The sequence below is a fragment of the Salmo salar genome, chromosome 20 (genome assembly GCF_965601325.2).
Source record: "Salmo salar chromosome 20, fSalSal1, whole genome shotgun sequence".
Lineage (NCBI taxonomy): Eukaryota > Metazoa > Chordata > Actinopteri > Salmoniformes > Salmonidae > Salmo > Salmo salar.
Window position 1 is genome coordinate 96,123,370 of NC_138310.1, and position 72,089 is coordinate 96,195,458.

The 72,089-nt window shown below is 42.7% G+C and overlaps 1 protein-coding gene across 2 annotated transcripts; it reads right to left on the minus strand.

The window, feature by feature from the left end:
- Window positions 1-1,480: 1,480 nt before the first annotated feature.
- Window positions 1,481-56,404, minus strand: LOC106581604 (EH domain-containing protein 2). Of its 2 annotated transcripts, none has more exons than XM_014163736.3 (8): window positions 56,247-56,404; window positions 46,139-46,703; window positions 43,284-43,460; window positions 25,292-25,389; window positions 24,334-24,557; window positions 7,923-8,111; window positions 7,557-7,718; window positions 1,481-4,119 (listed from the first exon to the last, which is right to left on the minus strand). In XM_014163736.3, the coding sequence occupies exons 2-8, from the start codon at window positions 46,357-46,359 to the stop codon at window positions 3,559-3,561; spliced, it is 1,632 nt and encodes a 543-aa protein (XP_014019211.1). In that variant the 5' UTR covers window positions 46,360-46,703; window positions 56,247-56,404; the 3' UTR covers window positions 1,481-3,558. The 2 variants fall into 2 exon arrangements, with proteins under 2 accessions (XP_014019211.1, XP_014019209.1); XM_014163734.3 differs by having other exon boundaries at window positions 25,256-25,389.
- Window positions 56,405-72,089: the final 15,685 nt, after the last annotated feature.

Sequence of the window (72,089 nt, forward strand, 5' to 3'; positions counted from 1 at the left end):
GGGCTCCAGAGAGGAGGAGGGGTCTAATACGGCATCTCAGTGCTATGTGGGGGGGCTCCAGAGAGGAGGAGGGGTCTAATACGGCATCTCAGTGCTATGTGGGGGGGCTCCAGAGAGGAGGAGGGGTCTAATACTGCATCTCAGTGCTATGTGGGGGGGGCTCCAGAGAGGAGGGGTCTAATACTGCATCTCAGTGCTATGTGGGGGGGCTCCAGAGAGGAGGAGGGGTCTAATACTGCATCTCAGTGCTATGTGGGGGGGCTCCAGAGAGGAGGAGGGGTCTAATACTGCATCTCAGTGCTAGAGGTGTCACTACAGACCCTGGTTCGGTCACGGGCTGTATCACAACCGGCTGTGATCGGGAGTCCCAAAGGGCGGCGCACAATTGGCCCAGCGTCTTCCGGGTTAGGGGAGGGTTTGGCCGGGGTAGGCCGTCCTTGTAAATAACAGTTTGTTCTTAACTGACTTGAACCTTAAACAAACGTTAAATTAAAAATACATTAAAAAAAAGGCCCAACCAGGCTGAATTCTTGTCCTGTCGGTTCTGATAAATGAGGCCAGATTTGTGCCTACACATGATTGATATTCTAGGCCCCTGGAGCATCACTTTAATCCACAGATTCAAATGATGTTTCTGTCTATGTTGTTGATTAGAATCACATCAAGTCATCACCACTTGTCAAACATCACCCAATCACCCAATCACCCACCATCATCCACCATTACCCAATCACCCAATCACCCACCATCACCCACCATCACCCACCAATCACCCACCATCACCCACCAGTCATCCACCATCACCCACCAGTCATCCACCATCACCCACCAGTCATCCACCATCACCCACCAGTCATCCACCATCACCCACCAGTCACCCACCATCACCCACCATCACCCACCATCACCCACCATCACCCACCATCACCCACCAGTCACCCACCATCACCCACCAATCACCACCCAATCACCCAATCATCACCCCATCACCCAATCATCACCCCATCACCCAATCATCACCCCATCATCCACCATCACCCAATCATCCACCATCACCCAATCATCCACCATCACCCAATCATCCACCATCACCCAATCATCCACCATCACCCAATCATCCACCATCACCCAATCATCCACCATCACCCAATCATCCACCATCACCCAATCATCCACCAATCACCCAATATCACCCAATCACCCAATATCACCCAATCATCCACCATCACCCACCATCACCCAATCATCCACCATCACCCAATCATCCACCAATCACCCAATCATCCACCAATCACCCAATCATCCACCAATCACCCAATTATCCACCAATCACTCAATCACCCACCAATCACCCACCATCACCCAATCACCCACCAATCACCCAATCATCCTTCATTACCTTTCCTTTCTCTAAAACACTACTGAATTCAACTTCTTCTCCTCTTCAATCTGAACAAAAGGTCAGTGGAGGTCATCAGAACACAGTCCATACAGTTTATTAGGTAATGCTAATAATAACATGCAGCTGTTGGCTTCGCTGTGCACAACAGTCACTAACTGTTTTACATAACAACATTGTTCTCACAGCATATGACATTCATTTGAAACAAATGCAGTTATTTGTCTAGTTAGTACATAGCAAATCAACAGCAATACTCACTAAACAATCCCCCAAAAGCTGAATAGAAGAAGACAGTGACATAGTGTGTGAGGAAAACTATATAAATGCTGCAATGTTATTGGTTGGACCAGTCCCCTGCAGACAGATGACTAAACAAGCTTTATACTGTATCTAATGGCAACAGCTGTCCATCAAATACATCAACATCGATTAGTGGACTTCAACATATGTCTGTCTTGATTAGTGGACTTCAACATATGTCTGTCTTGATTTGTGGACTTCAACATATGTCTGTCTTGATTTGTGGACTTCAACATATGTCTGTCTTGATTTGTGTAAAAGCAGGGTAGAGCAGAGCAGAGCAGGGCAGGGCAGAGCAGAGCAGAGCAGGGTAGAGTAGAGCAGAGCAGAGCAGAGCAGGGCAGAGCAGAGCAGAGTAGAGTAGAGTAGAGTAGAGCAGGGCAGGGCAGGGTAGAGTAGAGCAGGGCAGAGTAGGGTAGAGCAGAGTAGAGTAGAGCAGAGTAGAGTAGAGCAGGGTAGGGCAGAGCAGGGCAGAGCAGGGTAGAGCAGGGCAGGGTAGAGTAGGGCAGGGTAGAGCAGGGCAGGGCAGGGTAGAGCAGGGCAGAGTAGAGCAGGGCAGAGTAGAGCAGGGTAGAGTAGAGCAGGGCAGAGTAGAGCAGGGTAGAGTAGAGCAGAGTAGCGCAGAGTAGGGTAGAGCAGAGCAGGGTAGAGCAGGGCAGAGCAGAGCAGGGCAGGGTAGAGCAGGGCAGGGTAGAGCAGAGCATGGTAAAGCAGGGTAGAGCAGAACAGAGTAAAGCAGAACAGAGTAAAGCAGTGTAGAGCAGAACAGAGTAAAGCAAGGTAGAGCAGCCAGGGGCTTACAGACATGAAGTAAGGAAAGATAATGAGACAATGTAGGGCACAGGGGGAAAATATAGGGGACAATATAGGGGACAATGTAGAGGACTAGGGGACAATGTAGGGGACTAGGAGGCAATGTAGGGGACATCAGAGGACTAGGAGACAATGTAGAGGACATCATGGAGGACTAGGAGACAATGTAAGGGATAACATAGGGGACTAGGGTTCAGTGTAGGGGACATCATGGAGGACTTGGAGACAATGTAGGGGACAATGTAGGGGACTAGGAAACAATGTAGGGGACAATGTAGGGGACTAGGAAACAATGTAGGGGACAATGTGGGGGACTACGTAGGGGAATAGGAGACAATGTAGGGGACATCAGAGGACAATGTAGGGGACTAGGAAACAATGTAGGGCCCTAGGGGACATCATAGAGGACTAGGAGACAATGTAAGGGATAACATAGGGGACTAGGGTTCAGTGTAGGGGACATCATGGAGGACTTGGAGACAATGTAGGGGACAATGTAGGGGACTAGGAAACAATGTAGGGGACAATGTAGGGGACTAGGAAACAATGTAGGGGACAATGTGGGGGACTACGTAGGGGAATAGGAGACAATGTAGGGGACATCAGAGGACAATGTAGGGGACTAGGAAACAATGTAGGGCCCTAGGGGACATCATAGAGGACTAGGAGACAATGTAGGGGATAAAATAGGGGGCTAGGGTACAATGTAGGGGACTGGGCGACAATGTCGGGGACAATTTAGAGGAGAATGTAGAGGACTAGGAGACAATGTAGGGGACAATGTTGGGGACAATGTAGAGGACTAGGAGACAATGTAGGGGACTGGGACAACGTAGGGGACAACATAGGGGACTGGGGGACAACGTAAGGGACTAGGGGACAACGTAAGGGACTAGGGGACAACGTAAGGGACTAGGGGACAACGTAAGGGACTAGGGGACAACGTAAGGGACTAGGTGACAACATGGGTGGGGCAGTAGTGTGTGTGTCAGCTGTCAAAGGGTTATGCTCTCAGCTCCAAAGGGTGGGTTAATGTAGTCTCTCTATATATCAGATCCTTTCTGCCTGCGCTTGGAGGGGGGCACCAGACGTGCTGGCAGCTCGGGGGGCAGACCATGCCCCTCTAACTTCACCTCGATCAGGTGGCTGGCCAGGGCAAACTCCTCATCATCCAGCATGCCATCTCGGTCCACATCCGACAGCTTCCAGATCCTCCCCAGGACGGAGTTTGGCAGCCGGGTGCTCACCATCCAGTCCTTGGCCTTGGTGCCACTCAGCTTGCCCTCGTTGGGCGCCAGGTTGTAGAAGATCTCGTCGTATTTGGGCTTGTCCTTGGTCACCACCCAGGCCATATCGCCCCCATCCTCGCCCTCCTTCCCCCCATTCTCCACATCGCCAAATGGGTCGTTCTCCACGAAGGGCCCGGCGCGGGTTCCCAGGAAGGCCCCCCCCTGCACCATTGGCTGCACCCCCAGGTTGATCTCCTCCTGGCGCAGCAGAGGCATCAGCTTGGCGATGTCGGATGCCAGCAGCTCGTCCAGAGCAGCCATCAGGGACGGTTTCAGGGGCTTGAACTTACTGAAGTCATGGGTCAACAGCTGCTCCTGGATGGGAACAGAGAACAGAGCAAACTAGTCAGCCAATCAATCCGTCTGGGAAATACAGTGGCTTGCGAAAGTATTCACCCCCTTGGCATTTTTCCAATTCTTTTGTCTTACAACCTGGAATTAAAATGGATTTTTGGGGGGTTTGTATCATTTGATTTACACAACATGCCTACCACTTTGAAGAGGCAAAATATTTTTTCTTGTGAAGCAAACAAGAAATTAGACCAAAAAAAGGAAAACTTGAGCTTGCATAACTATTCATCCCCCCAAGACCAAAACTTTGTAGAGCCACCTTTTGCAGCAAATACAGCTGCAAGTCTCTTGGGGTATATCTCTATAAGCTTGGCACATCTAGCCACTGGGATTTTTGCCCATTCAAGGCAAAACTGCTACAGCTCCTTCAAGTTGGATGGTTTCCGCTGGTGTACAACAATCTTTAAGTCATACCACAGATTTTTTATTGAATTGGGGTCTGGGCTTTGACTAAGCCATTCCAAGACATTTAACCTGTTAGGGCTAGGGGGCAGCATTTGCACGTCTGGATAAAAAAAATGTACCCGATTTAATCTGGTTACTAATCCTACCCAGTAACTAGAATATGCATATACTTATTATATATGGATAGAAAACACTCAAAATTTTCTAAAACTGTTTGAATGGTGTCTGTGAGTATAACAGAACTCATTTGGCAGGCAAAACCCTGAGACATTTTCTGACATGAAGTGGATACCTGATGTGTTGTATTGACTTTAAACCTATCCCATTGAAAAACACAGGGGCTGAGGAATATTTTGGCACTTCCTATTGCTTCCACTAGATGTCACCAGCCTTTACAAAGTGTTTTGAGTCTTCTGGAGGGAGATCTGACCGAACAAGAGCCATGGAACGATGATGTCCCATTAGACACCTGGCGCGCGAGTTCATGTTGGGTACCCTCGTTCCAATACGTTATAAAAGAGTATGCATTCGTCCACCTTGAATATTATTCATGTTCTGGTTAAAAAAGGCCCTAATGATTTATGCTATACAACGTTTGACATGTTTGAACGAACGGAAATATATTTTTTCCCCTCGTTCATGACGAGAAGTCCGGCTGGCTTAGATCATGTGCTAACAAGACGGAGATTTTTGGACATAAATGATGAGCTTTTTTGAACAAAACTACATTCGTTATGGACCTGTGATACCTGGAAGTGACATCTGATGAAGAGAATCAAAGGTAATGGATTATTTACATAGTATTTTCGATTTTAGATCTCCCCAGCATGACGGCTAGTCTGTATCGCAACGCGTATTTTTCTGGGCGCAGTGCTCAGATTATTGCAAAGTGTGATTTCCCAGTAAGGTTATTTTTAAATCTGGCAAGTTGATTGCGTTCAAGAGATATAAATCTTTAAATGACAATATAATATTTTACCAATGTTTTCTAATTTTAATTATTTAATTTGTGACGCTGACTTGACTGCCGGTTATTGGAGGGAAACGATTTCCTCAACATCAATGCCATAGTAAAACGCTGTTTTTGGATATAAATATGAACTTGATAGAACTAAAAATGCATGCATTGTCTAACATAATGTCCTAGGAGTGTCATCTGATGGAGATTGTAAAAGGTTAGTGCATCATTTTAGCTGGTTTTATGGTTTTGGTGACCCTGTCTTTGAATTGACAAAACATTACACACAACTCTTGTAAATGTACTGTCCTAACATACTCTAAATTTATGCTTTCGCCGTGAAATCGTAAAACGTGGTTAGATTAAGGAGATGTTTATCTTTCAAAGGGTGTAAAATAGTTGTATGTTTGAAAAATGTGAATTTTGACATTTATTTGGATTTAAATTTGCCGCTCTTGAAATGCACCTGCTGTTGATGGAGTGCACCACGGGTGGCACGCTAGCGTCCCACCTAGCCCATAGAGGTTAAATGTTTCCCCTTAAACCACTCGCGTGTTGCTTTAGCAGTATGCTTAGTGTCATTGTCCTGCTGGAAGATGAACATCTGTTCCGGTCTCAAATCTCTGGAAGACTGAAACAGGATTCCCTCAAGAGTTTCCCTGTATTTAGCGCCATCCATCATTCCTTCAATTTTGACCAGTTTTCCAGTCCTTGCCGATGAAAAACATCCCCACAGCATGATGCTGCCACCAACATGCTTCACTGTGGGGATGGTGTTCTCGGGGTGATGAGAGGTGTTGGGTTTGCGCCAGACATAGCATTTTCCTTGATGGCCAAAAAGCTCAATTTTAGTCTCACCTGACCAGAGTACCTTCTTCCATATGTTCGGGGAGTCTCCCACATGCCTTTTGGCGAACACCAAACATGTATGCTTATTTTTCTGGCCACTCTTCCGTAAAGCCCAGCTCTGTGGAGTGTACAGCTTAAAGTGGTCCTATCGACAGATTCTCCACTGTGGAACTTTGCAGCTCCTTCAGGGTTATCTTTGGTCTCTTTGTTTCCTCTCTGATTAATGCCCTCCTTGCCTGGTCCGTGAATTCTGGTGGGCGGCCCTCTCTTGTCAGGTTTATTGTGGTGCCATATTCTTTCAATTTTTTAATAATGGATTTAATGGTGCTCCGTGGGATGTTCAAAGTTTCAGAATTTTGTTTAGAACCCAACCCTGATCTGTACTTCTCCACAACTTTGTCCCTGACCTGTTTGGAGAGCTCCTTGGTCTTCATGGTGCCGCTTGCTTGGTGGTGCCCCTTGCTTAGTGGTGTTGCAGACTCTGGGGCCTTTCAGAAGATATATATATATATGTGTATATATATATATATATATATATATATATATATATACACACACTGAGCTCATGTGACAGATCATGTGACACTTAGATTGCCACAGGTGGACTTTAACTAATTATGTGACTTCTGAAGGTAATTGGTTGCACCAGATCTTATTTAGGGGCTTCATAGCAAAGGGGTGAACACATATGCATGCGCCACTTTTCCGTTTAGAATTTTTTGGAATTTCTTTAAAATAAGTAATTTTTTTAAATTTCACTTCACCAATTTGGACTATTTTGTGTATGATGTCCATTACATGAAGTCCAAAATAAAAATCGGTTTAAATTACAGGTTGAAATGCAACAAAATAGGAAAACCGCCAAGGGTGATGAATACTTTTGCAAGGCACTGTATAACTTAGAGATGGATTACTGAGGGATGCTAGACTTTTGCTATGGACATTGAAAAGTTTCACATTTCCACAGAGGGGTCATATTAGTGCTGGACACTGAAACCCAAATAGACTAAATATAAATATTTAGAATGTTTATATAAAAATAAAAAAATTCAGTTTTAAATTATCAACAAATGTTTTATACTACTAATTTAATAAACGTTTATTTTTTTATCATCATGTTGAGTGTTTTCGAATTCATGAAAAAAAGACAGACAAAAAGACAGGCAGGCAAACAGATAACCAGATAGACCTGCATCTTGGCGCAGTCAGGGAAGTCCCCAGCAGAGATGTGGTGCTGCAGCTGGATCTTGGAGAAGATGACAGGAAGTTGGTAGATCAGGTTCTTCTTCCTGTTGTCCTTCCTGAAGGTTGGCATCTCCTTCTTCAGGTAACTTATGATGTGGGCATGCACCTGGAGGGGTGAGAGAAGCGGGAGGGAGAGAGAGAATGAGGGGGTGATATTAACTTCAGCAAAGCCACTTTCTCCTCAATGTCTTATATCAAACTGAGTCAGACACCTTATTCTTTAGTACCTAGGTCAGACAGGTGTGGTTGCAGATTATATCATAGCATCTAGTTGATGAATGAGACAGAGACAGACAGAGAGAGAACCTACCCTGACCAGTCGGGCCCTCTTCACCAGGTCGTTGAGTTTCCTGAGGGCTGCATTATGGGGAAGGTTCTGGATGTCACTGAACAGATCCTCCTCCTCCAGCTCAAACAGACGACGGTTATCAGGGACCAGCAGCGGTTCCGACCAGAACGACCCGATATACACCCTCACGACCTCTGGGGTGTTGAACACCTGTCAATCAATAGGATGCATCTATGAAGCCCTTTTTACAGTTATCACAAAATGTTATACCCACTCAACACAACCCTTTAGGTGTTATACCCACTCATGGCTTCTGGAAGGAAATGATGTAGGAATAATCAACCGGTGCCGCTCATTCAGCCGACAGAAACTTTAAAGCGGTTCTCCCCATTAAGCAACGGGTCGGAGTCAAAAGCCGAGCCTTCTCTGGTCTCTCCTCCTCCCGTTACGGGGTCTGAGACGCCGAAGCCTCCCACCATTAGCTCTGACAAATTGAAAACCCTCGTCATTGGCGACTCCATTACCTGCAGTATTAGACTTAAAACGAATCATCCAATGATCATACACTGTTTACCAGGGGGCAGGGCTACCGACGTTAAGGCTAATCTAAAGACGGTGCTGGCTAAAGCTAAAACTGGCGAGTGTAGAGAGTATAGTGATATTGTTATCCATGTCAGCACCAACGATGTTAGGATGAAACAGTCAGAGGTCACCGAGCACAACATAGCTTCAGCGTGTAAATCAGCTAGAAAGATGTGTCGGCATCAAGTAATTGTCTCTGGCCCCCTCCCAGTTAGGGAGGAGTGATGAGCTCTGCAGCAGAGAGTCTCTGGCCCCCTCCCAGTTAGGGGGAGTGATGAGCTCTACAGCAGAGAGTCTCTGGCCCCCTCCCAGTTAGGGGGAGTGATGAGCTCTACAGCAGAGAGTCTCTGGCCCCCTCCCAGTTAGGGGGAGTGATGAGCTCTACAGCAGAGAGTCTCTGGCCCCCTCCCAGTTAGGGGGAGTGATGAGCTCTACAGCAGAGAGTCTCTGGCCCCCTCCCAGTTAGGGGGAGTGATGAGCTCTACAGCAGAGAGTCTCTGGCCCCCTCCCAGTTAGGGGGAGTGATGAGCTCTACAGCAGAGAGTCTCTGGCCCCCTCCCAGTTAGGGGGAGTGATGAGCTCTACAGCAGAGAGTCTCTGGCCCCCTCCCAGTTAGGGGGAGTGATGAGCTCTACAGCAGAGAGTCTCTGGCCCCCTCCCAGTTAGGGGGAGTGATGAGCTCTACAGCAGAGAGTCTCTGGCCCCCTTCCAGTTAGGGGGAGTGATGAGCTCTACAGTAGAGTCTCACAACTCAATCGCTGGTTGAAAACTGTTCTGCCCCTCCCAAAAGATAGAATTTGTAGATAATTGGCCCTCTTTCTGGGACTCACCTACAAACAGGACCATGCCTGGCCTGCTGAGGAGTGACGGACTCCATCCTAGCTGGAGGGGTGCTCTCATCTTATCTATGAACATAGACAGGGCTCTAACTCCCCTAGCTCCACAATGAAATAGGGTGCAGGCCAGTGTGATGGATGAATCAGAATTAGTTGGGTAACATAGATAATTAAGATGTCTTATCTGCATAATATGCTTATGTGAGATACTTGTCATTAGAATGTATCCCTTTGGATAATGAATGTTGGCAGTTGCACTTTTCCCTCAGCTGGGGCTCAGTCACTTGGGGCCCAGAGAGGGGAGAGGTCAGGCTTGTCTTTCACATGTCCCTGGTGCTATGCAGAATATCAGAAAGGGAAGAGGACATAATGGAACATTGTCTACATATGTATGTGTGTTTTACTGGGCCTCTATGAGATAGCACTGACAGAGGAGACGTATGATGTCTTTGGGTAATAACGCCTAAAGAGCATTCCAGAGGACATGAGTTAATGTTTCTGTTCTATACCGTACCAGGGAGAGACGGTTCCAGTTTGGAGTAGGAGGACCAGACACTGGTCTATACATTGAAAACTGTTGACACAGCAGTTGCTGTCTGCTATGTTTTATAAATATCTTTCATACAAAACTTAACCTTGTGACCCATTCTATGTATCTGTGGTTCGTCATGTACGTTGAGAGTTTGAGAGGGCTGTATCTTGGCTATAAAAGATCTTTGTACTTTTGCGTAATCACTTTCAATGGTTCATTAGAGATAGCGCATCATCGAAAGTCAAGTGCTTTTGCAAAGCTCTTAATTATTAAAGATGTAGTTTAAGTATTACTCTGACTGGTGTGTGAAGTATGTAACTCTCCTCATTTGGTAATGTAGAAATTAGCAGAAATTAGCCACCACACCAGGCAGCAAGCTGTTAGCCAGCCTGCCAGCTTAGTGGAGTCTGCCACTAGCACAGTCAGTGTAGTCAGCTCAGCTATCCCCATTGAGACTGTCTGTGCCTCGATCTAGGTTGGGCAAAACAAAACGTGGCGGTGTTCGCCTTAGCAATCTCACTGGAATAAAGACCTCCTCCATTCCTGTCACTATTGAAAGAGATTGTGATACCTCACATCTATAGGTCTACTTAATGTTAGATCCCTCACTTCCAAGGCAGTTATAGTCAATGAACAAATCACTGATCATAATCTTGATGTGATTGGCCTGACTGAAACATGGCTTAAGCCTGATGAATTTACTGTGTTAAATGAGGCCTCACCTCCTGGTTACACTAGTGACCATACCCCCCGCGCATCCCGCAAAGGCAGAGGTGTTGCTAACATTTACAATAAATTTCAATTTACAAAAAGAACAACAACTGGGTTTTTGTCTTTTGAGCTTCTAGTCATGAAATCCCACGGGGGACCAGTACGGAGAAAGAAATGTATGAAATGTACACATTCACTACTGTAAGTCGCTCTGGATAAGAGCATCTGCTAAATGACAAAAATAAATAAATTAAAACAAATTAAATCTATGCAGCCTACTCAATCACTTTTCATAGCTACTGTTTACAGGCCTCCTGGGCCGTATACAGCATTCCACACTGAGTTCCCTGAATTCCTAATCAGACTATGTAGTCATGACAGATAATATTCTAATTTTTGGTGACACATGGAAAAGTCCACAGACCCACTCCAAAAGGCTTTTGGAGCCATCATCGACTCAGTGGGTTTTGTCTAACATGTCTCCGGACCTACTCACTGCCACAGTCATACTCTGGACCTAGTTTTGTCCCGTGGAATAAATGTTGTGGATCTTAATGTTTTTCCTCATAATCCTGGACTATCGGACCAGCATTTTATTACGTTTGCAATCGCAACAAATAATCTGCTCAGACCCCAACCAAGGATCATTACAAGCCGGAGTATAAATTCTCAGACAACCCAAAGATTCATTGATGGCCTTAGAGACTCCCTCCACCTACCCAAGGACATCAGAGTACAAAAATTGGTTAACCATCTAACTGAGGAACTAAATGTAACCTTGCGTAATAGCCTAGATGCAGTTGTACCCCTAAAAACATTTGTCATAAGAAACTTGCTCCCTGGTATACAGAAAATACCCGAGCTCTGAAGCAAGCTTCCAGAAAATTGGAACGGAAATGGCGCTACACCAAACTGGAAGTCTTCCGATTAGCTTGCAAAGAAAGTACTGTGCGGTATCGAAGAGCCCTCACTGCTGCTCGATCATCCTATTATTCCAACTTAATTGAGGCAAATAAGAACAATCCCCAAAAATGTTTTGATACTGTCACAAAGCTAACTGAAAAGCAGCATTCCCCGAGAGGATGGCTTTCACTTCAGCAGTGATAAATTCATCAACTTCGACGATCATTAGAAAGCAAATTACGGACTCCTCTTAAATCTACGTATTCCTCCAAAGCTCAGTTGTCCTGAGTCTGCACAACTCTGCCAGGACCTAGGATCAAGGGAGACACACAAGTTTTTTAATACTATATTTGACACATTGATGAAAATAATCATGGCCTCTATACCTTCAAGCTGCATACTGGACCCTATTCCATCTAAGCTACTGAAAGAGCTGCTTCCTGTGCTTTGCCCTCCTATGTTGAGCATAGTAAATGTCTTTCTAACCACCGGATGTGTACCAAACTCACTAAAAGTGGCAGTAATAAAGCCTCTCTTGAAAAAGCCGAACCTTGCCCCAGAAAATATATATATTTTTTAACTAAATCGGCCTATATCGAATCTCCAATTCCTCTCAAAAAAAATTGAAAAAGCTGGTGCGCAGCAACTCACTGCCTTCCTGAAGGCATACAATCTATACGAAACACTTCAGTCTGGTTTTAGACCCCATCATAGCACTGAGACTGCACTTGTGAAGGTGGTAAATTACCTTTTAATGGTATTAGACCGAGGTTCTGCGTCTGTCCTCGTGCTCCTAGACCTTAGTGCTGCTTTTGATACCATCGATCACCACATTCTTTTTGGAGAGATTGGAAACCCAAATTGGTCTACACGGACAGGTTCTGGCCTGGTTTAGATCTTATCTGTCGGAAAGATATCAGTTTGTCTCTGTGGATGGTTTGTCCTCTGACAAACCTGTACATTTCGGTGTTCCTCAAGTCTCCGATGTAGGACCACTACTGTTTTCACTATATATTTTGCCTCTTGGTGATGTCATTCGGAAACACATTGTCAACCGTCACTGCTATGCGGATGACACACAGCTGTACATTTTGATGAAACATGGTGAAGCCCCAAAATTGCCCTCCCTGGAAGCCTGTTTTTCAGACATAAGGAAGTGGATGGCGGCAAATGTTCTACTTTTAAACTCGGACAAAACAGAGATGCTAGTTCTAGGTCCCAAGAAACAAAGAGTTCTTTTGTTGAATCTGACAATAATCTTGATGGTTATACAGTCGTCTCAAAGAAAACTGAAGGACCTCTGCGTTACTCTGGGCCCTGATCTCTGTTTTGACGAACACATCAAGACTGTTACAAGGACAGATTTTTTCCCCATCTACGTAACAGCAACTTTCTGTCCAAAAATGATGCAGAAAAATATATCCATGCTTTTGTCACTTCTAGGTTAGACTACTGCAATGCTCTACTTTCCGGCTACCCGGATAAAGCACTAAAACTTCAGTTACTGCTAAACACGGCTGATAGAATCTTGACTAGAACCAAAAAATCTGATCAAACTACTCCAGTGATAGCCTCTCTACACTGGCTTCCTGTTGAGGCTAGGGCTGATTTCAAGGTTTTACTGCTAACCTACAAAGCATTACATGGGCTTGCTCCTACCCATCTTTCCGATTTGGTCCTGCCGTACATGCCTACACGTACGCTACGGTCACAAGACGCAGGCCTCCTTACTGTCCCTAGAATTTCTAAGCAAACAGCTGGAGGCAGGGCTTTCTCCTATAGAGCTCCATTTTTATGGAATGGTCTGACTATCCATGTGAGAGATTCAGACTCGGTCCCAACCTTTAATGAAGACTCAATTCTTCAGTAGGTCCTATGATTGAGTGTAGTCTGGCCCAGGAGTGTGAATGTGAACGAAAAGGCACTGGAGCAACGAACCGCCTTTGCCGTCTCTGCCTGGCCGGTTCCCCTCTCTCCACTGGGAATCTCTGCCTCAAACCCTATTACAGGGGCTGAGTCCCTGGCTTACTGGTGCTCTTCCATGCCATCCCTAAGAGGGGTGCGTCACTTGAGTGGGTTGAGTCACTGACGTGATCTTCCTGGCCGGGTTGGCGCCCCCCTTGGGTTTGTGCCGTGGGGGAGATCTTCGTGGGCTATACTCGTGTAACCGATGTGAAATGGCTAGTTAGTTAGCGGTGGTGCGCGCTAATAGCGTTTCAATCAGTGACGTCACTCGCTCTGAGACTTGAAGTAGGGTTTCCCCTTGCGTTGCAAGAGCCGTGGCTTTTGTGGCGCGATGGGTAACGATGCTTCGTGGGGTGTCAGTTGTTGATGTGTGCAAGGGTCCCTGGTTCGAGCCCGGGTTGGGGCGAAGAGAGGGACGGAACCTACACTGTTACACTCGGCCTTGTCTCAGGATGGTAAGTTGGTGGTTGAAGATATCACTCTAGTGGTGTGGGATATGTGCTTTGGAAAAGTGGGTGGGGTTATATCCTGCCTGTTTGGCCCTGTCCAGGGTATCGTCGGACAGAGCCACGGTGTCTCCCGACCCCTCCTGTCTCAGCCTCCAGTATTTATGCTGCAATAGTTTATGTATCGGGGGGCAAGGATCAGTCTGTTAAATCTGGAGTATTTCTCCTGTCTTATCCTGTGTCATGTGTGAATTTAAGTATGCTCTCTCTAATTCTCTCTTTCTCTCGGAGGACCTGAGCCCTAGGACCATGCCTCAGGATTACCTGCCCTGATCACCAGTCCACCTAGTCGTGCTGCTGCTCCAGTTTCAACTGTTCTGCCTGAGGCTATGGAACCCTGACCTGTTCGACGGACGTGCTACCTGTCCCAGACCTGCTGTTTTCAACTCTCAAGAGACAGCAGGAGCGGTAGAGATACTGAATGATCGGCTATGAAAAGCCAACTGACATTTACTCCTGAGGTGCTGACCTGTTGCATCCTCTACAACTGTGATTATTAATATTTGACCCTGCTGGTCATCTATGAACATTTGAACATCTTGGCCATGTTCTGTTATAATCTCCACCCGGCACAGCCAGAAGAGGACTGGCCACCCCAAGTTGCCTGGTTCCTCTCTAGATTTCTTCCTAGGTTCCGGCCATTCTAGGGAGTTGTTCCTAGCCACCGTGCTTCTACACCTGCATTGCTTACTGTTCAGCGTTTTAGGCTGGGTTTCTGTACAGCACTTTGTGACATCAGCTGATGTAAAAAAATGACTTTATAAATACATTTGATTATACCAACTCCCCACAACCCTTTAGGTGTTATACCCACTACCCACTACCCTTTAGGTGTTATACCCACTACCCACTCCCCACTACCCTTTAGGTGTTATACCCACTCCCCACAACCCTTTAGGTGTTATACCCACTCCCCACTTTCTAGTATCCAAGATGGCGTAGCAGTCAGACGTCTTTGTCCTGTCGTGTCCCTTGTATGCAGCTTTTTATATATTTTTCTTCGCATATCTTTTTAAAATATTTTCCTAAACCTCAACTTCTAAATACTCTCCTGCAACCCGCCTCATCCAATGTGGCGTGGAGCTGTTTTTTTTCTAAAGTATTTCTATTTACTTCAGATCTGGAATCCCTCACCTGACCATAGCCAGCTAACTACCTACCAGCTATCAGTCAGCAAACCACTGCTAGCGGTCATCAGCTAGCCTTTAGCTCGGAAAGCTCTCGCCAGTTCGTACAACGTGACTCAAACCAGAGCATAACGGACCCATTTCTTTCTCTATATCCCCGGATTCCTACCGCAAACTCTGAACATTTCCATCTGGATCTTCGCAACTAGCTAACCGCAATCCTGGGTAACTACTCCTGGCTAGCGTTTCCATCCCGGAGCAAGCACCAATTAGCCTGAAGCCAGCCCGGCTAGGGCTCCTGGGCTACCACCGAAGCCCACTCCAGGGCTACAATATCCGGACCCCTTCTACTGCCGGTATGGGGCACGGAACCCCGCCGATCCTCTACGACTGGAATACCGACATAATCTGCCCGAGGATTCCAACAGGCCCCTCAGGCGCGATGTCCGCTGTAGGCCCATTCTGCTAACCACGGCCTGCTAGCTACCTAGAGCTACTTGGAACCCTACTAATTCACGATTGTTCTATCGACGTCACCGCACGAAGAGGCAACAACAGACTTACCTCCATCACGACGTCCCCCAAAGGCTTTTCTGCTAACTGCTTCCTTGCTAACCCAGGCTGCTAATTGCTAGCTTGCTAGCCCCAGTCTGCTAACTGCTAGCTTGTTAGCACCGGCCTGCTAACTGTCTGAATCGCCGTGTCCCCAGCCAGCCCAACCACTCACTTACTGTCCTGGTTAGTGATAACTGTCTTATTTCACTGTAGAGCCTCTAGCCCTGCTCAATATGCCTTAACCAACCATGTTGTTCCACCTCCTACATATGCGATGACATCACCTGGTTTAAACATCTCTAGAGACTATCTCTCTCTCATTACTCAATGCCTAGGTTTACCTCCAATGTACTCACATCCTACCTTGGCATAGTGTACAGACTATCATGCCCAGAAACCTGCTCCTTTTACTCTCTGTTCCGAACGTGCTAGACGGCCAGTTCGTATAGCTTTTAGCCGTACCCTTATCCTACTTCTCCTCTGTTCCTCTGGTGATGTAGAGGTTAATCCAGGTCCTGCAGTGCTTAGCTCCACTCCCACTCCCCAGGTGCCCTCATTTGTTGACTTCTGTAACCGTAAAAGCCTTGGTTTCATGCATGTTAACATTAGAAGCCTACTCCCTAAGGTTGTTTTACTCACTGCTTTAGCACACTGCCAACCCGGATGTCTTAGCTGTGTCTGAATCCTGGCTTAGGAAAACCACCAAAAACCCTGAACCTCCATCCCCAACTATAACATTTTCCGCAAAGATAGAACTGCCAAAGGGGAGGTGTTGCAATCTACTGCAAAGATAGCCTACAGAGTTCTGTATTACTATCCAAGTCTGTACCCAAACAATTCGAGCTTCTACTTCTAAAAATGCACCTTTCCAGAAACAAGTCTCTCGCTGTTGCCACTTGCTATAGACCACCCTCTGCCCCAGCTGTGCCCTAGACACAATATGTGAATTGATTGCCCCCCATCTATCTTCTGACCTTGTGCTACTAGGTGACCTAAACTGGGATATGCTTAACACTCCAGCCATCCTACAATCTAAGCTTGATGCCCTCAATCTCACACAAATTATCAATGAACCTACCAGGTACAACCCCAAATCCGTAAACACAGGCACCCTCATAGATGTCATCCTAACTAATTCACCCTCCAAATACACCTCTGCTGTTTTCAATCAAGATCTCAGCAATCACTGCCTCATTGCCTGCATCCGTAATGGGTCTGCGACCAAACGACCACCCCTCATCACTGTCAAACACTCCCTAAAACACTTCTGCGAGCAGGCCTTTTTTAATCGACCTGGTCGGGGTATCCTGGAATGACATTGACCTCATCTCATCAGTAGATGATGCCTGGCTATTCTTTAAAAGTGCCTTCCTCACCATCTTAAATAAGCATGCCCCACTCAAACAATTTTGAACAAGGAATAGATATGGTCCTTGGTTCACTCCAGACCTGTCTGCCCTTGACCAGCACAAAAACATCCTGTGGCATTCTGCATTAGCATCTAATAGCCCCCGTGATATGCAACTTTTCAGGGAAGTTTGGAACAAATATACATAGGCAGTTAGGAAAGCTAAGGCTAGATTTTTCAAACAGAAATTTGCATCCTGTAGTACAAACTCAAAAAAGTCTGGGACACTGTAAAGTCCATGGAGAATAAGGGCACGTCCTCCCAGCTGCCCACTGCTCTGAGGCTAGGAAACACTTACCACTGATAAATACACTATAATTGAGAATTTCAATAAGCATTTCTCTACGGCTAGCCATGCTTTCCACCTGGCTACCCCTACCCCGGTCAACTGCCCGGCACCCTCCACAGCAACCCACCAAAGCCCCCACCATTTCTCCTTCACCCAAATCCAGATAGCTGATGTTCTGAAAGAGCTGCAAAATCTGGACCCCTACAAATCTGCCGGGCTAGACAATCTGGACCCTCTCTTTCTAAAATTATCTGCCGGAATTGTTGCAACCCCTATTACTAGCCTGTTCAACATCTCTTTCGTATCGTCTGAGATTCCCATAGATTGGAAAACTGACGTGGCCATCCCCCTCTTCAAAGGGGGTGACACTCTAGACCCAAACTGCTACAGACCTATATCCATCCTACCCTGCCTTTTTAAGGTCTTCGAAAGCCAAGTTAACAAACAGATTACCGACCATTTCGAATCCCACCATACCTTCTCCGCTATGCAATCCAGTTTCAGAGCTGGTCATGGGTGCACCTCAGCCACACTCAAGGTCCTAAACAACATCATAAAAGCCATCAATAAGAGACATTACTGTGCAGCCGTATTCGTTGACTTGGCCAAGGCTTTCGACTCTGTCAATCACCACATTCTTATCGGCAGACTCAACAGCCTTGGTTTCTCAAATGACTGCCTCGCCTGGTTTACCAACTACTTCTCTGATAGAGTTCAGTGTGTCAAATCGGAGGCCCTGTTGTCTGGACCTCTGGCAGTCTATGGGGGTGCCAAAGGGTTCAATTCTCGGGCCGACTCTTCTCTGTATACAATCAATGATGTTGCTCCTGCTGTTGGTGATACTCTGATCCACCTCTACACAGACGACACCATTCTGTTTACTTCTGGCCATTTTTTGGACACTGTTAACAAACTCCAGACAAGCTTCAATGCCATACAACTCTCCTTCCGTGGCCTCCAACTGCTCTTAAACGCAAGTAAAACTAAATGCACGCTATTCAATCGATCACTGCCCACACGTCCAGCATCACTAGCCTGGATGGCTCTGACTTAGAATACGTGGACAACTACAAATACCTAGGTGTCTGGTTAGACTGTAAACTCTCCTTCCAGACTCACATTAAGCATCTCCAATCCATAATTAAATCTAGAATTGGCTTCCTATATCGCTACAAAGCATCCTTCACTCATGCTGCCAAACATACCCTCCTAAAACTGACCATCCTACCGATCCTCGACTTCGGCGATGTCGTCAATAATCTAGCCCCCAACACTCTACTCAACAAATTGGATGCAGTCTATCACAGTGCCATCCGTTTTGTCAAAGCGCCATACACTACCCACCACTGCGACCTGTATGCTCTCGTTGGTTGGCCCTCGCTTCATACTCGTCGCCAAACCCACTGGCTACAGGTTATCTACAAGTCTCTGCTAGGTAAAGCCCCGCCTTATCTCAGCACCCACTCGTAGCACGCGCTCCAGCAGGTATATCTCTCTGGTCACCCCCAAAGCCAATTCCTCTTTGGTCGCCTTTCCTTCCAGTTCTCTGCTGCCAATGACTGGAACGAACTGCACTTTTTTTTTTTTTTTTAAATCTCTGAAGCTGGAGACTCATATCTCGCTCACTAGCTTTAAGCACCAGCTGTCAGAGCAGCTCACAGATCACTGCACCTGTACATAGCCCATCTGTAAACAGCCCATTATCTACCTCATCCCCATACTGTATTTATTAATCTTGCTCCTTTGCACCCCAGTATCTCTACTTGCACATTCATCTTCTGCACATCTACCATTCCAGTGTTTAATTGCTATATTGTAATTACTTCGCCACCATGGCCTATTTATTGCCTTAACTCCCCACATTTGCACTCACTGTATATAGACTTTTATTTTTTCTACTGTATGTTTTGTTTATTCCATGTGTAACTCAGTGTTGTTGTATGTGTCGAATTGCTATGCTTCATCTTGGTGTCACGACTTCCACCGAAGTCTTCATCAATCCATTTTCCATGTATTTTGTCTTGTTTTTCCTCACACCTGGTTTCAATTCCCTCAATTACTTGTTGTGTATTTAACCCTCTGTTCCCCCCATGTGGGATTGTTTATTGTAGTGCTTGTGCACGTTCCGCGTGAGCGCACTACAGGTTATTTTTATGCCCATTTATCTTGTTGTTCTGGATGCCGATGGTTTTGTTTAATAAATCTCCGGTTATTACCCAGTTCTGCTCTCCTGCGCCTGACTTCTCTGTCGCCAATACACGCTACTCACTCAACACAACCCTTTAGATGCACTTTTTCATGTTAGTTCTGTAGTTTTTAACTTGACCCTGGTACCTTCAGAAAGTATTCATTACACTTGACTTATTCCACTTTTTGTTGTGTTACAAATTCAATATGTATTAAATATATGTTTTGTCACTCATCTACACACAATACCCGATAATGACAAAGTGAAAACGTCCGCAAATGGCGGCCTTCCGCATCTGCGGTGGAAGGTGGCCGAGCTACAACGGTGTTTGTCAGACCATGAGACATCCCAAAAAACAGACCACTCTATAGCAAGATGACTCTCACGACCACGATGATGTTCTCCGTTTTGCTCTACGACCCCAACAAGTGTCACGGGACTAGTCTGTAGAAAGGTGAGACTTTTCATAGATGGTCACCTTCCCATAGAGGGGAACACGTACGTGTCAATTGTTTTGCTCTAGGACTAGACTGAAGGTAGCCCGGTACCAGTAAAAAAATTGGAAGTATTTATGGAGATAGTTTACTGCCAAAGAAGATGGTTAAATATCAGTCCAAAAAATATACAAAAACATTTTCCTGATCTTTCTTATATCTCTCAGATATACTGTATGACAAACAACTTTCAAACACACTTCCTTTTGATCTATTTTTTTACTAATTGTTTTTCCATGTTTCTATGGGCTAATAGCAGTAAGGCCAAATTCAATGTTTCATCCCTCCAAAAAGTATATACATATTTTATACCTAAAGGGGTCCTTCAATTCAAAATCAAATAGCTATAATTCCATATGTTATCTTAGTATAACCCCCCTTATCCAAAGTGTAATTAATAACTTCACCATGCTCAAAGGGATATTCAATATCTGCCGTTTTAATTTTTACCCATCTACCCTTCTTTGCGAGGCATTGGAAAACCTCCCTAGTCTTTGTGGTTGAATCTATGTTTGAAATTCACTGCTCGACTGAGGGAACTTACAGATAATTGTATTTGTGGGGTACAGAGACGAGGTATTCATAAAAAGAATTATGTTAAACACTTTTATGGCACACAGAGTGAGCCCACGCAACTTATGTTACTTGTTAAGCACATTTTTACTCCTGAACGCATTTAGGGTTGCCATAACAACGGGGTTGAACACTTATTGACTCAAGACTTTTCAGCTTTTCATGTTTTATTAATTTGTAAAAATATCTAAAAACATAATTCCACTTTGACATTATGGGGTATTGTGTTTAGGCCAGTGACACAAACTCAGGCTGTAACACAACAACATGTGGAAAACATCAAGGGGTTTCAACCCTTTCTGAAGGAACTGGGTGAATATTTATTGTTTAGTGATTGTTTTGACTATGTATTGGCAGTGGCGATTTTAGCATTTAAATCTTGGTGGGGCAAACTCCCCAAATATTTTTTAGATGCATGCCAGCAAAGCCACTACACAATACATGAATTGCACTATAACGGTGACAAACAGTGATCACAAAGCAGTCAGGGCCTCGGCACAAAGCAAAGCAGTCAGGGCCTCGGCACAAAGCAGTCAGGGCCTCGGCACAAAGCAGTCAGGGCCTCGGCACAAAGCAGTCAGGGCCTCGGCACAAAGCAGTCAGGGCAGAGCTTTCTTTTCAGCACCATGGAGTGAATCCTTACCACTGCTACACCTGGCTATCAGCGGAGCCTTGTCTGGCAGCGAAACAATTCATTCAGCCTCATTTACTGCCTTTAAAAAAAACATAGGTGATATGGCTGACTCGCTTATACAAATGTGGTTTCTACTGACAATTGATATGTACAAACTATGGCATAAGGGGACGACAAGCGTATAAGAGGCAATCCGTCATTTCGATTAAGACAATTTGCTCAGCACTTTTTAAATGCACTGCGACAGAATTCAGAACATGGGCCGTTCCTACAGTATTCTCTCTGTACACTAAGTCAGAACTGTAGGATAAATAAAGGGTCTTACAGGGTCTTACAATAAAGCTCTTACAATATTCGATGACATTTTTCTAAAACAGGCTACATGTGAACCACCAAGTCAGAACATTAGGCTAAGTTCTGAGGGGGAAAGGAACTAAATTATTAGGGTGAGGCACATGAGCTACTAACACAGCCCTGGGCAACTCCAGTCCTCGGGGGCCTGATTGGTGCCACAGTTTTGCCCCAGCTAACACACCTGACTCCAATAATCACCTAATCATGGTCTTCAGTTAAAAATGCAATTAGTTGAAATCAGCTGTGTTTGCTAGGGATGGGAGAAAAGTGTGACACCAATCAGGCCTCCAAGGACCATGCCTGTACTAACAGCTTACTACACAACATACCCTTAGTATTACTTTCTTAGCTACAGTACTGATTGTTGGGTTAAATGCAGAAGACACACTTCAGTTGAATGCATTCAGTTGTACAACTGACTAGGTATCCCCCTTCATATCTCCCTGGCATATTACATTATTTATGCAGCAGCATAAAATACATTTCTGGACTCACCTTGTTGTGCTGTTCACATGAACAGGAAGGGGGTGTGGCAGTCCTTTGTGGACAAATTTTGTCATCAAAGTCTGGCATTCTCTGGATTTATGGTACTTGCAAGACAACTGGAAACTCTGAAGAAAACGAGGTTGAATCATGACATCAGTGATCTTCAGATCAGAGCTCCAGAAAGAGACCAGAGTTCACGACTTGGAATACCGAGTTGGATGGTTGTTCAAAACTTATTTTCCCAGTCGGAGATCATTTTTTTCTTGAACTCACTGAAGTCTGAGATTTCCCAGTTCCGAGTTTCCAGTTGTTTTGAACTTAGCAGAAGTCATTCTGGATTGACTGGATGGCCAATGTATTCAACCTTTTCTGGCCCATGGTGTTGAATGTTTATCCTTTTAAGCTTGGAAAAGAGACCCTTAACCTGTTGGGTCTAGGGGGCAGCATTTGCACGTCTGGATAAAAAAAATGTACCCGATTTAATCTGGTTACTAATCCTACCCAGTAACTAGAATATGCATATACTTATTATATATGGATAGAAAACACTCTAAAGTTTCCAAAACTGTTTGAATGGTGTCTGTGAGTATAACAGAACTCATTTGGCAGGCAAAACCCTGAGACATTTTCTGACAGGAAGTGGATACCTGATGTGTTGTATTGACTTTAAACCTATCCCATTGAAAAACACAGGGGTTTAGGAATATTTTGGCACTTCCTATTGCTTCCACTAGATGTCACCAGCCTTTACAAAGTGTTTTGAGTCTTCTGGAGGGAGATCTGACCGAACAAGAGCCATGGAACGGTGATGTCCCATTAGACACCTGGCGCGCTACTTCATGTTGGGTACCCTCGTTCCAATACGTTATAAAAGAGTATGCATTCGTCCACCTTGAATATTATTCATGTTCTGGTTAAAAAAGGCCCTAATGATTTATGCTATACAACGTTTGACATGTTTGAACGAACGGAAATATATTTTTTCCCCTCGTTCATGACGAGAAGTCCGGCTGGCTTAGATCATGTGCTAACGAGACGGAGATTTTTGGACATAAATGATGAGCTTTTTTGAACAAAACTACATTCGTTATGGACCTGTGATACCTGGAAGTGACATCTGATGAAGAGAATCAAAGGTAATGGATTATTTACATAGTGTTTTCGATTTTAGATCTCCCCAACATGACGTCTAGTCTGTATCGCAACGCGTATTTTTCCGGGCGCAGTGCTCAGATTATTGCAAAGTGTGATTTCCCAGTAAGGTTATTTTTAAATCTGGCAAGTTGATTGCGTTCAAGAGATGTAAATCTATAATTCTTTAAATGACAATATAATATTTTACCAATGTTTTCTAATTTTAATTATTTAATTTCTGACGCTGACTTGACTGCCGGTTATTGGAGGGAAACGATTTCCTCAACATCAATGCCATAGTAAAACGCTGTTTCTGTATATAAATATGAACTTGATAGAACTAAAAATGCATGCATTGTCTAACATAATGTCCTAGGAGTGTCATCTGATGGAGATTGTAAAAGGTTAGTGCATCATTTTAGCTGGTTTTATGGTTTTGGTGACCCTGTCTTTGACTTGACAAAACATTACACACAACTCTTGTAAATGTACTGTCCTAACATACTCTAAATTTATGCTTTCGCCGTAAAACCTTTTTGAAATCGTAAAACGTGGTTAGATTAAGGAGATGTTTATCTTTCAAATGGTGTAACATAGTTGTATTTTTGAAAAATTTGAATTTTGACATTTATTTGGATTCAAATTTGCCGCTCTTGAAATGCACCTGCTGTTGATGGAGTGCACCACGGGTGGCACGCTAGCGTCCCACCTAGCCCCAAGAGGTTAAACCCAGACTTGGACCACACACCCTCTCCACTGAATAACAGGTTAGTGATTGCTTTGCAACGCTTGCAGTTAGCTACTGATTCCTTCCAAACCACTCATTGTTGAATTTGCAATTTCCAACTTGTTTTTTAATGTTTGTCCAATGGCCAATGAGCACCGGTAAATTTTATCTATAATATCTCTTCATAATTTCTCTTCGTATGATTGAGGATTGAAAATAATTTGCCAGTAGATTGTCGACTTGATTCATGATGATGACCGCTAGCTTAGATTTTGAAAGTATGATGTTGACATGATCAGTCCAATCAAAGCTACTGTAGACCTGCCCTGAATGACAGGTCACCACTGTGTATAGGTCTGTATTGTTTTTACTATGACTGTAGGAAAGTCATTTCCCTTGGGGATGAATAAAGGTCAGTCTCCTCTCACCTTGCCCAAAGACCACATTAGAGCTCCGTAGATTCTCATCAGCTGTTGTGTTCCCACCATGTCAGCCTTGTTCAGGACCACACGCAGTTTCTCCTCGTTACCCCGCAGCGCTCCGATGGCTTCGGAGAACTCGTCACTGATCTCCAACTTGTGGGCGTCGAACAGGAGGATGATGCGGTCAACGCGCTCTGCAAACCATCGCAGCACCGCTGGGAAGTCATAGCCTGAAGAGAGTTAGGGGTTAGGGGTCAGGGAACACAGGCAGGGTCTATCAGATGATTCATAGATTAGAGCGAAAAATAGATGAGTCTTACTTTTTTAGATTTGCAACATGCTGAAAAAATATGCTGAAAAAAAGAATGAATGTTGAACTGTGATACACAATGAAGTTGGACAAAGGGTGGAGGAAGAGATGGGAGGGTGGAGGAAGAGATGGGAAAGGGAGGGTGTCTTTATCTAACCGTGGGTGTGTCTATCTATCCGTGGGTGTGTCTATCTATCCGTGGGTGTGTCTATCTATCCGTGGGTGTGTCTATCTATCCGTGGGTGTGTCTATCTATCCGTGGGTGTGTCTTTATATATCCGTGTGTGTGTGTGTGTGTGTGTGTGTGTGTGTGTGTGTGTGTGTCTTAATGTGTGTCTCTGTGTCTGTCTTTCAAGATGTGGTGGAGGAATCTGAAGAACTCTCCAGGGCTCTGCCTTTCTCTCTCTGTCATCGCTTCTCTCCTTACACCAGAGAGTTGCATGCCTCGCCCTATCTCCCTGTCTCCTTTCCTCAAACAGTACATGGAGGTCAGTCACAGGGTTAGCCTGGTCAGGTGGGATGAGGAAGGATGAAGGCTAGTTGTTTTAGCTGATGATGATGATGACGAGAGACTTGACCAGGTGTGTCTCTGACCGCCTACTTCTACCCTCTCCTCACCTTGTCCCGTCCACTCCTGAGCCTTGCTCTTCTCACCTCGGCTCACCCTCTGTTTCGCTCCTGACAGGATCCCCGGCGTGTCGATGATGCTGATGCTCTCCAGGACCTGATTGGGCAGCTGGGCACACTGTAACCTATCACGCAACAGAAGAAAAGGGAGCAGACATGCACAACAATCAAAACACAACACCACAAAAAAACAACAATAATAACACACCACACAATAGCATAACAAAAAAACTCAACACAATAACACAACACTATTACACAATCACACACCACAAAACTATAACACCACAACACAACATAACAGAAAAACACACCAGGACATGATAACACCACAATAACACAGCACAACATCACACAACAACAAAACACACTAACGCAACAATAACACAGCACAACATGACACAACAACATCACAATAACAACACACTAACGCAACAATAACACAGCACAACAACATAACACAACAGAACACACCACAATAACATAACACTTCACACTAACACAACAACACTACAACACATCATAACATTACAACACTACACAATAACAACGCAATAAAGACAAACACAACAACAACACAATGCAATAACAAAGACAAACAACAACACAATAAGTTAGAGGAATGAACATCTATAGTTCACCTACAGGTTCTCCTCAGGTTACTCAAGCCAGGGCAACTTTCCAACATTCCACTAAACGGCCCCCCATCCGGGCCACTCCCGTCCAGCCATCCATTCAGTTAGCATCAATGGAAAGAATGTGGATAATGTAGGAACACGGTTATTAGCCATCATCACGGTAACAGCTAAACGTGATCTAAGAACCAGACCAAGGCTACGTCCCAAATGGCACCCTATTCTATATACTGTAGTGCACTACTTTTGAAAGGTAGTACACTAATGAATAGGGTGCCATTTGGTACGCAGACTACAAATTGCTGTTGTACTGGATCCCTCCCTGCCCAGGACCCATTGTGCTCCAACAGGCCTCTCAATGCTCTGGGCTTCCTGAAGGAAAACAGTCTCCTGTGCCAGAGCCACAACAATACGATCTGCTGATGATCGGCCGCTAACAACAACACCACCACTACTTCCTGATTCAGATGGCTTTAACTAGACCAGCGCTTCACTGGACGGGAAGCACGCCGCAAACAAAGACAGAGAGAGAGAAACACCTACTGTCATGGTCTAAACCACACGAAAACAACGTTGGACACTTTATGGAACACAAAGCCTTCACCATCTCGTCCTGGAATATCCAAGGCCTGAGGTCATCTGCCTTTGGCCTGAAGAGCATGAACCTGGACTTCACCAGAGAAATTAGAAATACAGACATTGTCATCCTACAAGAGACATGGTATAGAGGAGATGGACCCACTGGTTGCCCTCTAGGTTACAGAGAGCTGGTAGTCCCATCCACCAAACTACCAGGAATAAAACAGGGAAGAAACTCAGGGGGTATGCTAATTTGATATAGAGCAGACCTAACACACTATTAATCAAAACAGGAACATTTAAATTTGGCTAGAAATTCAAAAGGAAATGATCGCAACAGAGAAAAATGCCCTCATGTGTGCTACCTATATCCCCCCAAAAGAATCTCCATACTTTAACGATGACAGCTTCTCCATCCTAGAGGGGGAGATCAACCATTTCCAGGCCCAGGGACATGTACTAGTCTGTGGTGACCTAAATGTCAGAACTGGACAAGAACCTGACACCCTCAGCACACAGGGGGACAAACACCTACCTGGAGGTGACAGCATTCCCTCCCAAATATGCCCCCCTAGACAACTATGACAAAAAAAAACTACAAAAGTTGGTCACAACTCCTGCAGCTCTGTCGCACGCTGGGTCTGTACATAGTCAATGGTAGGCTTGGAGGGGGCTCCTATGGTAGGTACACCTACAGCTCATCCCTTGGAAGTAGACTACTTTATCACTGACCTCCACCCAGAGTCTCTCAGAGCGTTCACAGTCAGCCCACCAACACCCCTATCAGATCACAGTAAAATCACAGTCTACCTGAATAGAGCAATGCTCAATCATGAGGCATCAAATCCAAAGGAACTGAATAATATTAAGAAATACTATAGATGGAAGGAAAGTAGTGTAGAAACCTACCAAAAAACAATTAGGCAACAAATAGAATTCATTTTAGACAACTTCCTGGACAAAACGTTTCACTGTAATAGTGAAGGTCTAAACTTGTCAGTAGAAGGCCTAGATAGAGAAGCTGAAAGGTCAAATATACTATCAAATCTAAAAATGTCAAGCAGACAACCTAAGAAATGAAAAACAATGACAAAATGGTTTGATGAAGAATGTAAAAACCTAACAAAGAAATTGAGAAACCTATCCAACCAAAAACACAGAGACCCAGAAAATCCTGAGTCTACACCTTCACTATGGTGAATCACTAAAACAACACAGAAATACACTACGGAAAAAGAAGGAACAGCACATCAGAAATCAGCTCAATGTAATTGAAGAATCCATAGAATCGAACCACTTCTGGGAACATTGGAAAACACTAAACAACACGAAGAGTTATCTATCCAAAACGGAGATGTATGGATAAACCACTTCTCTAATCTTTTTGGCTCTATAACAAATAATATATAGCAAACACATATACAGAACCAAATACAAATCTTAGAATCAGCTATTAAAGACTACCAGAACCCACTGGATTCTCCAATTACATTGAATGAACTACAGGACAAAATAAAACCCTCCAACCCAAAAAGGCCTGTGGTGTTGATGGTATCCTAAATGAAATGATAAAATATACAGACTACAAATTCCAATTGGCTATACTTAAACTCTTTAACATCATCCTCAGCTCTGGCATCTTCCCCAATGTTTGAAACCAAGGACTGATCACCCTAATCCACAAAGTGGAGAATAACTACCGTGGGGTATATGCACCAACAGCAACCTTGAGGAAATCCTCTGCCTTATCATTAACAGCAGACTCATACATTTCCTCAGTGAAAACAATGTACTGAGCAAATATCAAATTGGTTTTACCAAATTACCTTACGACAGACTGCATCCTGCACACCCTAATTGACAAACAAACGCAAAACCTTCTCATGATTTGTTGATTTCAAAAAGCTTTTGACTCAATTTGGCATGAGGGTCTGCTATACAAACAAATTGGCAAGGACACTAGAACAGTCTGCAGCACCCGGCCTCACCCTAGTATAATCTGAGGTCAAATATCTATTGTTTACTGATGATCTGGTGCTTCTGTCCCCAACCAAGGAGGGCCTACAGCAGCACCTAGATCTTCTGCACAGATTCTGTCAGACCTGGGCCCTGACAGTAAATCTCAGTAAGACAAAAATACTGGTGTTCCAAAAAAGGTCCAGTTGCCAGGAGCACAAATACAAATTCCATCTAGACGCCATTGCCCTAGAGCAAACGATACATACCTCGGCCTAAACATCAGCGCCACAGGTAACTTCCACAAAGCTGTGAATGATCTGAGAGACAAGGCAAGAAGGTCCTTCTATGCCATCAAAAGGAACATAAAATGTGACATACCAATTAGGATCTGGCTAAAAATACTTGAATCAGTTATAGAACCCATTGCCCTTAATGGTTGTGAGGTCTGGGGTCCGTTAACCAAACAAGAATTCACAAAATGGGACAAACACCAAATTGAGACTCTGCATGCAGAATTCTGCAAAAATATCCCCAGTGTACAAAGTAAATCACCAAATAATGCATGCTGAGCAGAATTAGGCCAATACCCCCTAATTATCAAAATCCAAAAAAAGAGCCGTTAAATTCTACAACCACCTAAAAGGAAGTGATTTCCAAACCTTCCATAACAAAGCCATCGCCTACAGAGCTTGGAGCGTACTATGGTGTTGAATGCTGAGCTGTAGTCAATGAATAGCATTCTTACCTAGGTATTGCTCTTTCCAGATGGGATAGGGCAGTGTGCAGTGTGATGGCAATTGCATTGTCTGTGGACCTATTGGGGTGGTAAGCAAACTGAAATGGTTCTAGGGTGATAGGTAAGGTGGAGATGATATGATCCTTGACTAGCCTCTCAAAGCACTTCATGATGACCGAAGTGAGTGCTATGGGGCAATAGTCATTTAGTTCAGTTACTTTTGCATTCTTGGGTACAGGAACAATGGTGGACATCTTGAAGCAAGTGGGGACAGTAGACTGGGATAGGGAGCGATTGAATATGTCTGTAAACACACTAGCCAGCTGGTCTGCGCATGGTCTGAGGATATGGCTAGGGATGCCGTCTGGGCCGGCAGCCTTGCGAGGGATAACACATTTAAAATGTTGGCTACGGAGAAGGAGAGCCCGCAGTCCTTGGTAGCAGATTGCGTCAGTGGCACTATATTACCCTCAAAGCGGGCAAAGATGGAGTTTAGTTTGTCTGGAAGCAAGACATTGGTGTCCGTGGCGTGGCTGGTTTTCCGTTTGTAGTCCGTGATTGTCTGTAGACCCCGCCACATATGTCTCGTGTCTGAGCTGTTGAATTGTGACTCCAGATTTGCCGAAAAGGAGGGCGGGGGGAGGTCCTTGTATGCGTCGCGGAAGTTAGAGTAGCAGTGATCCAGCGTTTTTCAAGGGTGAGTGCTACAGTCAATATGCTGATAAAAATGTAGGTAGTCTTGTTCTCAAATGTGCTTTGTTAAAATCCCCAGCTACAATAAATGCAGCCTCAGGATATTTGGTTTCCAGTTTGCATAAAGTCCAGTAAAGTTCCTTGAGGGCCATCATGGTATCAGCTTGAGGGGGGATGGACACGGCTGTGACAATAACCGGATGATAATTCCCTTGGGAGATAATAAGGAACAAAAGGACTTGAGTTCCTGTATGTTGTTACAATTACACCATGACTCATTAATCATGAAAACATACACCCCCTTCTTCCCGAAGTGATGTTTATTCCTGTCGGCGCGACGTACAAAGAATCCAGGTGGCTGTGTCGACTCCGACAGTATATCCCGAGAGAGCCATGTTTTCGTGAAACTGAGTATGTTATAATCCCAGATGTCTCTCTGTAAAGCAACCCATGCCCTGATTTTGTCGACCTTGTTATCTAGAGACTGGACATTAGCAAGTAATATACTCAGAAGTGGTGGGTGGTGTGCACGCCTCCGAAGTCTGACCAGAAGACCGCTCCGTCTTCCTCTTCTCTGGCGGCGTTGTTTTGGGTCAGTCTCTGGAATCAGTTAAAATGCACTGGGTGGTTCAGAAAAAGGATCCGATTAGGGGAAGTCGTATTCCTGGTTGTAGTGGTGGTAAGTTGATGTCGGTCTGATATCCAATAGTTCTTCCAGGCTGTATGTAATAACACTTAAGATTTTCTGGGCTAACAATGTAAAAACAATATACTGCAAAGTTTCCTAAAGACTAGAAGCGAGGCATCCCTTTCTGTCGGCGCCATCTTGGAATTTAGTTAATAGCAATGCCAATATAATGGTACAGCTATATGGACACTCAATCACTATGGTACTTTTTAATAGTGAGTTTACAATCATATATTTTGATAAATAGAATTGAAAGTTGTGTCTCATTATGGTAAGTGGTGAAATAAGTATAGCCAGTTATAATTGTAATGGCCTAGCAGATAATAAGAACAGACGATCAGTATTTACCTGGCTAAAAGAGAAGGAATATAATATATATTGTTTACAGGAAACTCATTCAACAATTTTAGATGAAGTTGTGTTGAAAAAGGAATGGGGGGGGACAATATATATTTCTCTCATGTGTAAAGAAATTCAAAAGGGGTGACGATATTAATTAACAGTAATTTTGATCCAAATGTGCAAATTGTCCATACAGATCCACAAGTTAGATGGATTATTTTAAATATGTTATTGGACGATAAACAGATATGGCTCATTAACCTATACGGTCCAAATAATGATGATCCTGGCTTCTTTGAAAATATATAATAATGCATCAACCCTACAAGCAACACTAGACTATAATACTGTTTTAAATACCTCAATGGACCATAAAGGAAATCACACTACACACAATCTCTCATGCTCTTAAGGAAATCACAAATATATTCGAACTAGTGGATATATGGAGGAGGTTTAATATCCTGACCTAATGAGGTATACATGGAGGTTTAATATCCTGACCTAGTGAGATATACAGTTGAAGTCAGAAGTTTACATACACTTAGGTTGGAGTCAAACTCGTTTTTCAACCACTTTCTTGTTAACAAACTATAGTTTTGGCAAGTCGGTTAGGACATCTACTTTGTGCATGACAAGTAATTTTTCAAACAATTGTTTACAGACAGATTATTTCACTGTATCACAATTCCAGTGGGTCAGAAGTTTACATACACTGAGTTGACTGTGCCTTTAAACAGCTTGGACAATTCCAGAAAATGATGTCATGGCTTTAGAAGCTTCTTAAAGGCTAATTGACATCATTTGAGTCAATTGGAGGTATACCTGTGGATGTATTTGAAAGCCTATCCTCAAACGCAGTGCCTCTTTGCTTGACATCATGGGAAAATCAAAAGAAATCAGCCAAGACCTCAGAAAAATATTATAGACCTCCATAAGTCTGGTTCATCCTTGGGAACAATTTCCAAACATCTGAAGGTACCACATTCATCTGTACAAACAATAGTACGCAAGTATAAACACCATGGGACCACGCAGCCGTCATACCGCTCAGGAAGGAGACGTGTTCTGTCTCCTAGAAATGAACGTACTTTGGTGTAAAAAAGTGAAAATCAATCCCAGAACAACAGCAAAGGACCTTGTGAAGATACTGGAGGAAACGGTACAAAAGTATCTGTATCCACAGTAAAACGAGTACTATATCGACATAACCTGAAAGGCCGCTCAGCAAGGAAGAAGCTACTGCTCCAAAACTGCCGTAAAAAAGCTAGACTACGGTTTGCAACTGCACATGGGGACAAAGATCGTACTTTTGAGAAATTTCCTCTGGTGTGATGAAAAAGAAAAATAAAAATAGAACTGTTTGGCCATAATGACTATCGTTATGTTTGGAGGGAAAAGGGGGAGGCTTGCAAGCCGAAGAACACCATCCCAACCGTGAAGCACGAGGTTGGCAGCATCATGTTGTGGGGGTGCTTTGCTGCAGGAGGGACTGGTGCACTTCACAAAATAGATGGCATCATGAAGAAGGACAATGATGTGGATATATTTAAGCAACATCTAAGGACATCAATCAGGAAGTTAAAGCTTGGTCGCAAATGGGTCTTTCAAATGGACAATGACCCCAAGCAAACTTCCAAAGTTGTGGCAAAATGGCTTAAGGACAACAAAGTCAAGGTATTGGAGTGGCCATCACAAAGCCCTGACCTCAATCCCATAGAAAGTCTGTGTGCAGAACTGAAAAAGTGAGTGCGAGCAAGGAGGCCTACAAACCTGACTCAGTTATACCAGCTCTGTCAGGAGAACTGGGCAAAAATTCACCCAACTTATTGTGGGAAACTTGTGGAAGGCTACCCGAAACGTTTGACCCAAGTTTAACAATTTAAAGGCAAGGCTACCAAATACTAATTGAGTGTATGTAAACTTCTGACCCACTGGGAATGTGATGAAATAAATAAAAGCAGAAATAAATCATTCTCTCTACTATTATTCTGACATTTCACATTCTTAAAATAAAGTGGTGATCCTAACTGACCTAAAACAGGGAATTTTTACTTAAATGTCAGGAATTGTGAAAAACTGAGTTTAAATGCATTTGGCTGAGGTGTATATAAACTTCCGACTTCAACTGTACATGGCAGAGGCTTAATCAAGCTAGTTCTCTTGGCACCTTTCTTATGTCATTCTCTCTGACACCAAAAGTTTAAAAAGTGTTGATAGGGGACAGAATGCAGTCAGACCATCAATTAATTGGCATATACATTACTCTTACTGAATTTCCACATAGGCGAGGATATTGGCCTACTGGACCATAACTTGTTTTTAACTAGGACAAAATCATTTACAACTTACTTTTTCCGACATAACATAGGTACAGCAGATCCCCTTATTGTATGGAACACTTTTAAAATGTGATTTTAGAGGCCATGCAATTCAGTACTCATCTATAAAACAATAGCAATTTGTCAAAAGAGTCCATATAAACAAAGGAAATGGAAGGACTAACAGTACAGATAGATAGCAATAAAAACTGTAGCATAGAGGCACAGAATAAGTTAGAGGAAAAACAAAAAGAAATGGTGGAACTTATTCAAGAAAGATCCAGTGTAATATATTATAAAAATAAAGCGAACTGGATGGAATATGGGGGAAAATGCACCAAATTATTTTTTAAATCTTCAACATAGAAATGCTACCAAAAATAAATTTACTGAAACTTGTTACAAAGGATGGAGTTACCCATGATTCACCAAAGGATATTTTGAAAGAGGAAGTAAAGAACTTTTAAGCATATGTTTTTGTTTCAGTCTCCTCCATCTCCACTAACCGACAGCTGTACAGAACGACTCATATGAAGGACAAATTACAGGAGGAGGAACTTCTTTATGCAAGTTTGGACACACCTACTAATTTAAGGGTTTTTCTTTATTTTTACAATTCTCTACATTGTAGAATAATAGTGAAGACATCAAAACTATGAAATAACACATAGCGGAATCATGTAGTAAGCAAAAAAAGTGTTAAACAAAATCTAAATATATTTTATATTTGAAATACTTCAAATAGCCACCCTTTGCCTTGATGACAGCTTTGCACACTCTTGGCATTTTCTCAACCAGCTTCACCTGGAATGCTTTTCCAACAGTCTTGAAGGAGTTCCCACATATGCTGAGCACTTGTTGGCTGCTTTTCCTTCACTGTGGTCCGACTCATCCCAAAGCATCTCAATTTAGTTGAGGTCAGGTGATTGTGGAGGCCAGGTCATCTGATGCAGCACTCCATCACTCTCCTTCTTGGTCAAATAGCCCTTGCACAGTCTGGAGGTTTGTTGGGTCATTGTCCTGTTGGCTTCAGAATGAAACACTCCACAGAAACAGCCAACTGGTTTCTTCTGGAAAATGTGAAGTCGAAGATGAACAAAGGGTTCATTGTTGGGGCTGTGTTTCTGGACCTAAAGAAGGCTTTTGATACTGAGATTCTCATCACAAAATTGTCCAAGTTCAACTTTTCCCCCGGTGCCTTGAAATGGATGAAATCATACCTTGAAGGCAGAACTCTGTGTGTTAGAGTGAGCAATGAGCTGTCGCCCACTCTTAGCTATGATGTGGGCGTGCCCCAAGGGTCAATACTGGGGCCCCTCCTGTTCAGCCTGTACATTAATGATCTACCTTCTGTCTGTACTGGGTCTGTAGTTCAAATGTATGCAGATGATACAGTGATATATGTGCATGCAAAGAGCAAACAACAAGCTGCACAAGAACTCACTTCTGTAATGGTCCAGGTTACAAAGTGGCTCAGTGACTCATGTTTGCATCTCAATGTGAAAAAAAAAACTGTCTGCATGTTCTTCACAAAGAGGGCAACAGATGCTACTGAGCCAGATGTCTATGTGTCAGGGGAGAATGTACCGGGTTTCGTCGGAAGGAGTGGACCAAAGCGCAGCGTGGTAAGTGTTCATGATCTTTATTCTCAAAAAAACACTCAAACCAAATAACATACGGGAAAAACGAAAGCGCACAGTTCTGTCAGGTACAAATAACAAAACAGAAAACAACTACCCACAAACACAGGTGGGAAAAGGCTGCCTAAGTATGATTCCCAATCAGAGACAACGATAAACAGCTGCCTCTGATTGGGAACCCTACTCGGCCAAAACAAAGAAATAGATAACATAGAATGCCCACCCCACATCACACCCTGACCTAACCAAATAGAGAAATAAAGCTGCTCTCTAAGGTCAGGGCATAACAGAGAAGCTCCAGGTGGTATCTGATGCTACTGAACCAGATGTCTGTGTATCAGGGGAGAAGCTCCAGGTGGTATCTGATGCTACTGAACCAGATGTCTGTATCAGGGGAGAAGCTCCAGGTGGTATCTGATGCTACTGAACCAGATGTCTGTGTATCAGGGGAGAAGCTCCAGGTGGTATCTGATGCTACTGAACCAGATGTCTGTGTATCAGGGGAGAAGCTCCAGGTGGTATCTGATTTTAAGTACCTTGGCATCATACTTGATTCCAACCTCTCTTTTAAAAAGCAGGTGAAAAAGGTAATTCAAATAACCAAATTCAACCTAGCTAATTTCTGATTTATATGAAATTGTTTGACTACAGAGGTAGCAAAACTGTACTTAACATACTGCTTGACTAGTTGGGCCCAAGCTTGCTGTACAACATAAAACCCATTCAGTCTGTCTATAAACAGGCTCTCAAAGTGCTTGATAGGAAGCCCAATAGCCATCATTACTGTTACATCCTCAGAAAGCTTGAGCTCCTGAGTTGGGAAAATCTTGTGCAATACAACGACACATGTCTTGTATTCCAGATCCTAAATGGCCTGGCTCCTCCTCCACTCAGTATTTTTGTTAAACAGAAAACCCAAACATATGGCAGCAGATCCACAAGGTCTGCCATGAGAGGTGACTGTATAGTTCCCTTAAGGAAAAGCACCTTTAGTAAATCTGCTTTCTCTGTGAGAGCTTCCCATGTCTGGAATACACTGCCATCAGACACACATAACTGCACCACCTATCACACTTTCACAAAAAAACATGAAGACATGGCTAAAGGTCAATCAGATGTGAACATAATCCCTAGCTGTGTATTGCCGCTTTCCATGTTGCCTGTTGTCTATAGCTTGTGAGGTGTGGAAACACTTTGTTGCTTTTATGGATTTTGTCTTGTTGCTTTTTGTGCCATGTTGCATCTTGCTTGTTCTATATTGCTCTGTCTGTATGCTACGTCTTGCTTGTCCTATGTTGCTCTGCGTGTGCTCACTGCTCATTGATTGTCTGTATTGTAATTGTTTTTAATAACCTGCCCAGGGACTGCGGTTAAAACCGTCACTTTTATTGAAACGTTGATTAATGTGCACTCTCCCAGTAAAAATAAATAAACTCAATCACAAATGATAGTCCCACTAAGCCAAAACCAGATGTGATGGCGTAACGCTGCAGAATGCTGTGGTAGCCATGCTTGTTAAGTGTGCCTTGAATTCTAAATAAATCACAGACAGTGTTACCAGCAAAGACACCCACACCTCCTCCTACATGCTTTACAGTGGGAAATACATATGCAGAGATCATCCGTTCACCCACACCGAGTCTCACAAAGACACGGTGGTTGGAACCAAAAATCTCTTGGACTCATCAGACCAAAGGACAGATTTCCACCAGTCTAATGTCCATTGCTCGTGTTTCTTGGCCCAAGCAAGTCTCTTCTTATCGGTGTCCTTTACTAGTGGTTTCTTTGCAACAATTCGACCATGAAGGTCTGATTCACACAGTCTTCTCTGAACAGTTGATGTTGAGATGTGTGTGCTACTTGAACTCTGTGAAGCATTTATTTGGGCTGAACTTTGAGGCTGGTAACTCTAATGAAATCCTCTGCAGCAGAGGTAACTCTGAGTCTTCCATTCCTGTGGCGGTCCTCATGAGAACCTTAAATTCATGAAATTTTCCGTATTGAGTGACCTTCATGTCTTAAATGAGTACGTGTTCTAAAACTTTTGACCGATAGTGAATATCAATGAATTGGCGAGGGCACTGGAACAGTCTGCAGCACCCGGCCTCACCCTACTTGAATCTGAAGTCAAATGTTTACTGTTTGCTGATGATCTGGTGCTTCTGTCCCCAACCAAGGAGGGCCTACAGCAGCACCTAGATCTTCTGCACAGATTCTGTCAGACCTGGGCCCTGACAGTAAATCTCAGTAAGACAAATATACTGGTGTTCCGAAAAAGGTCCAGTTTCCAGGACCACAAATACAAATTCCATCCTTCCAGTAGCATCTAGAGCACAAAAAAAAGAAATGATACGTACCTCGGCCTAAACATCAGCGCCACAGGTAACTTCCACAAAGCTGTGAACGATCTGAGAGACAAGGCAAGAAGGGCCTTCTATGCCATCAAAAGGAACATAAAATGTGACATACCAATTATGGGAGAGAGACAGACAAAAAGGTCCAGTTGCCAGGAGCACAAATACAAATTCCATCTAGACGCCATTGCCCTAGAGCAAACTATTCATACCTCGGCCTAAACATCAGCATCACAGGTAACTTCCACAAAGCTGTGAACGATCTGAGAGACAAGGCAAGAAGTCTACGCCATCAAAAGGAACAATTTTTGACATACCAATTAGGATCTGGCTAAAAACACTTGAATCAGTTCTGAAACCCATTGCCCTTCATGGTTGTGAGGTCCGGGGTCCGTTCACCAAACAAGAATTCACAAAATGGGACATACACCAAATTGAGACTCTGCATGCAGAATTCTGCAAACATATCCTCAGTGTACAATGTAAAACACCAAATAATGCATGCAGAGCAGAATTAGGCCGATACACGCTAATTATCAAAATCCAGAAAAGAGCCGTTAAATTCTACAACCACCTAAAAGGAAGTGATTCCCAAACCTTCCATAACAAAGCCCTCACCGACAGAGAGATGAACCTGGAGAAGAGACCACTAAGCAAGCTGGTCCTGGGGCTCTGTTCACAAACAGACCCCACAGAGCCCCAGGACAGCAACACAATTAGACCCAAGCAAATCATGAGAAAACAAAAAGAGAATTACTTGACACATTGGAAAGAATTAACAAAAAAAAAATGAGCAAACTAGAATGTTGTTGGCAGACCTGGCTCTCAAGAGAAGATAGGCTATGTGCACACTGGCCACAAAATGAGGTGGAAACTGAGTTGTACTTCCTAACCTCCTGCCAAATGTATGACCATATTAGAGACACATATTTCCCTCAGATACACAGATCCACAAAGAACTTGAAAACAAATCCAATTTTGATAAACTCCCATATATCACTGGGTGAAATACCACAGTGTGACATCACAGCAGCAAGATGTGTGACCTGTTGCCACAAGAAAAAGGGCAACCAGTGAAGAACAAACACCATTGTAAATACAACCCATATTTATTTTCCCTTTTGTACTTTAACTATTTGCACATCATTACAACACTGTATAAAGACATAATATGACACTTGAAATGTCTTTATTCTTTTGGCAATTTTGTAAATGTAGTGTTTACCGTTGATTTTTTATTGTGCATTTAACTTTTAATTATTTATTTCACTTGCTTTGGCAATGTAAACATATGTTTCCCATGCCAATAAAGCCCTTTGAATTGAGAGAGAGAGGGCGAGAGAGAGAGAGACAGTGAGGATGAGGGCGAGAGAGAGAGCCGGTGAGGATGAGGGCGAGAGAGAGAGACGGTGAGAAAGAGAGAGAGATAGACGGCGAGGATGAGGGCGAGAGAGAGAGACGGCGAGGATGAGGGCGAGAGAGAGCGAGAGGGCATGCTGGTTGAAGCCTCCTTAGAGCAAGAGAGAGATGAAGTTACCAACTACACTCTGATCTACGATTTGCACTGTCCTTCCTAGTCTGATGTTTATGGTTAGGCGTGTAGGCTGGTCCCATATATGTGCCTAAAGGTAACATCGAACCGACTCCTACGGTAGATACGGCTTCTGCAGGTCTAGTGTTCGACTCCTACAGTTGATATTATGACGTCATTTCCTGTCACAACTTGTGGACTTGTTTACGTGCTGCTGTGCATTTTGTTGCTAGCATTACTTTGCTAGATACCAACTTTACGGTTTTTAATTACCGTTTTAGATTTACATTTTTTCCCCCACTCTACTTTTTCACCCTGGACATGGTTCCTCAGGACCTCCACCAGCCGAAGCTAAGTAGTGACATTAACATGATGCCTTCTAATTGCAGTCACTGTACTAATAATATACAGGAGAACGATCGCCTTACGGCGAGGATAGCTGTGCTGCAAGCCCAGCTTCAGACGCAATCGTTATGCAAGGGTAATTTCAGTGTAGGAAAGGATGAAACAGTGTCTGTGCCACCAGTAAGTACAGATTGTAGTAGAAATCCCCTCGCACGGTCCCCGCAGCCGGACAACTTTCTCATGGATTCTGGAGGGAAACGCTGTAGGAATGCTCAACCGGTGTCACTCATTCAGCCGACAGAAACTTTCAACCAGTTCACCCCATTAAGCAACGAGTCAGAGGCCGAGCCTTCTCTACTCCTCCCGTTACGTAGTCTGAGATGCCGAAGCCTCCCACCGTTAGCTCTGACAAATTGAAAACTCTAGTCATTGGCGACTCCATTACCCACAATATTAGACTTAAAAAGAATCATCCAGCGATCATACACTGTTTACCAGGGGGCAGGGCTACCGACGTTAAGGCTAATCTAAAGACGGTGCTGGCTAAAGCTAAAACTGGCGAGTGTAGAGAGTATAGAGATATTGTTATCCACGTCGGCACCAACGATGTTAGGATGAAACAGTCAGAGGTCACCAAGCGCAACATAGCTTCAGCGTGTAAATCAGCTAGAAAGATGTGTCGGCATCGATTAATTGTCTCTGGCCCCCTCCCAGTTAGGGGGAGTGATGAGCTCTACAGCAGTCTCACAACTCAATCGCTGGTTGAAAACGGTTTTCTGCCCTTCCCAAAAGATAGAATTTGTAGATAATTGGCCCTCTTTCTGGGACTCACCTACAAACAGGACCAAGCCTGGCCTGCTGAGGAGTGATGGACTCCATCCTAGCTGGAGGGGTGCTCTCATCTTATCTACGAACATAGACAGTGCTCTAACTCCTCTAGCTCCACAATGAGATAGCCAGCCTGCCAGCTTAGGGGAGTCAGCCACTAGCACAGTCAGTGTAGTAAGCTCAGCTATCCCCATTGTGACCGTGTCTGTGCCTCCATCTAGGATGGGCAAAATTTAACAAGGCAGTGTTCGCCTTGCAATCTCACTGGAATAAAGACCTCCTCCATTCCTGTCATTATTGAAAGAGATTGTGATATCTCAGATCTCAAAATAGGGCTACTTAAGTCAGTTAAAGTCAATGAACAAATCACTGATCATAATCTTGATGTGATTGGGCCTGACTGAAACATGGCTTAAGCCTGGTGAATTTACTGTGTTAAATGAGGCCTCACATCCTGGTTACACTAGTGACCATATCCCCCGTGCATCCCGCAAAGGCAGAGGTGTTATTAGCATTTACGATAACAAATTTCAATTTACAAAAAAATAAATGACTGCGTTTCTGTCTTTTGAGCTTCTAGTCATGAAATCTATGCAGCCTACTCAATCACATTTTATAGCTACTGTTTACAGGCCTCCTGGGTCGTATACAGCATTCCTCACTGAATTCCTATCGGACCTTGTAGTCATGGCAGATAATATTCTGTGCTATAAAAAAAGCTATGCTATAAATTCTCAGACAACCCAAAGATACCTAGATGCCCTTCCAGACTCCCTCCACCTACCCAAGGACGTCAGAGTACAAAAATCAGTTAACCACCAAACTGAGGAACTAACTGTAACCTTGCGTAATACCCTAGATGCAGTCGCACCCCTAAAAACTAAAAACATTTGTCATAAGAAACTAGCTCCCTGGTATACAGAAAATACACGAGCTCTGAAGCAAGCTTCCAGAAAATTGTAACGGAAATGGCACTACACCAAACTAAGTCTTCCCTATTAGCTTGGAAAGACAGTACCGTGCAGTATCGAAGAGCCCTCACTGCTGCTCGATAATCTTATTTTCCAACTTAATTGAGGAGAATAAGAACAATCCTAAATTTTGTTTTGATACTGTCGCAAAGCTAACTGAAAAGCAGCATTCCCCAAGAGAGGATGGCTTTCACTTCAGCAGTGAAATTCATAAACTTCTTTGAGGAAAAGATCATGATCATTAGAAAGCAAATTACGGACTCCTTTAAATCTGCGCATTTCTCCAAAGCTCAATTGTCCCGAGTCTGCACAACACTGCCAGGACCTAGGCTCAAGGGAGACACTCAAGTTTTTTAGTATTATATCTCTTGACACATTGATGAAAATAGTCATGGCCTCTAAACCGTCAAGCTGCATACTGGACCCTATTCCAACTAAACTACTGAAAGAGCTGCTTCCTGTGCTTGGCCCTCCTATGTTGAACATAATAAACGGCTCCCTATCCACCGGATGTGTACCAAACACACTAAAAGTGGCAGTAATAATGCCTCTTGAAATAGCCAAACCTTGACCCAGAAAATATAAAAAACTATCAGCCTATATCAAATCTCCCATTCTTCTCAAACATTTGAAAAAGCTGTTGCACTGAGAATGCTCTCGTGAAGGTGGTAAACCTTTTAATGGCATCAGATCAAGGCTCTGCATCTGTCCTTGTCCTGCTTTTGATACCGTCGATCACCACATTCTTTTGGAGAGATTGGAAACCCAAATTGGTCTACACGGACAAGTTCTGGCCTGGTTTAGATCGTATCTGTCGGGAAGATATCAGTTTGTCTCTGTGGATGGTTTGTCCTCTGAAAAATCAACAGTAAATTTCGGTGTTCCTCAAGGTTCCGTTGATGGAGCTCTATTATTTTCACTGTATATTTTACCTCTTGGTGATGTCATTCGGAAACATAGTGTTAACGTTCACTGCTATGCGGACGATACACAGCTGTACATTTTGATGAAACATGGTGAAGCCCCAAAATTTCCCTCCCTGGAAGCCTGTGTTTCAGACATAAGCAAGTGGATGACGGCAAATGTCTAACTTTTAAACTCGGACAAAACAGAGATGCTTGTTCTAGGTCCCAAGAAACAAAGAGATCTGCTGTTTGATCTGACAATTAATCTTGATGGTTGTACAGTCTCAAATAAAAAACTGAAGGACCTCGGCATAACTCTGGGCCCTGATCTCTCTTTTGACGAACATTTCAAGACTGTTTCAAGGACAGCTTTTATCCATCTACATAACATTGCACAAATCTGAAACGTTTTGTCCAAAAATGATGCAGAAAAATGTATCCATGCTTTTGTCACTTCTAGATTAGACAACTGCAATGCTCTCTTTCCGGCTACCTAGATAAAGCACTAAATACATTTCAGTTACTGCTAACCTGCAAAGCATTACAAGGGCTTGCGCCTATCTATCCATCTTTCCGATTTGGTCCTGCCGTACATACCTACACGTACGCTACGGTCACAAGACGCAGGCCTCATTGTCCCTAGAATTTCTAAGCAAACAGCTGGAGGCAGGGCTTTCTCCTATACAGCTCCATTTTTATGGAATGTCTGCCTAACCATGTGAGAGATTCAGACTCGGTCCCAACCTTCAAGTCTTTATTGAAGACTCATCTCTTCAGTAGGTCCTATGATTGAGTGTAGTCTGGCCCAGGGGTGTGAAGGTGAACGGAAAGGTACTGGAGCAACGAACCTCCCTTGCTTTCTCTGCCTGGCTGGTTCCCCTCTCTCCACTGGGATTCTCTGCCTCTAACCCTGTTACAGGGGCTGAGTCACTGGCTTACTGGTGTTCTTCCATGCCGTCCCTAAGAGGGGTGTGTCACTTGAGTGGGTTGAGTCTCTGACGTGATTTCTGTCTGGGTTGGCTTCAGTAATTCTAGTGTTCGACTCCTATAGTTGGTATGGCTTCAGTAATTCTAGTGTCCGACTCCTATAGTTGGTATGGCTTCAGTACAACAACAAACATAGCTGCCACAGCTTGCCTCAATAGAAGGTATCCCTCTGAAATAGGGCATCCCAGACAACAGGATAAACACACTAGAGCAGAGGAAAGTACCTCAGGGTGATTCAGCCCCGTAACGCCAGATATCGCTCCCTTTCTCAAGTCACTCCCCACTCTGAAATTTGGGACGGACACTTGAGATTCCATAGAGCAATAAACAGATTTTCTGTTCTCTCCCTTCCTGGCTCTCCTTTCATTGGAGGAGGTGGTGAGGGCAGGGGGTGGTTCTCATTGGCTCAGTTTCTCTCATTTTTCATCCTCATCTCCCCCTTCCTTCAGAAGGACCATTCTAGAATATTCAAAAACATTCATTATGGATTTTGTCCTGTACTCACCTGTTCAGGAAGGTGTTTCCGAAGGGGTTGAGATTGCGGAAGGGTTTGTTGGGGTCAACGATGAGAGCGTTGCCTGGGATAACCCCCTCCACCTCACCGTGCATGATGGCTGTGAAACAGTCAGTGGTGGGTTCTGGTCCTATCCTGCTTCCTGGGATATCCTGCTCCAACACATACCTGAGGGAGAGGAACATATTCACATTAAACTCTATTGTTAAAACCAATGTGTTTCGGCGTGTAGCCTTAAATCAGGGTTTTTATCTGACTCACACAGAAACAAATACCACCACGTTAGCCAGACGCACACATTAGAGCAGGAGCTTAACAAAACATTACAAAGCAATGTTTGTTTTGAAGTATAACACAGATTTAAAAAAACATTCAGGAAAAATATCTGTCCCTGTAATAAACTTGACAGCTACTGTATATCTGAATGTTTACTTGATGAAACTGCTTGAGAAATCTGCTTTAAAGCAGTATCCAAAGCCATAGGATGTAGTGATCACAATATAGTAGCCATATCTAGGAAAACCAAAGTGTATAACAGGTCATACAATAAGTTTTGTAGTGATTCCTATGTTGATGATAAATAATATTTGCTAGAGCAACCAGATGCTGCACTAGACACATTTATGAAATTGCTTATTCCAGTTACTAATAAGCACCCATTAAGAAAATGTCATTAATCTGTTAAATCCCTGTGGGTTTATGAGGAATTAAGTTTGAGTTTATTTTTACAGGGACAGTGCACATTAATCAACGTTTCAGTAAAAGTGCCGGTTTTAGCCAGCCAGCTAATTTTCAACCGCAGTCCCTGGGCAGATAAACGCTAAGAAAACAAATGTCATGTTTTTCTCTAGGTCTAAACTCTCAGTTAGAAACACTTTTGTAATCACTAGCTTGGATGGTACTCAAATCAAACAGGTCTCTGCATATAAATATTTAGGGGTATGGTTAGATGATAGGATTTCTTTTAAAAAACATGTTACTGAATTGGGAAAAAAGCTCAAATTCAAGATAGGGTTCCTTTACAGAAACAGGGCTTGTCTGTCTTCTGTAAATAGAAAACAAATTGTGCAGGCTACTTTTATGTCCGTTTTAGATTATGGTGATATTATCTATATGCATGCATCGGCAAACACATTAAAACCACTGGATGCTATTTATCATTGTGCACTCAGGTTTATCACGGGTGATAGTTACAAAACTCATCACTGTATCCTATATCAACATGTGGGTTGGGCCTCTCTATCTGTGAGGCGAGAGCAACATGCTCTCTTGTTTATTTATAAAGCACTTATTTTAAAACTACCTCCATATATATCATCATTCATTTCCACTAGATATACACATTTTAAAAGCAGATCACAGATGTGGATTACATTAGAGACTCCTGCGGTCTCCACAGAGTTGGGTAGGAGTGCCTTTAGTTCCTTTGCACCTTATTTATGGAACAAACTGCAGATCCAACTTCAGTTAGACACTCTGGTGTCCCTTGCCCATTTCAAAAATGTTATGGAGGATTAATATGATGTTGTCTGTGATTGTTTCTGTTGAATTGTGTCTTTGTTTTGTATGTTTGAAATGTTCTTGTCTGTATGCCTAAAACTGTACATGTCAACATGTTTACACGGGGCACAGCCGTAAAAGAGATCCAGGTCTCAGTCTGTTTTCCCAGTTAAAATAAAGATTTTAAAAAATAATAATATTTTTTTTAAACAATTACACTAAACCATACAGACAAACAATGAGCAGTGAGCACAAGCAAAGCGACATAGAACAAGCAATACGTAGCAATCAGACAGCACACAGACAGATCAACCAAAGAACAAGCAACATGTAGCACGCAGACAGAGAAACAGCACAAAAAGCAACAAAACAAAATGCGCAACAGTGTTTCCACACCTCACAAGCTACAGACAGAGGAGACTGCGTGAATCAGGCCTTCATGGTCATATTGCTGCAAAGAAACCACTACTAAAGGACACCAATAAGAAGAAGAGACTTGCTTTGGCCAAGAAACACAAGCAATGGACATTAGACCGGTGGAAATCTGTCCTTTGGTCTTAACAGCACTATCAACAAGGCAGGTCCTACAGGCCCTAGTTTCTACCTTCTTAACAACGCTATCAACAAGGCAGGTCCTACAGGCCCTAGTTTCTACCTTCTTAACAACGCTATCAACAAGGCAGGTCCTACAGGCCCTAGTTTCTACCTTCTTAACAACGCTATCAACAAGGCAGGTCCTACAGGCCCTAGTTTCTACCTTCTTAACAACGCTATCAACAAGGCAGGTCCTACAGGCCCTAGTTTCTACCTTCTTAACAACGCTATCAACAAGGCAGGTCATACAGGCCCTAGTTTCTACCTTCTTAACAACGCTATCAACAAGGCAGGTCCTACAGGCCCTAGTTTCTACCTTCTTAACAACGCTATCAACAAGGCAGGTCCTACAGGCCCTAGTTTCTACCTTCTTAACAACACTATCAACAAGGCAGGTCCTACAGGCCCTAGTTTCTACCTTCTTAACAACGCTATCAACAAGGCAGGTCATACAGGCCCTAGTTTCTACCTTCTTAACAACGCTATCAACAAGGCAGGTCCTACAGGCCCTAGTTTAGTCACACCTGGACTCCTGTCCAGTCGTGTGGTCAGGTGCCACAAAGAGGGACTTAGGAAAAATACAATTGGCGTGAACAGGGCAGCACAGTTGGCCGCTAATTGTATACTGAGTGCTAATATACACGTCAATCTCTCCTGGCTCAAAGTCAAGAAGAGATTGACTTCATCACTACTTGTTTTTGTAAGAAGTATTTACATGTTGAATGCACCAAGCTGTCTGTTTAAACTCTTACTTGATGAAGCTAGTCTTTCCAGTGGAGTACTGCCCCACCACCAGCACCATGGGTTTGTTGTCAAAGTCTGCATCCTCCAGAGAGGGGGAGTGGAAGTCATGGAAACCGTAGTGCTGCTCAAGGGGGAGGAGCTTCTGATGATACAGAGACTTTAACCCCTCTGTCACTGTCCTGATCACCTCAGGAGTCTTCTTCACGTCTTTACGGCCCCAACGAGACATCCTGATTGGATGATAGGTTGATTGATTTGTCAGTTGGTTGATTGATTGTTGTCCTTCAAGAGGAAATGATCTGACTAGATGAATGAGTGAGCTTGGGAGTTCCTTGAGTTATCTGTCTGTGTGTGGAAGTGTGCGTGTTGCGTCTGTCGGTGTACATCTGTTTTCTGAGGGTGAACCTGTCTTCAGGTATTTCCTGTGTTTTTGTGAATGTTGCTCTTCTCCTCTGAGCCTCCTCTCAGAAGATGGTCCTGTATGTTACTGTAGGGCTGTGACGTCTGTAGTATGTTAGAGCTCTGGTCTGGGTCTTCCCTCTTCTATAGAGACCACTCTGACTCCTGAACGACCTAAAAAAGAAGGAATGAATGAAATGTCAATTATAAACATGTCTCTAGAGAAACACGGACACATTGCTGCAAAAGAAAATCCGAAATGAATTGTCAACATGTTCCAGTGCCATTTTCCAGTGAGAGGAGACTACTATTAAACAACCTAAAAAACAGTATGTTCAGAACACATTCCACACACAGAACATACAGGTGGAACTGTACAGGGGCCTAGCATAGAAAGGCTATGATACTCATACAGGGCCTAGTATAGAAAGGCTATGATACTCATACAGGTAGAACTGTACAGGGGCCTAGCATAGAAAGGCTATGATACTCATACAGGGGCCTAGCATAGAAAGGCTATGATACTCATACAGGGGCCTAGTATAGAAAGGCTATGATACTCATACAGGTAGAACTGTATAGGGGCCTAGTATAGAAAGGCTATGATACTCATACAGGTGGAACTGTACAGGGGCCTAGCATAGAAAGGCTATGATACTCATACAGGGGCCTAGCATAGAAAGGCTATGATACTCATACAGGGGCCTAGTATAGAAAGGCTATGATACTCATACAGGGGCCTAGCATAGAAAGGCTATGATACTCATACAGGGGCCTAGTATAGAAAGGCTATGATACTCATACAGGGGCCTAGCATAGAAAGGCTATGATACTCATACAGGTAGAACTGTATAGGGGCCTAGTATAGAAAGGCTATGATACTCATACAGGTGGAACTGTACAGGGGCCTAGCATAGAAAGGCTATGATACTCATACAGGGGCCTAGCATAGAAAGGCTATGATACTCATACAGGGGCCTAGTATAGAAAGGCTATGATACTCATACAGGGGCCTAGCATAGAAAGGCTATGATACTCATACAGGGGCCTAGTATAGAAAGGCTATGATACTCATACAGGGGCCTAGCATAGAAAGGCTATGATACTCATACAGGGGCCTAGCATAGAAAGGCTATGATACTCATACAGGGGCCTAGCATAGAAAGGCTATGATACTCATACAGGTAGAACTGTATAGGGGCCTAGTATAGAAAGGCTATGATACTCATACAGGGGCCTAGCATAGAAAGGCTATGATACTCATACAGGGGCCTAGCATAGAAAGGCTATGATACTCATACAGGGGCCTAGCATAGAAAGGCTATGATACTCATACAGGGGCCTAGCATAGAAAGGCCATGATACTCATACAGGGGCCTAGCATAGAAAAGCTATGATACTCATACAGGGGCCTAGTATAGAAAGGCTATGATACTCATACAGGGGCCTAGCATAGAAAGGCTATGATACTCATACAGGGGCCTAGCATAGAAAGGCTATGATACTCATACAGGGGCCTAGTATAGAAAGGCTATGATACTCATACAGGGGCCTAGCATAGAAAGGCTATGATACTCATACAGGGGCCTAGCATAGAAAGGCTATGATACTCATACAGGTAGAACTGTATAGGGGCCTAGTATAGAAAGGCTATGATACTCATACAGGTAGAACTGTATAGGGGCCTAGCATAGAAAGGCTATGATACTCATACAGGGGCCTAGCATAGAAAGGCTATGATACTCATACAGGGGCCTAGTATAGAAAGGCTATGATACTCATACAGGGCCTAGCATAGAAAGGCTATGATACTCATACAGGTAGAACTGTATAGGGGCCTAGTATAGAAAGGCTATGATACTCATACAGGTAGAACTGTATAGGGGCCTAGCATAGAAAGGCTATGATACTCATACAGGTAGAACTGTATAGGGGCCTAGCATAGAAAGGCTATGATACTCATACAGGGGCCTAGCATAGAAAGGCTATGATACTCATACAGGTAGAACTGTACAGGGGCCTAGTATAGAAAGGCTATGATACTCATACAGGGGCCTAGCATAGAAAGGCTATGATACTCATACAGGGGCCTAGCATAGAAAGGCTATGATACTCATACAGGTAGAACTGTATAGGGGCCTAGCATAGAAAGGCTATGATACTCATACAGGTAGAACTGTATAGGGGCCTAGCATAGAAAGGCTATAATACTCATACAGGTAGAACTGTATAGGGGCCTAGCATAGAAAGGCTATGATACTCATACAGGTAGAACTCAAGAACAGGTCAGAAGGATTTAATCTCTATACATTACAATTCTGTCTTCTACCTTGTGATATTACACCATCTAGACATTACAATTCTGTCTGCTACATTGTGAACATTCAGCCCTAATGAATACAGGCCTGGTAAAGGTCAGGGGATTGAGCAGTGCTTCCTTAGTGAACTCCTGCCTGCTGTTGTGATGTGGCGTTGGATTCAGCTCACTGTGCATTGTCAGAGCATATCTGGAAAAACCTGGTGTTCCTCGCAGTGGAAAAGTAACACACACCCATCCCTGCGTGCACACTCACTAGTCAATGAATGGTGGCAACTATCAGCATTATACTGTCACAATATACATATATATATACACACATACTCAGTCACTACATACACAGTACATACACTCACTAGTCAATGAATGGTGGCAACTATCAGAATTATACTGTCACAATATACATATATATATACACATACTCAGTCACTACATACACACAGTACATACACTCACTAGTCAATGAATGGTGGCAACTATCAGCATTATGTCTTGCACTGACCCTGCACACACTCAGACCCTAAATACCCACACTATATACACACTATATATACACACTATATATACACACTATATATACACACTCTATATACAAACACTATATACACACCATATAAAGAGAGCCAAATAACATCTATAGTTAACATTCTAAAGTAATGGCAGAGCCAAATAGAATCTAAAGTTAACATTCTAAAGTGCTGGCAAAGCCAAATCCCATCTAAAGTTAACATTCATAAGTAGTGGCAGAACCAAATCCCATCTAAAGTTAACATTCATAAGTAGTGGCAGAACCAAATACCATCTAAAGTTAACATTCTAGAGTACTGACAGAGCCAAATAAAATCTATAGTTAACATTCTAAAGTAATGGCAGAGCCAAATAGAATCTAAAGTTAACATTCTAAAGTAGTGTCAGAGCAAAATAGAATCTAAAGTTAACATTCTAGAGTACTGACAGAGCCAAATAGAATCTAAACTTAACATTCTAAAGTAGTGGCAGAGCCAAATACCATCTAAAGTTAACATTCTAGAGTACTGGTAGAGCCAAATACCATCAAAAGTTAACATTCTAAAGTAGTGTCAGAGCCAAGTAGAATCTAAAGTTAATATTCTAAAGTGGTGTCAGAGCCAAATAGAATCTAAAGTTAACATTCTAGAGTACTGGTAGAGCCAAAAACCATCTAAAGTTAACATTCTAAAGTAATGTCAGAGCCAAATAGAATCTAAAGTTAACATTCTAAAGTGGTGTCAGAGCCAAATAGAATCTAAAGTTAACATTCTAGAGTACTGGTAGAGCCAAATATAATCTAAAGTTAACATTCTAAAGTAGTGTCAGAGCCAAGTAGAATCTAAAGTTAATATTCTAAAGTGGTGTCAGAGCCAAATAGAATCTAAAGTTAACATTCTAGAGTACTGGTAGAGCCAAATACCATCAAAAGTTAACATTCTAAAGTAGTGTCAGAGCCAAGTAGAATCTAAAGTTAATATTCTAAAGTGGTGTCAGAGCCAAATAGAATCTAAAGTTAACATTCTAGAGTACTGGTAGAGCCAAAAACCATCTAAAGTTAACATTCTAAAGTAATGTCAGAGCCAAATAGAATCTAAAGTTAACATTCTAAAGTGGTGTCAGAGCCAAATAGAATCTAAAGTTAACATTCTAGAGTACTGGTAGAGCCAAATATAATCTAAAGTTAACATTCTAAAGTAGTGTCAGAGCAAAATATAATCTAAAGTTAACATTCTAGAGTACTGGTAGAGCCAAATACCATCTAAAGTTAACATTCTAGAGTACTGGCAGAACCAAATAGAATCTAAAGTTAACATTCTAGAGTACTGGCAGAGCCAAATGCCATCTAAAGTTAACATTCTAGAGTACTGGCAGAACCAAATAGAATCTAAACTTAACATTCTAAAGTACTGGCAGAGCCAAATAGAATCTAAAGTTAATTCTAAAGTACTGGCAGAGCCAAATAGAATCTAAAGTTAACATTCTAAAGTAGTGGCAGAACCAAATAGAATCTAAAGTTAACATTCTAAAGTACTGGCAGAGCCAAATAGAATCTAAAGTTAACATTCTAAAGTAGTGGCAGAACCAAATAGAATCTAAAGTTAACATTCTAAAGTACTGGCAGAGCCAAATATAATCTAAAGTTAACATTCTAAAGTACTGGCAGAACCAAATACAATCTAAAGTTAACCTTCTAGAGTACTGACAGAGCCAAATAAAATCTATAGTTAACATTCTAAAGTAATGGCAGAGCCAAATAGAATCTAAAGTTAACATTCTAAAGTAGTGTCAGAGCAAAATAGAATCTAAAGTTAACATTCTAGAGTACTGACAGAGCCAAATAGAATCTAAACTTAACATTCTAAAGTAGTGGCAGAGCCAAATACCATCTAAAGTTAACATTCTAGAGTACTGGTAGAGCCAAATACCATCAAAAGTTAACATTCTAAAGTAGTGTCAGAGCCAAGTAGAATCTAAAGTTAATATTCTAAAGTGGTGTCAGAGCCAAATAGAATCTAAAGTTAACATTCTAGAGTACTGGTAGAGCCAAAAACCATCTAAAGTTAACATTCTAAAGTAATGTCAGAGCCAAATAGAATCTAAAGTTAACATTCTAAAGTGGTGTCAGAGCCAAATAGAATCTAAAGTTAACATTCTAAAGTCCAAATAGAATCTAAAGTTAACATTCTAAAGTGGTGTCAGAGCCAAATAGAATCTACAGTTAACATTCTAGAGTACTGGTAGAGCCAAATATAATCTAAAGTTAACATTCTAAAGTAGTGTCAGAGCAAAATATAATCTAAAGTTAACATTCTAGAGTACTGGTAGAGCCAAATACCATCTAAAGTTAACATTCTAGAGTACTGGCATAACCAAATAGAATGTAAAGTTAACATTCTAGAGTACTGGCAGAGCCAAATGCCATCTAAAGTTAACATTCTAGAGTACTGGCAGAACCAAATAGAATCTAAACTTAACATTCTAAAGTACTGGCAGAGCCAAATAGAATCTAAAGTTAACATTCTAGAGTACTGGCAGAACCAAATAGAATCTAAAGTTAACATTCTAAAGTACTGGCAGAGCCAAATAGAATCTAAAGTTAACATTCTAGAGTAATGGCAGAACCAAATAGAATCTAAAGTTAACATTCTAAAGTACTGGCAGAGCCAAATAGAATCTAAAGTTAACATTCTAGAGTACTGGCAGAACCAAATAGAATCTAAAGTTAACATTCTAAAGTAGTGGCAGAACCAAATAGAATCTAAAGTTAACATTCTAAAGTACTGGCAGAGCCAAATAGAATCTAAAGTTAACATTCTAAAGTAGTGGCAGAACCAAATAGAATCTAAAGTTAACATTCTAAAGTACTGGCAGAGCCAAATAGAATCTAAAGTTAACATTCTAAAGTAGTGGCAGAACCAAATAGAATCTAAAGTTAACATTCTAAAGTACTGGCAGAGCCAAATATAATCTAAAGTTAACATTCTAAAGTACTGGCAGAACCAAATACAATCTAAAGTTAACCTTCTAGAGTACTGACAGAGCCAAATAAAATCTATAGTTAACATTCTAAAGTAATGGCAGAGCCAAATAGAATCTAAAGTTAACATTCTAAAGTAGTGTCAGAGCAAAATAGAATCTAAAGTTAACATTCTAGAGTACTGACAGAACCAAATAGAATCTAAAGTTAACATTCTAGAGTACTGACAGAGCCAAATAGAATCTAAACTTAACATTCTAAAGTAGTGGCAGAGCCAAATAGAATCTAAAGTTAACATTCTAGAGTACTGACAGAGCCAAATAGAATCTAAACTTACCATTCTAAAGTAGTGGCAGAGCCAAATACCATCTAAAGTTAACATTCTAGAGTACTGGTAGAGCCAAATACCATCAAAAGTTAACATTCTAAAGTAGTGTCAGAGCCAAGTAGAATCTAAAGTTAATATTCTAAAGTGGTGTCAGAGCCAAATAGAATCTAAAGTTAACATTCTAGAGTACTGGTAGAGCCAAAAACCATCTAAAGTTAACATTCTAAAGTAATGTCAGAGCCAAATAGAATCTAAAGTTAACATTCTAAAGTGGTGTCAGAGCCAAATAGAATCTAAAGTTAACATTCTAGAGTACTGGTAGAGCCAAATATAATCTAAAGTTAACATTCTAAAGTAGTGTCAGAGCAAAATATAATCTAAAGTTAACATTCTAGAGTACTGGTAGAGCCAAATACCATCTAAAGTTAACATTCTAGAGTACTGGCAGAACCAAATAGAATCTAAAGTTAACATTCTAGAGTACTGGCAGAGCCAAATGCCATCTAAAGTTAACATTCTAGAGTACTGGCAGAACCAAATAGAATCTAAACTTAACATTCTAAAGTACTGGCAGAGCCAAATAGAATCTAAAGTTAACATTCTAGAGTACTGGCAGAACCAAATAGAATCTAAAGTTAACATTCTAAAGTACTGGCAGAGCCAAATAGAATCTAAAGTTAACATTCTAGAGTACTGGCAGAACCAAATAGAATCTAAAGTTAACATTCTAAAGTACTGGCAGAGCCAAATAGAATCTAAAGTTAACATTCTAGAGTACTGGCAGAACCAAATAGAATCTAAAGTTAACATTCTAAAGTAGTGGCAGAACCAAATAGAATCTAAAGTTAACATTCTAAAGTACTGGCAGAGCCAAATAGAATCTAAAGTTAACATTCTAAAGTAGTGGCAGAACCAAATAGAATCTAAAGTTAACATTCTAAAGTACTGGCAGAGCCAAATAGAATCTAAAGTTAACATTCTAAAGTAGTGGCAGAACCAAATAGAATCTAAAGTTAACATTCTAAAGTACTGGCAGAGCCAAATATAATCTAAAGTTAACATTCTAAAGTACTGGCAGAACCAAATACAATCTAAAGTTAACCTTCTAGAGTACTGACAGAGCCAAATAAAATCTATAGTTAACATTCTAAAGTAATGGCAGAGCCAAATAGAATCTAAAGTTAACATTCTAAAGTAGTGTCAGAGCAAAATAGAATCTAAAGTTAACATTCTAGAGTACTGACAGAACCAAATAGAATCTAAAGTTAACATTCTAGAGTACTGACAGAGCCAAATAGAATCTAAACTTAACATTCTAAAGTAGTGGCAGAGCCAAATACCATCTAAAGTTAACATTCTAGAGTACTGGTAGAGCCAAATACCATCAAAAGTTAACATTCTAAAGTAGTGGCAGAACCAAATAGAATCTAAAGTTAACATTCTAAAGTACTGGCAGAGCCAAATAGAATCTAAAGTTAACATTCTAGAGTACTGACAGAGCCAAATAGAATCTAAAGTTAACATTCTAAAGTACTGGCAGAGCCAAATAGAATCTGAAGTTAACATTCTAAAGTACTGGCAGAACCAAATAGAATCTAAAGTTAACCTTCTAGAGTACTGACAGAGCCAAATAAAATCTATAGTTAACATTCTAAAGTAATGGCAGAGCCAAATAGAATCTAAAGTTAACATTCTAAAGTAGTGTCAGAGCAAAATAGAATCTAAAGTTAACATTCTAGAGTACTGACAGAGCCAAATAGAATCTAAACTTAACATTCTAAAGTAGTGGCAGAGCCAAATACCATCTAAAGTTAACATTCTAGAGTACTGGTAGAGCCAAATACCATCAAAAGTTAACATTCTAAAGTAGTGTCAGAGCCAAGTAGAATCTAAAGTTAATATTCTAAAGTGGTGTCAGAGCCAAATAGAATCTAAAGTTAACATTCTAGAGTACTGGTAGAGCCAAAAACCATCTAAAGTTAACATTCTAAAGTGGTGTCAGAGCCAAATAGAATCTAAAGTTAACATTCTAGAGTACTGGTAGAGCCAAATAGAATCTAAAGTTAACATTCTAAAGTAGTGTCAGAGCAAAATAGAATCTAAAGTTAACATTCTAGAGTACTGGTAGAGCCAAATACCATCTAAAGTTAACATTCTAGAGTACTGGCAGAGCCAAATGCCATCTAAAGTTAACATTCTAGAGTACTGGCAGAACCAAATAGAATCTAAACTTAACATTCTAAAGTACTGGCAGAGCCAAATAGAATCTAAAGTTAATATTCTAAAGTACTGGCAGAACCAAATAGAATCTAAAGTTAACATTCTAGAGTACTGGCAGAACCAAATAGAATCTAAACTTAACATTCTAAAGTACTGGCAGAGCCAAATACCATCTAAAGTTAACATTCTAAAGTAGTGGCAGAACCAAATAGAATCTAAAGTTAACATTCTAGAGTACTGGCAGAGCCAAATAGAATCTAAAGTTAACATTCTAAAGTAGTGGCAGAACCAAATAGAATCTAAAGTTAACATTCTAGAGTACTGGCAGAACCAAATAGAATCTAAAGTTAACATTCTAGAGTACTGGCAGAACCAAATAGAATCTAAAGTTAACATTCTAGAGTACTGGCAGAGCCAAATAGAATCTAAAGTTAACATTCTAGAGTACTGGCAGAACCAAATAGAATCTAAAGTTAACATTCTAGAGTACTGGCAGAACCAAATAGAATCTAAAGTTAACATTCTAGAGTACTGGCAGAGCCAAATAGAATCTAAAGTTAACATTCTAGAGTACTGGCAGAACCAAATAGAATCTAAAGTTAACATTCTAAAGTAGTGGCAGAACCAAATAGAATCTAAAGTTAACATTCTAAAGTACTGGCAGAGCCAAATAGAATCTAAAGTTAACATTCTAAAGTAGTGGCAGAACCAAATAGAATCTAAAGTTAACATTCTAAAGTAGTGGCAGAACCAAATAGAATCTAAAGTTAACATTCTAAAGTAGTGGCAGAGCCAAATAGAATCTAAAGTTAACGTTCTAAAGTAGTGTCAGAGCCAAATAGAATCTAAAGTTAACATTCTAAAGTGGTGTCAGAGCCAAATATAATCTAAAGTTAACATTCTAGAGTACTGGTAGAGCCAAATATAATCTAAAGTTAACATTCTAAAGTAGTGGCAAAGCCAAATAGAATCTAAAGTTAACGTTCTAAAGTAGTGTCAGAGCCAAATAGAATCTATACAAAACTGTTTCTGGTAGCAAAGCGGATCTGAAGTCAGAGATGGCGCAGTGGGGAAGTTTACAAAGACACAGTGTGTGATAGTTTAAAGAAAGGGAAACTTTGGTTTGAGTTCACTATAACAGTAGGAACAGTATGACCCTTGTTGATTGCATTAGAGCGGCCCTTCACCAAACCCATTTGATTTCACTGATCAAACACTCAATACAAAACAAATATCCAGCCAGTGCCTCACAATTTCCATTTAATACAAAGGCTGTTTGATGGGAACTTGGAAACACAAGGTTTAAAGTCAGAGACAGAAATAGACCATTACATTATGTTCTAGCAAAAGAAAAGAAACCCATACCTGGTGAAGATGGGAGAAGAGTCTCTTCCCTAAAGGAAGTTGCGGAATAGTCTCACTTTATAGAGTTGCTGCAGCTCATCTGTGGGTGTGGCAGCCAGAAGCAGCCAGAAGCCTGTCAGTCTGTGGGATGGTACGTCTCCAGAGTTTAATATGTTTCAGATGAAGGGGTCCTCTCTCTCTCTCTCTCTCTCTCTCTCTCTCTCTCTCTTTTCTCTCTCTCTCTCTCTCTCTCTCTCTCTCTCTCTCTCTTTCTCTCTCTCTGGGTGTAAAGATTCACAAGCATCTTTATAAACAGTCCTTGACTGTACCAAGCTCATTGGCAGACAGTTAAAAAAAGGCTTAATACAAGTAATTTATCTTATTTCAAGATATTTTACTTAACTGTCGTATTAAGGTAAAATATCTTGAAATAAGATAAATTACTTGTATTGAGCCATTAGATAATTGTGAATTATTGCTCAATACAAGATTTTTAGGATTGCAAAATATTTCACTTTGGTAGTGTTGTGCATTCTAGAAAATCTATAGTCCATTCTTTGGTTGTTAGCAGTCCTAGACCACCCCATGACTCACCCCTAGTACACAGCATTTACAGACTTCACATATTTTCCCCTCATCAGTCTACCCTCTCCTTGCTCCTCACCTCTCCCCTCCTCCTGCCCTCTCCACTCCTCTCTCCACTCCTCTCTCCTCTCTCCACTCCTCCTGCCCTCTCTCCACTCCTCTCTCCTCTCCTCCTGCCCTCTCTCTAATCCCTCTCTCCTCTCTCCACTCCTCCTACCCTCTCTCTAATCCCCCTCCCCTCTCTCCGCTCCTCTTCCCCTCTCTCTAATCCCCCTCCCCTCTCTCCTCTCCTATTCCCCTCTCTCTAATCCCCCTCCCCTCTCTCCGCTCCTCTTCCCCCTCTCTAATCCCCCTTCCCTCTCTCCTCTCCTCCTACCCTCTCTCTAATCCCCCTCCCCTCTCTCCGCTCCTCTTCCCCTCTCTCTAATCCCCCTCCCCTCTCTCCTCTCCTATTCCCCTCTCTCTAATCCCCCTCCCCTCTCTCCGCTCCTCTTCCCCAACTCTCTGAACCCTGCAGGCCCATCAGAGCACTAAGACAGTTTCCAGTCCACTACCACCAATGCCCCCTGCTGGCTGACATACACATTACACCCCCCTTTTCACCCCCCCTTCCCCTCTCTCTGCTCCTCCTCCTCGCTCTTCCACTCTCTGCTCCTCTTCCCCTCTCTCCTCTCTCCACTCCTCCTGCCCTCTCTCCACTCCTCTCTCCTCTCTCCACTCCTCCTCCCCTCTCTCTGCTCCTCTTCCCCTCTCTCCACTCCTCCTCCCCTCTCTCTGCTCCTCTTCCCCTCTCTCCTCTCCTCTTCCCCTCTCTCCGCTCCTCTTCCCCTCTCTCTGCTCCTTTTCCCCTCTCTCCGACTCCTACTCTTTCCTCTCCTATTCCCCTCTCTCTAATCCCCCTCCCCTCCCCTCTCTCTGCTCCTCTTCCCCTCTCTCTGCTCCTCCTCCCCTCTCTCCGCTCCTCCTCCCCTCTCTCCGCTCCTCTTCCCCTCTCTCTGCTCCTCCTCCCCTCTCTCCGCTCCTCTTCCCCTCTCTCTGCTCCTTTTCCCCTCTCTCCTACTCTCTCCTCTCCTATTCCCCTCTCTCTGCTCCTCCTCCCCTCTCTCTGCTCCTTTTCCCCTCTCTCCTACTCTCTCCTCTCCTATTCCCCTCTCTCTGCTCCTCCTCCCCTCTCTCTGCTCCTTTTCCCCTCTCTCTGCTCCTCCTCCTACTCTCTCCTCTCCTATTCCCCTCTCATTCCCCTATTCCCCCCATTCAACACCACCTCAGTCACAGTTACCCATCTAATGATCTGTAGGTAGGGCTGTTACGGTGACCGTATTACCGCCACACCGGTGGTCACGAGTCATGATGGCAGTCAAATTCTTTGTGACCGTTTAGTAACGGCAATTAGTCTTCACCAAGCTCTGATGCTGCTGATTATCATTAGTAGCCTACAAAACCTGCTGACTGGGACTCCGTACTATATTGTTGCTCTAATCACTAACATCAATGCAAATGTAATCGAAAATCTAATCAAACAATTCATGAGAGCCCATGAGCTCATGTTGTGCAACATTTATATAGGCTATACAATTGTGTGAAAACAGAGTTATGGCCTCTATTAAAAAGAGGAGGATCCCATCAGCTTTCTATGGGCTAGTCCTAATATATTTATTTCTCAACTTTCTTAATATTAAGCACAATGTGTTTCTTTACAACAGGAGGACTCCATCCTAGCTGGAGGGGTGCTCTCATCTTATCTACGAACATAGACAGGGCTCTAACTCCTCTAGCTCCACAATGAAATAGGGTGCAGGCCAGGCAGCAGGCTGTTAGCCAGCCTGCCAGCTTAGTGGAGTCTGCCACTAGCACAGTCAGCATAGTCAGCTCAGCTATCCCCATTGAGACCGTGTCTGTGCCTCGATCTAGGTTGGGCAAAATTAAAAATGGCGGTGTTCGCTTTAGCAATCTCACTAGTATAAAGACCTCCTCCATTCCTGCCATTATTGAAAGAGATTGTGATACCTCTCATCTCAAAATTGGGTTACTTAATGTTAGATCCCTCACTTCCAAGGCAGTTATAGTCAATGAACTAATCACTGATCATAATCTTGATGTGATTGGCCTGACTGAAACATGGCTTAAGCCTGATGAATTTACTGTGTTAAATGAGGCCTCACCCCCTGGTTACACTAGTGACCATACCCCCTGTGCATCCGGCAAAGGCGGAGGTGTTGCTAACATTTACGATAGCAAATTTCAATTTACAAAAAAAAAAACAATGACGTTTTCATCTTTTGAGCTTCTAGTCATGAAATCTATGCAGCCTACTCACTCACTTTTTATAGCTACTGTTTACAGGCCTCCTGGGCCATATGCAGTGTTCCTCACTGAGTTCCCTGAATTCCTATCGGATCTTGTAGTCATGACAGAAAATATTCAAATTTTTGGTGACTTTAACATTCACATGGAAAAGTCCACAGACCCACTCCAAAAGGCTTTCGGAGCCATCATCGACTCAGTGGGTTTTGTCCAACATGTCTCTGGACCTACTCACTGCCACAGTCATACTCTGGACCTAGTTTTGTCCCATGGAATAAATGTTGTGGATCTTAATGTTTTTCCTCATAATCCTGGATTATCGGACCACCATTTTATTGCGTTTGCAATTGCAACAAATAATCTGCTCAGACTCCAACCAAGGAGCATTAAAAGTCGTGCTATAAATTCTCAGACAACCCAAAGATTCCTTGATGCCCTTCCAGACTCCCTCTGCCTACCCAAGGACGTCAGAGGACAAAAATCAGTTAACCACCTAACCGAGGAACTCAATTTAACCTTGCGCAATACCCTAGATGCAGTTGCACCCCTAAAAACTAAAAACATCTGTCATAAGAAACTAGCTCCCTGGTATACAGAAAATACACGAGCTCTGAAGCAAGCTTCCAGAAAATTGGAACGGAAATGGCGCCACACCAAACTGGAAGTCTTCCGACTAGCTTGGAAAGTACCATGCAGTATCGAAGAGCCCTCACTGCTGCTCCATCATCCTATTTTTCCAACTTAATTGAGGAAAATAAGAACAATCCGAAGAAAAAAAAAATATATATATATATTTTTTATTTTTTATTATTTTATTTTTGCATTTTCCAATTAAGAACATTCAAAACAAAAGTGAAAATATGTTAGACAACAAAGGACAAAGTGACGGTAACAGACGAGCGTAATAAAAAATAAAAATGATATATACGGGCATACATAATACATAAAAAACATACATGATACATAAATCATAATAAAATAAATATTAATAATAATAATGAGACATTGATTCATATGGTCACCTGCTGTAAGCTACATATTATACATTACGTGTGAAACATTATATAAGAATTATATAGAGATTCAATCAATGTGGTGTGGGGGGAGATTCACAATATAGTCAATAAAAGGTTGCCAAATTCTGTAAAATGTCTTTAACCTGTTAGGGCTAGGGGGCAGTATTGACACGGCTGGATAAAAAACATACCCGATTTAATCTGGTTACCACTCCTACCCAGTAACTAGAATATGCATATACTTATTACATATGGATATAAAACACCCTAAATTTTCTAAAACTGTTTGAATGGTGTCTGTGAGTATAACAGAACTCAAATGGCAGGTCAAAACCTGAGAGATTCCTTTACAGGAAGTGGCCTGTCTGACCATTTGTTGAACTTCTTTTCCATCTCTATCATTTACTAAGGATCTCTGCTCTAACGTGACACTTCCCACGTCGTCCATAGGCGCTCAGAGCCCGGGAAAAAACAGAATGTCCTCATTCCAGCCCCAGGCTGAAACACATTATCGCCTTTCTCAAGTGGCCGATCAAGGGACACTGGGCTTATGCGCGTGACCCCGACCGCCCCCGCCTTTGGGATTTTTTCCTCTGTTTGCCCGAAAAGGAGATTCCCTGTCGGAATATTATCGCTTTTCTACGAGAAAAATGTCGTAAAAATTGATTTTAAACAGCGGTTGACATGCTTCGAAGTACGGTAATGGAATATTTAGAATTTTATTGTCACGAATTGCGCCATGCGCGCGACACTTATTTACTATTTCGGATAGTGTCTGGAACGCACGAACAAAACGCCGCTATTCGGATATAACGATGGATTATTTTGGACCAAACCAACATTTGTTATTGAAGTAGCAGTCCTGGGTGTGCATTCTGACGAAGACAACAAAAGGTAATCAAACTTTTATAATAGTAAATATGATTATGGTGAGTGCTAAACTTGCCGGGTGTCTAAATAGCGAGCCCGTGATGCCTGGGCTATGTACTTAGAATATTGCAAAATGTGCTTTCACCAAAAAGCTATTTTAAAATCGGACATATCGAGTGCATAGAGGAGGTCTGTATCTATAATTCTTAAAATAATTGTTATGCTTTTTGTGAACGTTTATCGTGAGTAATTTAGGAAAATGTTAGCGAATTCCCCGGAAGTTTGCGGGGGGTATGCTAGTTCTGAACGTCACATGCTAATGTAAAAAGCTGGTTTTTGATATAAATATGAACTTGATTGAACAAAACATGCATGTATTGTATAACATAATGTCCTAGGGTTGTCATCTGATGAAGATCATCAAAGGTGAGTGCTGCATTTAGCTGTCTTCTGGGTTTTGGTGACATTATATGCTGGCTTGAAAAATGGGTGTCTGATTATTTCTGGCTTGGTACTCTGCTGACATAATCTAATGTTTTGCTTTCGTTGTAAAGCCTTTTTGAAATCGGACAGTGTGGTTAGATTAACGAGAGTCTTGTCTTTAAATGGCTGTAAAATAGTCATATGTTTGAGAAATTGAAGTAATAGGATTTTTAAGGTTTTGAAAATCGCGCCACAGGCTGGCAGTGGCTGTTACGCAAGCGTCCCACCTAGCCCATAGAGGTTAACTTATTCCTCAAGCAGTAAGTGATTTTCTCCAGTGGGATACAACTATTAACTTCCGATAGCCACATTGCCACTGGTAGGGGGGAATCCGATTTCCATTTCAAGGCAATACATTTCTTGGCAATCGCTAGCAATATTTCTGTTAGCTTTATAGTATGACTTTGCCTAAGATTGGTGTTAGTATAGTTACCCAGTAGGCAGACCTCGGGGTCTAAAGGGAATGCAACCCCGTGGATTGAGGATATGGTATCTCATACCCCCTGCCAGAAACCATGTAGTTTTGAACACTGCCAAGTGGAATGGAGGAATGTTCCTTCATCTGAGCCACATCTAAAACATAGGGAGGAGATATCAGGATTGAACTTGTGCAGTCTAGATGGGGTGATATAGAGCTGATGGAGGAAATTAAACTGGATCAATCTGTATCTGGAGTTCAATGTGGATGTAACACCATCCCTGCATAGGTCACTCCATAGGCCCTCATCAAGATCAATACCCAGATCTTTTTCCCATCTAAGTCGGGGTTTATCTAGCTCAGGCAGTGTTAGTACTGACATTAGAGCATCGTAAACACGGGAAATGGTCTTGAGTAGTGGTTGGTCTGCATGGCAGAATTGTTCAATAGGTGACATCTTAGGTAGGTTCCATTGTCCCTTGAGAGTCACCCTAATAAAGTCTCGTAGCTGTAGGTAGCTAAAGAAGTCCCTGTTAGACAAGTGGTATTTCTGTTTCAGCTGTTCAAAAGACATAAGAACTCCCTCCTCATAACAGTGTTCCAGAAGAGTGATCCCCTTATCAGACCATGGTCTAAAGTTACTATTCTGGAAAAACATAGGGATCAATCTATTGTTCCATAAAGGGGTTTTAGGGGAGAGAAATCCCCCTCGTCCGAACAGCTCATGCAGTTTACACCATGCCAGGACAGAATGTATGATTAAAGGGTTGTCTGTGATGGTTTTTATAGATTTTCTGTCCCATTTGTAAAACAATTCTGCCCCCGTGTCATCATTCATCTCAAGCTTTTCAATGTTCAACCATGAGGGGGAGGGACCATTGTCAAACCTCTGAGCCAGAAACCTAGACTGAGCAGCCCAGTAGTACATTCTAAAATTGGGGAGGTTTAAGCCCCCTTGACCGTAATCCAGGGTCAGTTTGTCCAGGCTAAACCTCGGGGTTTTGCCATGCCAGATAAACCGTCTGGTCAGCTTGTCAAGAGAGGAAAAGAATGCTGCGGGCACAGGGATAGGGAGAGATTGAAACAAATATAGAAATCTGGGCAGGATATTCATTTTAATCACATTGATTCTACCCAGTAGGGTGAGAGGCAAGTCCATCCACCTACACAGGTCACCCTCCACCTTCTGCAACAAGCCGGCCAGATTGAGTTTATAGAGGTTGTTCAGGTTACCATCCACCATTATGCCCAAATATGTGAAGCCCAGAGGCGACCATCGAAAAGGAAACTTGTGCTTGATGGTATGATGGTCAAAGACAGACAGCGGTAAGATTTCGCTTTTATCGAAGTTAACCTTATATCCAGAGAAAGAGCTATAACACTGTAGTAGGATCTGCAAGTGAGAGAGGGAGTGTTCTGGGTTTGTTAGAAATAAGATAAGGTCGTCCGCAAAGAGTGATAGTTTATGGGTATGGGGGCCCACCTCAAAGCCGTGTATGTCAGGGCACGATCTAATAGCCTCAGCCAACGGTTCGATGGCGAGGGCAAAGAGGTGGGGGCTAATTGGGCAACCTTGTCTGTTGCCCCTATAGAGAGGGAAAGAGGAGGAAGTAATCCCATTGGTAGCAATCCTAGCTTTAGGAGATTTGTAGAGTGATTTTATCAAATTTACAAAAACGGTACCTAAACCAAACTTTTCCAAGACGCGAAAGAGGTATGGCCATTCAACCCTATCAAAGGCCTTTTCAGCGTCGAGGGAGACTGTGACACTAGGTATTTTTTTTTTGTTAGCAAGGTGAATTATATCAAAGAACCTTCTGAGATTATTGGAGGACAGTCTATTAATTATGAAGCCAGTCTGATCTGGGTTGACCAACAGGGGAAGACATGACTCCAGTCTCTTAGATAGCATCTTGGTGACCAGTTTACAATCTGTGTTAAGGAGAGAGATTGGTCTATAGGAGGCGCACTTTAGCGGGTTTTTCCCTTTCTTGTGGATTACAGTAATCACTGCTTGAGAGAAAGACTCTGGAAAGCAGTTGTCTTCCCCGGCTTTTTTAAGTACCTCCATGAGGTAGGGGACCAACAGCTCCCTAAATTCTTTATAGAACTCTGGAGGGAAGCCATCCTCCCCAGGAGATTTATTAGAAGGTAAGGATTTAATGGCTTCCACCAATTCAGGAACAGAGAAGTTTTCACTCAGGCGCTCTCTGTCTTCCTCTGACAGGCATGGGAGGTTGAGAGAGGAGAGAAAGGAGTCGATCTCCGACAGATCATCGCTTGATTGGGAAGTGTAGAGGTCTTCATAGTATTTCTTAAAGGTATTATTAATTTCGGTAGGGTCGAAAGATATCTCATTAGTAAGGGTTTCTATAGCATTAATTGTCCTCTTACTTTCCTCTGCTTTCAGTTGCCATGCCAGTACCTTGCGAGCTTTCTCTCCAAGCTCGTAATAACGCTGTTTTGATTTAGTGATGGCCCTCTCAGCTTGATATGTGTTCAGAATATTATATTTCAGTTTTTTATTTACCAAAAGCCTATATAGATCTTTAGTCGGGCCTCTTTGGTAGGTTTTCTCCAGCTCAGAGATTTCAGATTCAAGGACATTCAGTTCCGCACCGTATTTTCTCTTCAACCCTTTAGTATAGGAAATGATCTGTCCCCTCAGATAGGCTTTCAATGTGTCCCAAAGAATGAAACTGTCAGGAGCGGAGGGTTTGTTTGTCAAAGTAAAAATATTGATCTGCTCTTTGATAAATGCACAAAATTCTGGTTGCTTTAGGAGTGTAGGATTTAGTCTCCATCTATATGCTCTGTTTACCTTGTTAGGAATGGAGATTGATAATACCAGAGGAGAATGGTCGCTAAGCAATCTGGGGAGATACTCGATATCTAACACTCTATGAAACAGTTGGGTCGATAGTAAAAAGTTATCTATGCGTGTGTGTGTCTTGTGTGGGTGTGAATAAAAAGAGTAGTCCCTATCCTGTGGGTGCAACTGTCTCCAGATGTCTAGTAAATTAAGATCTTTCATGAATGACATGGTGAGCTTGGCGGCTTTGGTAAGAAGGGAGGGTTTATCCGAGGACCTATCAAGGACTGTATCTAAACAAAAATTTAGATCTCCTCCAACCAGTAGCCATCCTGGTGGTGCTTGAGCGACCTGAAGGAAGACATTCTGTATAAACATATGGTCATCGAAGTTAGGAGCATAAATATTCAGCAGGGTCCAAGACTCTGAAAACATATGCCCCTGCACCAAAACAAACCTGCCCGAGGGATCAGAGATGGTGTTGTTGACGCAGAAGGGGATGTGTCTACTTATCAAAATTGCAGTTCCTCTTGCTTTGGAGTTAAAAGAGGATGCAAAAACTTGTCCTACCCATTCCCTCTTCAATTTCTTGTGTTCGCTGGCTGTAAGATGTGTTTCTTGTAGAAACACAATATCGGCCTTTAATTTCTTAAGGTATGTATAGACTCTTTTCCTTTTAATCGGGCTGTTAAGGCCTTTTACGTTGAATGTGACATATTTTAGTGGATTAAGCATAGGTTGGGTTTGAAATATGTAACCGAATGGAAATCTCTCATATGTAAATAGTCAGGAAATGTTTCAACTTTGGTTTGAACACAGAAGTGACCTATGTGCCTCTTTAGGAAGGAAACAACAATAAACATGGGAAAAAAGGGGGGGAAAAACCCACCCACCCCGATTGTCAGACTAAAACAACAATCCCAACAATCAAACATGAATACACTTGTAGAGATACGTTGCTGCTCGCTTTCCACCTTACTCTTACTAGCTAAACCTTGGCGTAAACTAAAACCTGCGAGCTCTCTAAATTGAAAACAAACGTTGTGAATAGGCATTTATGGCTGAATAATTACTGCCCACGGTAAGGGCTGCTTGAGTCTCTTTTCGGGAGAGGAGAAACATAAATGGGGGGGAAGCGGTGGGCCTAAACCCACTTATTGCTTCGTCCAGTGGATATTGACTAAACCAAAATATAGTCTCCTGTAAATGTAATAGAACTCACCCCGGGGAAAAACGGTTAGTTGAAAATGTACAAATCAATTATAGCGACCGGATAGCGGGGTAGACGGATCCGATATCAGCAGATCAGTCCAGATAAGAGAAAACAAACAGATTGGATCTTATCCCCCAGAGAGACCGTTTTTCAGTCGCGGTTCGGTTCTTTGAGAAAAGTGAATACTTCTCCCGGTGTGTTGAAGATATGGCATCGGCCTTTGTACTGAACTTTCATCCGCGCAGGGTGGATGAGGTAGCCGGTGATGTTCTTCTCCTTCAGTGCTTTGGCGGCAGGTCTGAACTGCTTGCGACGTCTGGCGAGATTGGCACTCATATCCGGGAAAAGGCTGACCCTCTTGCCATCGAAGGTGATGTCCCCTTTGGCTCTTGCGAGTTGCAGTATCTTCTCTCTGTCTTGGAAACGGAGGAACCTGACCAGAACGGCACGTGGGGGCTCCTCTGGCCGGGGTTTCGGCGCTGATGTTCTGTGGGTGTGTTCGATTTTCAGCGGCTTGGTGAAGTTGATTATGCCTAGGACATCCGGGATCCATTGAGTGAAGAAGCGGACCGAGTCACGGCCCTCGCTGTCCTCTTTCAATCCCACCACATGGATATTACTGCGTCTGCTCTGGTTCTCCATCTGGTCTACTTTGTTTTTGAGGTAGGCATTATCCTTCTGCAGTTCTATCAGAACCTGGTCATGTCGAGCGACGGTGTCCTCAACTGTGTTAATGCGCATCTCGGCCTCAGTCGTTCTCAGAAGGAGATCATTCATGGAGGATTTCAGGTCGTCGATGGAAGAATGGAGTTCAGCCGATTTCTTGTCAATTTTCATAGAAAGACCTTTGTTACCATCCTGAATTTCCCGGAGGAGAGTAGCCAGCATGTCTTGCGAGGCTGCCGAGAGCAATAGTCTGGAACCGTCGTCTGAGATATGAGGGCTAATGCTAAACTTGCTAGCTGTGGCGTTATCGTTGTCTTGGGATTCAACGACGTTTTGGTCGTCCTTCTTGCCTCTCGGTCGGAGGTCCATGGCTCTTTGGGAAGGTAAGTATTTGACAATTTATCAGCCGATGTTAGAATATTGTTTCAACGTTGTTATTTAGGTAATAATAGGATACATTTCAAGAGCTCAGTTTGTCAACGTCTGTTCAGCTCCGCGGCATCACGTGTCTCCCCAAAATTTATTTTTGATACTGTCGCAAAGCTAACTAAAAAGCAGCCTTCGGAAATGGAGGATGGCTTTCACTTCAGCAGTAATACATTTATGAACTTCTTTGAGGAAAAGATCATGATCATTAGAAAGCAAATTACGGACTCCTCTTTAAATCTGGGTATTCCTCCAAAGCTCCATTGTCCTGAGTCTACACAACTCTGCCAGGACCTAGGATCAAGGGAGATACTAAAGTGTTTTAGTACTATATCTCTTGACACAATGATGAAAATAATCATGGCCTCCAAACCCTCAAGCTGCATACTGGACCCTATTCCAACTAAACTACTGAAAGAGCTGCTTCCTGTGCTTGGCCCTCCTATGTTGAACATAATAAACGGCTCTCTATCCACCGGATGTGTACCAAGCTCACTAAAAGTGGCAGTAATAAAGCCTCTCTTGAAAAAGCCAAATCTTGACCCAGAAATTATAAAAAACTATCGGCCTATATCGAATCTTCCATTCCTCTCAAAAAAAATTGAAAAAGCTGTTGCACAGCAACTCACTGCCTTCCTGAAGACAAACAATGTATACGAAACGCTTCAGTCTGGTTTTAGACCCCATCATAGCACTGAGACTGCGCTTGTGAAGGTGGTAAATGACCTTTTAATGACTTCAGACCGAGGCTCTGCATCTGTCCTCGTGCTCCTAGATCTTAGTGCCGCTTTTGATACCATCGATCACCACATTGTTTTGGAGAGATTGGAAACCCAAATTGGTCTACATGGACAACTTCTGGCCTGGTTTAGATCTTATCTGTCGGAAAGATATCAGTTTGTCTCTGTGAATGGTTTGTCCTCTGACAAATCAATTGTAAATTTTGGTGTTCCTCAAGGTTCCGTTTTAGGACCACTATTGTTTTCACTATATATTTTACCTCTTGGGGATGTCATTCGAAAACATAATGTTAAATTTCACTGCTATGCGGACGACACACAGCTGTACATTTCAATGAAACATGGTGAAGCCCCAAAATTGCCCTCGCTAGAAGCCTGTGTTTCAGACATAAAGAAGTGGATGGCTGCAAACTTTCTACTTTTAAACTCGGACAAAACAGAGATGCTTGTTCTAGGTCCCAAGAAACAAAGAGATCTTCTGTTGAATCTGACAATTAATCTGGATGGTTGTACAGTCGTCTCAAATAAAACTGTGAAGGACCTCGGCGTTACTCTGGACCCTGATCTCTCTTTTGACGAACATATCAAGACTGTTTCAAGGACAGCTTTTTTCCATCTACGTAACATTGCAAAAATCAGAAACTTTCTGTCCAAAAATGACGCAGAAAAATTAATCCATGCTTTTGTTACTTCTAGGCTGGACTGCTGCAATGCTCTACTTTCCGGCTACCCGGATAAAGCACTAAACAAACTTCAGTTAGTGCTAAATACGGCTGCTAGAATCCTGACTAGAACCAAAAAATTTCATCATATTACTCCAGTGCTAGCCTCCCTACACTGGCTTCCTGTTAAGGCAAGGGCTGATTTCAAGGTTTTACTGCTAACCTACAAAGCATTACATGGGCTTGCTCCTACCTATCTTTCCGATTTGGTCCTGCCGTACATACCTACACGGACGCTACGGTCACAAGACGCAGGCCTCCTAATTGTCCCTAGAATTTCAAAGCAAACGGCTGGAGGTAGGGCTTTCTCCTATAGAGCTCCATTTTTATGGAATGGTCTGCCTACCAATGTGAGAGACGCAGACTCAGTCTCAACCTTTAAGTCTTTACTGAAGACTTATCTCTTCAGTAGGTCCTATGATTAAGTATAGTCTGGCCCAGGAGTGTGAAGGTGAACGGAAAGGCTGGAGCAACGAACCGCCCTTGCTGTCTCTGCCTTGCCGGTTCCCCTCTTTCCACTGGGATTCTCTGCCTCTAACCCTTTTACAGGGGCTGAGTCACTGGCTTACTGGTGTTCTTCCATGCCGTCCATGGGAGGTGTGCGTCACTTGAGTGGGTTGAGTCACTGACGTGGTCTTCCTGTCTGGGTTGGCGCCCCCCCCTTGGGTTGTGCCATGGCGGAGATCGTTGTGGGCTATACTCGGCCTTGTCTTAGGACGGTAAGTTGGTGGTTGGAGACATCCCTCTAGTGGTGTGGGGGCTGTGCTTTGGCAAAGTGGGTGGGGTTATATCCTGCCTGTTTGGCCCTGTCCGGGGGTATCATCGGATGGGGCCACAGTGTCTTCTGATCCCTCCTGTCTCAGCCTCCAGTATTTATGCTGCAGTAGTTTATGTGTCGGGGGGCTAGGGTCAGTCTGTTACATCTGGAGTATTTCTCTTGTCTTATCCGGTGTCCTGTGTGAATTTAAATATGCTCTCTCTAATTCTCTCTTTCTGTCTTTCTCTCGGAGGACCTGAGCCCTAGGACCATGCCTCAGGACTACCTGGTATGATGACTCCTTGCTGTCCCCAGTCCACCTGGCCGTGCTGCTGCTCCAGTTTCAACTGTTCTGCCTGCGGCTATGGAACCCTGACCTGTTCACCGGACGTGCTTGTTGCACCCTCGACAACTACTATGATTATTATTATTTGACCATGCTGGTCATTTATGAACATTTTAACATCTTGACCATGTTCTGTTATAATATCCACCCTGCACAGCCAGAAGAGGACTGGCCACCCCTCATAGCCTGGTTCCTCTCTAGGTTTCTTCCTAGGTTTTTGGCCTTTCTAGGGAGTTTTTCCTAGGGAGTTCTTCCTAGCCACCGTGCTTCTTTCACATGCATTGCTTGCTGTTTGGGGTTTTAGGCTGGGTTTCTGTACAGCACTTTGAGATATCAGCTGATGTACGAAGGGCAATATAAATTGATTTGATTTGAATTTATTTGAGTATAGACTACCTGGCTGGCATGAAAATGAACCACAGGAAAAGCATTCACTATTTAAGGTCACATGTATTTTTTCCCCCCTGTGTCACGTCCTGACCAGCAGAGGGAGTAGTGGTTTAGTATTTTGGTTAGGACGTGACAGAGGGATGTTTGTTTTGTATGGTGGTGGTTTTTGTGTGTGTTGTGAGGGGTGTTTGATTTATGTGTTCCTGGGTTTTGGATGTATGTTCTAGGTTGTATGTTCTAGGTTGTATTGCTGCATTTTTGTCTAGTTAGTTTTTAGTTTTTCTATGTTTAGGGTTGGGTGCTGGACTCTCAATTGGAGGCAGGTGTTTTTAGTTGCCTCTGATTGAGAGTCCTATATAGGGGTGTGTGTTTGTTTAGTAGGTTGTGGGTAGTTGTTTTTGCATTGCTTTTAGTATAGCCTGCAAGACTGTTGTACTGTCGGTTTTCTTTGGTTTTTCCGTGTTCACTAAATAAATGACAATGATGAGCACGCAACCCGCTGCGCCTTGGTCCATTCCTGACGACAGATGTGACACCCTGTTTCGAGACAGGTGCATGATAATGGGATATTCTGAATCAAAACAAATTTCACATATATATTATTTAGTATATGTAAAGACAAGATTAAATAAAGAATAGTGTGATGGGTGACAATATTAGCCTATCACTTGTGAATTACATTTTATCACTTGTGAATGATGACCAGCTTAAGTCAAACAGCGCATGCTTTTTTTTAAAGATTTTTTCAAATCATAGTTGGACACCTCATGTAGCCTAGCCCATAGTCCAATATGTTTAAACCTCTATGGGCGAGGTGGGACGCTTGCGTCCCACCCTAGTCAACAGCCAGTGGAATCGCGTGGCGCGAAATACAAATACCTCAAAAATGCTATAACTTCAATTTCTCAAACATATGACTATTTTACACCATTTTAAAGACAAGACTCTCGTTAATCTAACCACATTGTCCGATTTCAAAAAGGCTTTACAGCGAAAGCAAAACATTAGATTATGTCAGGAGAGTACCCTGCCAAAAATAATCACACAGCCATTTTCAAAGCAAGCATATATGTCACAAAAACCACCACAACTAAATGCAGCACTAACCTTTGATGATCTTCATCAGATGACACTCCTATGACATTATGTTATACAATACATGCATGTTTTTCTTCGTCAGAATGCACTCCCAGGACTTCTACAACAAATGTTGTTTTGGTTCCAAATAATCTATAGTTATATTCAAATAGCTCCGTTTTGTTCATGCGTTCAGGTCACTATCCGAAGGGTAACGCGCGAGCACATTTCGTGACAAAAAAATTCAAAATATTCCATTACCGTACTTAGAAGCATGTCAAACGCTGTTTAAAATCAATTTTTTATGCTATTTTTCTCGTAAAATTGCGATAATATTCCAACTGGGCAACGTTGTATTCATTCAAAGGCTGAAAGAAAAAAAATAGTGTAGTCTCGTGAATGCGCATCTCAGTGTCACTGTCCCCAGGCTGACCACTTACAAATTCTGCTGCTGTTCTTTGCCCAGAGACAGCAGACACCCCATTCCACTTTCTGGCGGCTTTAGAGAGACAATGGAAGCCTTAGAAAATGTCACGTTACAGCACAGATGCTGTAATGTCAATAGAGATGCAACAGAAGGACAACAAATTGTCAGACAGGGCACTTCCTGCATGGAATCTTCTCAGGTTTTGGCCTGCCATATGAGTTCTGTTATACTCACAGACACCATTCAAACAGTTTTAGAAACTTTAGAGTGTTTTCTATCCAAATCTACTAATTATATGCATATTCTCGTTTCTGGGCAAGAGTAAAAACCAGTTTTTATCCGGCCATGCAAATACTGCCCCCTAGCCCCAACAGGTTAAACACCAGCTATCTGAGCAGCTAACCGATCGCTGCAGCTGTACATAGTCCATCTGTAAATAGCCCAACCAATCTACCTACCTCATCCCCATACTGCTTTTATTTACTTTTCTGCTCTTTTGCACACCAGTAATTCTACTTGCACATCATCATCTGCTCATTTATCACTCCAGTGTTAATCTGCTAAATTGTAATTCTTCGCTACAATGGCCTATTTATAGCCTACCTCCTCACG

Excerpts from the sequence above, each read along its gene's own strand:
- LOC106581604 (XM_014163734.3), bottom strand. The coding sequence starts at position 46,359 with ATGTCTCGTTGGGGCCGTAAAGACGTGAAGAAGACTCCTGAGGTGATC. Across the intron at positions 43,461-46,138 it reads GGAAAGACTAGCTTCATCAA|GTATGTGTTGGAGCAGGATA; the intron begins GTAAGAGTTTAA and ends CCTCTCCCTCAG. Across the intron at positions 4,120-7,556 it reads CTGACTGCGCCAAGATGCAG|GAGCAGCTGTTGACCCATGA; the intron begins GTCTATCTGGTT and ends GTTCCCATCCAG.